A 72,089-nucleotide genomic window follows, 5' to 3' on the forward strand; every position below is an offset into this window, starting at 1 on the left:
AAGAATATCGTGTTCGGTTGGGTATCTGAAAATACCCCGGGCCTGTTGGGTTGGTGGAAGATTGTTATGGAGCATTTTCCCTGGATTTTCTCACAAGTATGGTACACCACAAGACTGAGAATTTATGTAAGACATGGCAGACCTTTTTGGAATAACTAGATACAGATTTGTCTGCCACACGAATAAGAGGTTTTATATAGCTGCAACGATTATGCTTTACACGTCCAATATCCAGAGAGGGGGAACTGCAAACATGTGAATATGTGAAAACTGATGCTTTCGATATTCGAGAGTGAGTGTTTTGTTTGGCCAAGCTGAGTTATTATTATTTATTAGTTTTTTATTGGTTATTATTTATTTAGTTAAGTTGTTAATTGGAGGGTTTTTTTTCTGTACATATTTATATATTTGTACATGAGGGCGGTTTGGATTTTTTACATTTTTTGGTGTTCTTTCTTTGTATTGTTTTGACTTGTATTGTTTTGTATTTGTTGTAATATTAAACAATCTACTTTTCAATAAAATATATTTTTAAAAAAAGAAAAGCACAGCAGTCTTCCTTTTCTGTAGGACATTAGTGAACAAGATGAGTATTTGCAATTAAAGTTTTGCAGTCATGGTTTGACTTTTTATTCCAGATTTTTGAAATTGATTTCAAATCCATCTGCCGTGGTGGGATTCAAGCCCAGGAACTCTAACATTACTTGGGTCTCTGAATTATGAGTCCAGTGACAATGTCATTGTATAGAACATTCTTATGATGAGCAGGAAATCAGGGAGATTCCACTGAACTTTTATGAAACTCTCTTTAATTCATAATTGGAGAATTGGATCCTGTTCTGGTCACCACACTTTTGGGAGAATGTAAACCCACTTGAGGAGGTGAAGAAAAGATTTACCAGAATGGATCCAAGATGATGGATTTTAGTTCCAATATTAGAGGGTGGAATTGTCTACTTGGAGCAAATGAGATTGATGGGTGGTTTGACAGAAGAGTGTAAAATTTTGACAGATTCAGCCATAGTCCTAATACAAATTGTACAGGTCTACGGAACACAGTTTTAAGGTTTTTGGCAAAAATGCAAGGAGAATGTGAGAAAGAGCTGCCTTCACTGCAAGACATAAAGATCTACAACTCGTAAGGGTGGTGCAGGCAGAGACAGGGTGGCTTGAAAAGAAAATTGGGTAAGCACTTGAGGGAAGTAGGTATAAAGTGGGAAACATGACTGAAATAACTCCACACAGGCCGCTTATTGACATATGAACAGTCTGTGGCTATAGAGCTGTTTCATACAGAGTCAGGCATCAGGGTGCCAATATCCCTGGCACACACCCTTTTTATATGTCAACCAGGACTCCCTGATTAGACCAGATTAATAGCCTCAATCAGAGAACTCATATTGTATGAAGTCCAACTGGCTGTCCTCATTACAATCACCCAGTGACTGACAGCATTGCTGCATAAATATCTGGTATGGACTCAAGGGGCTGAACACTACCCCTGCTCATGACTCCACCCCCATTCCCCCCACCATCACACCCACTCCAGTTACAAGTTCTGCCCCCACTCCCAGCTCTACACCCACACCAGATCCCAGCTCCCAGCCCTGCCGAGTTTTCACCATCCCCCCCAGACCTCCCCCTCACTGAGGATAAACGATCAGTCCTCAGCAAAGGACTCACCTTCATCCCCCTCCGTCCACGCATCAATGAATTTAATACACACCGTGACGTTGAACAATTCTTCCGTCGCCTCCGCCTCCGAGCTTACTTTCACAATCAGGACTCCCGCCCACCTTCTGAGGACCCCTTCGCCCACCTCCAACACACTGCATCCACCTGGACACCCCGTGCTGGCCTATTACCTGCCCTCGACCTCTTCATTTCCAACTGCCGCCGGGACATTAACCGCCTCAACCTGTCTAACTCCCTCCCCCACTCCAACCTCTCACCCTCACAATGCGCAGCCCTCCAATCCCTCTGCTCCAATCCCAACATCACCATCAAGCCAGCGGATAAAGGGGGCGCAGTGGTGGTCTGGCGCACTGACCTCTACACCGCTGAAGCCAATCGTCAACTCGAGGACACCTCTTCCTACTGACCCTCGACCATGACCCCACCCCCCATTACCAAACCATCATCTCCCAGACCATACAAAACCTCATCACCTCTGGAGATCTCCCACCCACAGCTTCCAACCTCATAGTCCAGGAACCCCGCACTGCCCGATTCTACCTCCTTCCCAAGATCCACAAGCCTGACCACGCTGGCCGACCCACTGTCTCAGCAGCTTCTGCCCCACTGAACTCATCTCTACCTACCTCGACACTGTCCTATCCCCCCTAGTTCAGGAACTCCCCACATACGTTCGAGACACCACCCACGCCCTCCACCTCCTCCAAGACTTCCGTTTCCCCGGCCCCCAATGCCTCATCTTCACCATGGATATCCAATCCCTTTACACCTCCATCCGCCATGACCAGGGCCTCCAAGCCCTCTGTTTTTTCCTCTCCAGATATCCCCAACAGTACCCTTCCACCGACACTCTCATTCGTTTGGCCGAACTGGTCCTCACCCTTAACAATTTCTCCTTCGAATCCTCCCACTTCCTCCAGACCAAAGGGGTAGACATTGGCACACGTATGGGCCTCAGCTATGCCTGTCTCTTTGTTGGCTACGTAGAGCAGTTGATATTCCGTAATTACACCGGCACCACTCCCACCTCTTCCTCCGCTACATTGATGACTGCATTGGCGCCACCTCGTGCTCCCGCGAGGAGGTTGAGCAATTCATCAACTTCACCAACATATTCCACCCTGACCTTAAGTTCACCTGGACCATCTCTGATACCTCCCTCCCCTTCCTGGACCTCTCCATCTCCATTAATGATGACCGACTTGACACTGACATTTTTTACAAACCCACCGACTCCCACAGCTACCTGGATTACACCTCTTCCCACCCTACCTCTTGCAAAAATGCCATCCCGTATTTCCAATTCCTCCGCCTCCATCGGATCTGCTCCCAGGAGGACCAGTTCCACCACAGAACACACCAGATGGCCTCCTTCTTTAGAGACCGCAATTTCCCTTCCCACGTGGTTAAAGATGCCCTCCAACGCATCTCGTCTACATCCCGCAACTCCGCCCTCAGATCCCACCTCTCCAACTGTAACAAGGACAGAACGCCCCTGGTGCTCACCTTCCACCCTACCAACCTTCACATAAACCAAATCATTCACCGACATTTCCGCCACCTTCAAACAGACCCCACCACCAGGGATATATTTCCCTCCCCACCCTTTCCGCCTTCCGCAAAGACCGTTCCCTCCGTGAATACCTGGTCAGGTCCATGCCCCCCTACAACCCACCCTCCCATCCTGACACTTTTCCCTGCCACTGCAGGAACTGTAAAACCTGTGCCCACACCTCCTCCCTCACCTCTATCCAAGGCCCTAAAGGAGCCTTCCACATCCATCAAAGTTTTACTTACACATCCACTAATATCATTTATTGTATCTGTTGCTCCCAATGTGGTCTCCTCTACATTGGGGAGACTGGGCGCCTCCTAGCAGAGCGCTTTAGGGAACATCTCCAGGACACCGCTCCAATCAACCACACCGCCCCGTGGCCCAACATTTCAACTCTCCCTCCCACTCTGCCGAGGACATGGAGGTCCTGGCCTCCTTCACCGCCGCTCCCTCACCACCAGACGCCTGGAGGAAGAACGCCTCATCTTCCGCCTCAGAACACTTCAACCCCAGGGCATCAATATGGACTTCAACAGTTTCCTCATTTCCCCTTCCCCCACCTCATCCTAGTTCTAAACTTCCAGCTCAGCACTGTCCCCATGACTTGTCCAGACTTGTCCTACCTGCCTATCTCCTTTTCCACCTATCCACTCCACCCTCTCCTCCCTGACCTATCACCTTCATCCCCTCCCCCACTCACCCATTGTACTCTATGCTACTTTCTCCCCACCCCCACCCTCCTCTAGCTTATCTCTCTACGCTCCAGGCTCACTGCCTTTATTCCTGATGAAGGGCTTTTGCCCGAAACGTCGATTTCGAAGCTCCTTGGATGCTGCCTGAACTGCTGTGCTCTTCCAGCACCACTAATCCAGAGGCTGGATAGCCCCTTCTGTCATAATGATTTTCCCCTTGAAGACTACTGGATTTCAGTTTTCAGTTAAAGCAGAATAAATTATGGCATGCGACATTAAAACTAAATATTGGAACCTGCAATCCAACAACAAATACGATTATTCATTGGCACACTGTACATTTACATAAGACTTTTTAACTGTCCATTGGTGTGTGTGTTTATTTATACATGGTGTCTCCTTGTCAAAATTCTGAAATTACTGTGGGAATTAGAAATGAGAAATGTTGAGACATAATTGGGCATATTTACAGGGAAATTAAATGAATCAGTAATGCAGCAGATGAGGTAAAGTTGCAATTATAAGAAATAAAAGATATTTTCCCTTTCACTACTCAGACTATCCTTAAAGATCATGCCACATTTATGTATTCAGGGCAGAACATCACACATATCTGCAATGTTTGCAATCTATTATTATGATGTATCTGTTTTTTGCTATAATGGAATCCTCATTCTTTGAAATATATTCTAAAAGGATGTTAAGAGGAAAAGGTAAATGCAAATAAAATTGGAGTGCAGCAGTGTTTGGTGTGCCCATAGCAACCAGAAGGAGCAGGAAGTGGAGGGTCAGAGGTGAAAGAAGATGGCCGCTGCTGGTTACAAGCTGCTCTCAGCTTGCCTGACATTTGCTTTGTTGTGAGCAGGAAACTTTTCAGTTATGACCAGCGATTTTCGGCAGAAAGAGTCGGGCACGGAGGTAAGGTGCAGTGTGAGGTGAGATTGGGTCTCCGCACAGATTGTGGCTGATGTTTCACTGAGGCTACTTCGAAGGAACCTGTCCAAAACAACACGGGCAGCAGGAGGTTCAGTTCTCCCCCCTCAAACCTGAACTACGTTCTGCAGTGATTTTTTTTTTTAATCAAGCATAGCTAGAGGCACCGAGATTTTGAAATCTTTTGGTACACGATCTAGAGAGGAGATGATATTTTCTTTCCCCCGCAGTTGTCAGGATTTGAAATGCCTCCCCCCACCCCCCAACATGTAGATTGACTAAGATGTTACAGAAATGAGAGTGTGGTGGAAACTGACCCTCAGATCATTTTGAAGGGGACTTGGGCATGTAATCGAGATTGAGGAAATGAATGAGTTACAGCCACCAAGTAGAAATGTGGGTCTAATACAGAGGTATTCTGAGAGATCATTCATGGATACACACTTAAGGTGGCTTTTACATTTTAAGTTGTTTTGTTTTTTTAATAATGCCAGCACAAACCTTCTCATAATTCATTCTCTCTCTTGTCAATCACACTCAACATTTTCAATTTGTTTTATTAGTTTTTGTTGACAGTTCATCTTTTGGACTAAATTAGTTTTTTTATTTGTCCATCATTTTTGAAATACCCTTTTCAAAGAGATTATTTAATTTTGGAGATTGCACCTCAGTATATTATTGTTATGATTGTATTTGTCTTGCCTCAATAAGTGTTCAGATTTAATTGTGGTTCAATATTGGTTGTAAATGAAGTGTGTTTATAGAAACATACAAATCTATAGCCAGTCAGCCCCAGTATGCCTGTGCTGTCTCATATAAGGAGAAGTAATGAAAGGGCATAAGCCCTTCCTGAAGAAAGGCTTATGCCCGAAACGTCGATTCTCCTGTTCCCTGGATGCTGCCTGACCTGCTGCGCTGTTCCAGCAACACATTTTCAGCTCTGATCTCCAGCATCTGCAGACCTCACTTTCTCCCCTAAGGAGAAGTAATGCCTAGTCTCTCACCCCACTCTTGCCACCTGTAACCCTGTAAGCTGATCACCCTCAATTAACTGTCGTACTCCTGTTTTAAGTGTATTTAGGGACTTGGTTTTCTAGGAAAGTATTCTGAATCCTGACAATTCCCTTTGTGAAAAAAAGCTCCTAATTTCTCCTCCAGATCCCCCAATGATTTTAAAATTTGTGGTTTTTGGTTACTGACCCACGTGCCTGAGGGAGCATTCTTTCCCATCCTGCTTGATCAAAAATTCCTTATCGCCTTGAAAACTTTGATTCGGTCTCTTGTCAATATTCTTTGTTCCAAGAACAGTCCTTGCTTTTCCAACTTCTCATAACTGAAGTCTCTCATTTCTGTAACATCTTAGTCAATCTACATTCTATCCTTTTAAAGGCCTTCACATGTTACCAGAGAGTGTTTCACTCAGATTTCGCCACACTATTTCAGCTGAGGTCTTACCAGTGATTTGCAAAGTTCTAGCATGATCTCTTTATTTTCAGGTTTTATGTTTCTATTTATAAACTTCTATAATCCTTATATCTTAATCATAATTTTATCAATTCTCTACCAGCTTCAAGGTTTTGTGCATATGCACTTTCAAAATGATGCCCTTTGTAGCATGCAGTCTTTCTATATGAGTCGTTCCCAATTGCATCACTTTAGACTCCCTCTGCAATGAGATCATCTGCTATACTTCACATGATCACAGGATCATAGAATGGTTACAGTGCAGAAAGGGACATTCAACTCCATATATCTGAAGGAAAAAATCACCTGCTTTTCCCCATAGTCCTGCACCTGTTTCCTTTTTTAGATAATAACCTAATTCTCTCAGAATGCTCTGATGGAACCTGCCTCCACTATGTTCTCTGGCAGTGAATTCCAGATCCTGACTACTCACTGTATTTAAAGGCTTTTTCTCATGTCGCTTTGCTTCTTTTGCCAGTCGCCTCAAAATTTATGCTGTCTGGTCCTGTCTTTTCACCAATGGGAATAGTTTATCTCTATCTGCACTGTCCAAATCTGTCATAATTTTGAAAACCTGTATCAATGCTCCTCACAACCTTTTCTTCGCCAAAGTGAACAGCCCAACTTATCCAATCTTTATATAACTGTTTGTCTTCCTGAAATCCTTCTGATTAATATTTTCAATGCTCTCTCTATGCCTTAAAGTCCTGCTGATCTTTTATTTTATTCATTTACAAGACACGAGGCCAGCATTTATTGCCCATCCCTAATTGCTGTGTTTCTGGAGTCACATGTAGGTCAGTCAGATAAGGTGAGGATGGCAGTTTATTTCCCGAAGGAAATTACTGAACTACATGAGTTTTTCCTGACAATCGACAATGGATTCATGGTCATCATTAGACTCTTAATTCCAGATTTCTTTTATTAGATTCAAATTCCCGCCATCTAATGTGGGGGGTTTGAACCCCAGAACATTAGCTGGGTCTCTGAATTAACAGTCTGGCAATAATACCACGAGGCCGTTGCCTCCCCTTTTTGCCACCCTGTTTTTCCATTCTAAAGTCCACAATTAACCTCATGACTACTATATAGCCAGATTTTGTTACATTTTGTAAACTTTACAGTGCTGCTCCCTCAACCCAAAATGCCATCATCACTCCCTCCCACCAATATCTCTCCCACTGTCATATCTATGTATCAGAGTTCCTCGAGAAAGTAACATAAGCTGGGGATAAAGGGAAACTAGTCGATATGCTTTATTAGATTTCCAGAGGCCATTTAATGAAGTGTTGTGTCAAACATCAATGAGGAAAATAAAAGCTCATGGTGTCGGCAATAGCACATTAGTATGGATAGAAGATTGGTAAGCCAGCAGAACCAGAGAGTAGGTGTAAATGGGTCTTTTTCAATTTGGCAAGATGGGATGAGTGGTTTGCCACAGGGATCAGTGCTGGACCTCAACTGTTTACAATTTATATAAGTTACTTTGTTGAAGGGATAAAAGATATAGTTGCTAAATTTGCTGCTGAGGTAAACAGCATCCAAGAACTACAAAGAGCAAAAGAAAAATATCTATACAATGTTTTCAAGAAAAACGGGTAGCCAACAAACCCAACCTATCGATTCCTCAGAAACAAACCCAAACAAGCAGACACAACACAACCAGATACTATACCCACATTACCTTACATCAAAAACATATCAGAAATGACTTCCAAAGTACTCAGACCTCTTGGCATCATGGGAGCCCACAAACCTACCAACATACTTAAACAGCGATTAACGAATCTACAGGATCCATTATAGAACATAGAACAATACAGCACAGAACAGGCCCTTTGGCCCACGATGTTGTGCCGAACATTTGTCCTAGCTTAAGCACCCATCCATGTACCTATCCATTAGATACCACCAGCAAAACTAACGTCATTTACAAGATACCATGGTGGGTGGCACGGTGGCACAGTGGTTAGCACTGCTGCCTCACAGCGCCAGAGACCCAGGTTCAATTCCCGACTCAGGCGACTGACTGTGTGGAGTTTGCACATTCTCCCCGTGTCTGCGTGGGTTTCCTCCGGGTGCTCCGGTTTCCTCCCACAGTCCAAAGATGTGCGGGTCAGGTGAATTGGCCATGCTAAATTGCCCGTAGTGTTAGGTTAAAGGGGTAAATGTAGGGGTATGGGTGGGTTGCGCTTCGGCGGGTCGGTGTGGACTTGTTGGGCCAAAGGGCCTGTTTCCACACTGTAAGTAATCTAATCTAATCTAATCTAACTGTAAGAAACACTACATCAGACAAACCAGCAGGAAACCTGCCACCAGGATACATGAACACCAACTGGCCACCAAAAGACACGACCCACTCTCACTAGTTTCCACATATACAAACAAAGAAGGACACCACTTTGACTGGGACAGCACACACATCCTAGGACAGGTGAATCAATGACACGCACGAGAATTCTTAAAGGCATAGCATTCTAACCAGAACTCCATCAATAAACACATTGATTTAGATCCCATCTACCTTCCCTTGAAAAAAAGAACCAAAAATGACATCACCCACCTTAAGAAACCAAGACCTATAAATAGAGAGGTGAGACATGCCACCAGTGCTTCACCGGACACTCTCACTGATGATGTTACCTAGTATGGTGATGAAACATCTGAAAACAAACCTTCATGCTCAGTGAGCTAACTTACAGACTCATAAATATGTCCTCTTCATAACTTTTTTGCCTACTCGTTAGAGGATTACAAAAAGGTATAGGTTAACTGAGTGGGCAAAGATCCAGAAATTGCTGTAAAATGTGAGAAAATGTGAAATTGTCCATTTTGACAGGAAAAATAAAAGGAATACAATCATTACTTGATCTTCTCAATTACTCAATACATATTGCGAGTGCAACTATTTTTCCCTCAACTCCCCCCTCTTTTTAAAAAAAGAACATAGACCATAGAACATTACAGCACAGTCCAGGCCCTTCAGCCATCGATGTTGCGCCAACCCGTGGAACCAATCTGAAGCCCATCTATCCTACACTATTCTCTTTTCATCCATATGTTTATCCAATGACCATTTAAATGCCCTTAAAGTTGGCAAGTCTACTACTGCTGCTGACAGTGCATTCCATGCCCATATTACTCTGAGTAAAGAAACTACCTCTGACATCTGTCCTATATCTATCACCCCTCAGTTTAAAACTATGTTCCCCTCGTGCTAGCCATCACCATCCGAAGAAAAAGGCCCTCACTGTCCACTTATCTAACCCTCTGATTGTCTTGTATGTCTCAATTAAGTCACCTCGCAACCTTCTTCTTTCTAATGAAAACAGCCTCAAGTCCCTCAGCCTTTCCTCATAAGACCTCAGGCAACATCCTAGTAAATCTCCTCTGAACCCTTTCCAAATCTTTCACCTCCTTCCAATAATATGGTGACCAGAACGATACACAATACTTCAAGTGCGGCCGCACCAGAGTTTTGTATGGCTGCAGCGTGATCTTGTGGCTCCGAAACACAATCCCTCTACCAATAAAAGCTAACACACTGTATGCCTTCTTAACAACTCTGTCAACCTGGGTAGCAACTTTCAGAGATCGATATACATGGATACCGAGATCTCTTTGCTCATCTACACAACCAAGAACCTTACCATTAGTCCATTATAAATATATAAATATTTACCATTATAAAGATATAAAATTCTACTGTTTTAACATTCGCTTGACATTTCCATGATGCGGAGTAAATATTTCACATATTTCAAATATTTCAAAATTATTGTGAGTCTGAATTGAAAAGTATTATAGTGGAAATAAGTATTTTTAATTTGGTGAATTGTATATATTAGTCTCCATTGTTATCAAACTCACTTTTTTAATAACGGTTTTTTAATAATGGTCAGAGTATTGAGTACAGGAGTTCGGAGGTCATGCAGTGGCTGTACAGGACATTGGTTAGGCCACTGTTGGAATATTGCGTGCAATTCTGGTCTTCTTCCAATCGGAAAGATGTTGTGAAACATGAAAGAGTTCAGAAAAGATTTACAAGGATGTTGCCAGGGTTGGAGAATCTGAGCTACAGGGAGAGGCTGAACAGGCTGGGGCTGTTTTCCCTGGAGCATGGGAGGCTGAGGAGTGACTTTATAGAGGTTTACAAAATTATGAGGGGCATGGATAGGATAAATAGGCAAAGTCTTTTCCCTGGGGTTGGGGAGTCCAGAACTAGAGGGTTTAGGGTGAGAGGGGAAAGATATAAAAGAGACCTAAGGGGCAACGTTTTCACACAGAGGGTGGTACGTGTATGGAATGAGCTGCCAGAGGATATGGTGGAGGCTGGTACAATTGCAATATTTAAGAGGCATTTGGACGGGTGTATGAATAGGAAGGGTTTGGAGGGATATGGGCCGGCTGCTGGCAGGTGGGACTAGATTGGGTTGGGATATCTGGTCAGCATGGACAGGTTGGACCGAAGGGTCTGTTTCCATGCTGTACATCTCTATGACTCTATGACTAACTCCTGCATTTTAATTGTGTCCAGCGCTGTCCTTGAAATGTGTGGGTTTGTGGTTTTCCCAGAGCTATCACACTGCCAGGTAAAAATGTGACAACAAGCAACTACAATGCAAAATGCCTTTGAAAGCAGGGTTTGGGATTCGGGTCCAGAATTTGGGCTCTAGCAGCTGTCTTTTTCCACTCCTGTCCCATTTTTCTGCAAGGTGGAGAAAGTCAGATTGGGGGAGAGTGGAGAAAGAGAAATGGATGAATACATTTGGACTGAGTGGGGAAGGAGAACTAGGGAGGGAGAGCATAGTTTGAATGGGTAAGTTGGGATAGGACAGCATAACTGAATGTGGGAGAGACTGATTCGGAAGAGGACTCTTTTCTGGTATGTGGAGAGGAGCTTCACTATGTTTTCTTTCACCAGGGAATATGGAGAGAGAAGTTGAAATTTGTGTTAGGATACAATAGGATAACATTGTAATAAAATTACTGAAAAAAAATGCAGATTACCATATTGTTATATTTGTCTATAAATCCAAAGCTTTAATAGTAACCTGTCGGGTGATATTGTCATTGGACCATAATTCAGAGACCCAGGTAGTGTTCTGGGGACCTGGATTCAAACCTCACCACTGCACATCGAAAAATCTGGCATTTTAAGTCTGCTGATGATAATGAAACCATTGTGATTGTTGTAAAAATCCATCTAGCCTACATGGAGTACTGTGAGCAGATCTGGGCAGCACACCTTATGAAGGATACATTGGCCTTGGTAGAGTACACTGTAGGTTTACAAGAATCATATCTGGACTTCAGGAGTTAAGTTATGAAGAGAGATTATTCAACTTAGGCCTGGTGTTTTGAGAATTTACAAGGTTAGGGTGATTGATTAAAGTCCTCAAGATATTAATAGATAGGTTAGGTACAAGTAAACTATTCCCACTGGCTGGGGATTCTAGAACTAGGGGACGCAGTCTGAAATTACGGGCCAGACCATTCAGGAGAATGTTAGGAAGCACTTTCACAGAACAAGAGTGGTAGAGGTGTGGAACTCTCTTGCACAAACAGGAGTTAGTTTGCTAGATCAGTTGTTAGTTTTAAATCTAAAGTGGATAATTTTTTGTTGAACAGAAGTATTGAGTGATATGGGCCAAAGAGCAGGTGTGTGGGGTTAGTCCACAGATCGGCAAGGGTCTCATTGAATGGCAAAACAGGCTCAAGGGCTGAATTGCCTATTCCTGTTTGTATATTCCTGTATTGCCTTTTAAGAAAAAAAACTACCATCCTTACCTGGACTGGTCTGTCTGTGCCTAGACTCAAACAATGTGCCCTCAATGGCCTAGCAAGCCACTCTCAGTTGTATCAAAACATTAAAAAATCTGAAAAAAATTAATAGAATCATTTGGTTGACCTTTTGACAGAATGATCAGACATCTCAAACTGACCTAGACCCATTTGCCAGCATTTGGACCATATCCCTGTAAACCCTTCCTCTTCATATACTCATCCAGATGCCTTTTAAATTCTGTAATAGTGCCTGCCTCCACCACTAGCTTTAGCAGTTCATTTCGTACATGCACCACCCTCTACATGAAAAAGTTATCTCTCAAGTCCTTTTTAAATTTTTCCCCCTCACCTTAAATCTAATTCTCAAGTTTTGGACTCCACAACCGTAGGAAAAAGACTTTGGTTGTTCCCCCTTTCCATGCCCCTCAACCAGATGGACCACCTAGCACCAGAAATGACAATACAAATTCAGCCCTGTTGACCCTGCAAAGTCCTCCATACTAAACTCTGGGGGTTACAGCCTAAACTAGGAGAGCTGCATACCCACAGAGTGGTCAAACAATAGCTTGACATTATCATAATCAAGGAATCATACCTTAATAGACCACATTCTAGATAGTGCCAGCATTACAGTTCAAAAGATAAGACAGAAGCATTTTCCTTCAATCTTCAGCCAGACATGCCAAGTAGATGATCCAGGTCGGCGTCTTTCAGATATCCCCAGCATCACAGATGCTACTCTTCAACCAATTCAATTCAATTCTCTCCATGTGATATCAAGAAACGGCTGAATGTACCAGATAATGTAAAGGCTATGGGCCCTGACAACATTCCAGCAATAGAACTGAAGATGTGACTTCTAAGCTATCTGCATCCCTATAGTTACCACATTGGCATTTACTTAAGAATGTGGCAAATTGACCAGGTATGACAGAAAGCAGGACAAACTCAACCTGACCAATTACTCCCGTCAGTTAACTCTTACAGAGCAATATAGATGAGCTGGTCAGTTAGGCTGAATAGTGGCAAATTAAATGTAATGCTGAAAAGTGTAAGGTAACGCATTTTTGGAGTTCTAACAAAGCAAGGGACTACAAGGGAACCTCAATTATCTGAACGAGATGGGCACTATTTCGTTCGGATAATCGCTTATTTGGTTAATCGATTAAATAAATGCCTTTCCTCTAGGGCTTGGAGTTCTTAAAGTCTGCTCCCTATTCAGGAGACGCAGCAGCACACAATGCGCGAGACCCCGCCCCCAACCCCACCCCTGAACCCCCTCCAACCCGGTCCAAAAGCGCTTCCTGACCCCAGCACAAAGCATGTGAGCCCCCAGCCCCAACACCTCCCCCTGCGCGCCCCCGCCCCCAACCCCGTACAACACTGCCCCCCACGCCCAATCCTGCCCCAACCCAACTCTATCCAACACTTCACCCTGCGTGCCAGTGCCCCCAACCCCGTACAACACCGCCCTCTATGCCCAATCCCGCCCACCCCCAACCCCATCCAACACCACCCCCTGCCCACCCTGGCCCCCCAACCCTATCCAATATCACCCTGCCGAACACCGTACCCCACCCCGTCCACCCCTGCCTCCTCTCCGGGGTAGCCTGACTGGACACCAACAACAAGACTGCTGCAGCAGCTGCCTTTGTGGGTAAGTCTCCAAATAGTGCGCGCGCACACGCACACACAGCCACACACACAACGTTTTAATGCAACTTTTTGACAGGTTCCACATTTGCCCTGTACAGGACAATATTGGAGAGATTATCTGGGGGGAAGCGTGGGGGGGTGTGGGGTGGGGTTTGGGTACATCCCTCTGTAGAACTCCAGGGAAAATGTGGGGTGAGAGAGAGGGCAGGAGGTCAGTCATTTGGAGGTGGTGCATATTTAATCACCGTAAACAAAAGACGCGATCACTGTTGGAAACACGTCTTTGATGTAATGTTTCTATCGGGACTTCGAGATCTCCTTCGGATAATTGGTATTAGGATAATCGAGGTTCCTCTGTACATGCCGTAGCTGGCCTAGTAATCCAGCGGCCCCAGCTAATGCTCTGGGGACGTGGGTTCATATCTCACCATGCAGCTAGTGGAATTTAAATTCTATTGATAAAATCTGGAATTGAGAGCTAGTCGTGGTAATCATGAAACTATTATAGACATAGCAATTACCTTCCAAATTGCTTGCTGTGCCTGCATGTTAGCTTTCAATGACTAACAAATAAGGACACCTAGGTCCAGTTTTCATCAACATTTTCCAATCTCCCATCTTTTAGAAAATATGATGCATCTTTGTTCTCCTCCAAAAGTGGATAACTGCACACTCATCCACATGACATTGCATTTGCCACACTCTGGCTCTCTCAGACCCTGTCTAAATCCCCTTGAAAACTTTTTGCATCCTCCTCAAAAATCATATTTCCACCAAATTTTGTATCTTTGGGAAATGTGGAAATATTTCAATTAGCCTAAGCATCCAAATCATCAAGCAGTGTTCCACGAGTCATACAGCAGATCCAACTTTATCAGAAGCCTTTGAAAATCCAAAGACACCACATTCACTGGTTCTCCCTTATTGATTCAGTGAATAAAATCCCCAAAACACTCTTATTGGGTTTGTCAGTCATGATGTCCCCTCCATAAATCCATGCTAATTTTGCTCAATCAGACATTATTTTCTGATTATCCAGTAATTACATCCTCTATAATAGATTCCTGTATTTCCCCTACAAATGTTCACTACATGTCATTTGAGGAATGACGTAGAGTCATAGAGGTTTACAGCATAGAAACGGCCCTTCTACCCAACTTGTCCATGCCACCCAGTTGTTACAATTAATCTAGTCCCATTCGCCTGCATTGGTCTGTATCCCTCCATACTAATCCTATTCATGTACCTATCCAGATCTTTCTTAAATGACAAAATTGTACTTGGCTCCACCACAACCTCTGGCAGCCCGTTCCAGACACTCACCACCCTCTGTGTGGAAATAATTTCCCCTCTGGACCCTTTTGTATCTCTCCCTTCTTACTCTAAACCTATGCCCTCTAGTTTTAGACTCTCCTACCATGAGGCAAAGCTATTGGCTATCTACCTTATCTTTGCCTCTCATGATTTTATAGACCTGTATAAGGTCACCCCTCCATTTTCTGTGCTCCAGAGAAAAAGTCCCACCCTATCCAGTGTCTCCTTATAACTCAAATCTTTCTGCTCTCCTTACCTGAAATGGCCGATCATGCCACTCAGTTTAAATACAGTTAGGGATGGGCAATATTCCAACCTCGTGAAAGAACAAAAAAAAGTCAACCCTTTCAACTGAAATCTCGTATCTCCTGTAGTCAGGCAAAAAATGTTTTAAAAATGTCTTGATGCTCCAGGCTTAATGTCAAAGCCTTCTCCAGAGATAGATGTCTCAGCCAGTAATAATTTTAAGAGATGTATCATCCAATGATAGTCAAACTCATTGGATACCAAAGAAAAAAAACAGTTAATGTTCAATCTGTGCCCATGTCCTGCAGAGTTTCTGAACAAATTTATTTTCTTACAGATGTGACCAGTAGTAGGTAAAAAAGAGTTGTTACAACACAGTTGTATGCAGATGTAAGTCAAATTTGAAGTGATTAGGAATTTTACCTCATTACTGAAATATTGATTTTGGTATTTTGATAGCTGCTTGTTCGGCTAAAAGGGAGAAGTTCTCTGAAACGTCTTGAACCACGGCTATTTAGTGAAGAAGGATTCCCAAGTCATGGTAAGGAATCACAAAGCATTAACAATATTGTGAGGAACCATGTTTGCACATTCAACCCATAATTCCATCTGGTTTTAAAAGAATGTTCCAGAGCAACATTTTATTCCAATAAAAAGTGCAAACCTATATTTTAGTACTCATAAAAGCATGCTTAACTGTTTTCTGCTAATTGAGCAAACTAAATGCTAGAGAAAAAAAAAGACTTGCATGTATATAGAACCTTCCATAACTACTGCACATCTCAAAGTGCTTTACAGCCAATCAAGTACTTTGTTTTGAAGTGTAGCTCCTGTTTTAATGTAGGAAAAGTGACAACACATTTGCATACATTAAGCTCACCGAAACAGCAATGTGATAAAGACTAGATAATCAGTATTTTGTAATGTTGATTTGAGGGATAAGTATTGGTTAAGGCACAGAATCTCAGAATTGTTACAGTACAGGAAGTGGCCATTTGGCCCATCTACAAACAAGCTTCATTACCTAGTGTTGTGGGTAAATCACCACAAGATACCTTTAATTCAACGATTCGTTAAGTAATTTCACAATCAAGTGCTGAAACAATAATTCAAACTTTATTGCATGTAGCAACCAAATGTAAGACCACTCAAGTAAGCAAGTAGAAGCCTGCGACCCAACCTAGCTATTACCTGACTAATGGTGAAATCTGGCCAGGATTTCAATCAGCGGTGGTCTCATACTGGTGGGAGGAATCTCCAGGGTTTGATCCTTGGGCAGAGTTGTACTTCGAAGTTCTGCGAAGGTGGGGTTCTGGTGCTCGATTCTTATACAGATTTTTGTCCTTCGGACTACATGTGATTATTATTGACTTTTTAAAAAATCCCTTTTATCCAAATTATTGCAAATCTGCAGCTGGGCTTCTTATCGCAAAGTAATTTCTTTGTTTCTTGTTACGTTTGGTATTCACTGTCTGTTCAAAGTTACAGCTTACCTGCACTAACTCATTAAATTCTTCTTCAGTTGTCCTTGTGGCAAAAAAGCATCCAGTTTATCAAACAGGTGCCAAAGCAGCTTTGTTTATGTAATCTTGCCAAGGTATGGCTAATGCTTGAGTCTCTGCATAGCAGCTTGTCTTTGTTCCTTAACAATTTATTCCAGACAGAGTTAGTGCTATGTGTAATAGTTTATCTTTTGTTGGTTCATTCAGTCCATAAATTGTTCTGAAATTTATAATATCACATTAGCACCAATTTCCTCTTTTTCATCAGGTCCTTGTACATCATTCCTATCTAAATAATCATCCAATGCCCTCTTGAATGCTTCAATTAAACCTGTCTCCTCCACATTTCCAGTCAGTGTATTCCGCATCCTAACTACTCACTGTGTGATAAACCTTTTTTCTCGCACCCTTGCATCTTTTGCACGTCACTTTAAATCTATACCCTGTCATTCTTCTTTCCTTAACGAATGGCAGCAGCTTCTCTCGATCTTTTCTATTCAGCCTGCTCATGATTTTGAAAACAAAAAACAAATCTCCAGTTCATTGCCTTCTCTTCAAGGAAAGAGTAGTCCCAACTTCCCCAATCTATCCTTCTAAATGAAGTTTCTCATTCCTGGAATGATTGTTGTAAATCATTTCTGCATTCTTTCCAATGTTTTTACATTTTTGCTATAATGTGGCACCTGCAACTGTACACAGTACTCCAGCTGCGGTCTGAAAAGTGTCTTGTACAATTTCTACAGCTCCTCCTTGCTCTTGCTGTCTATCCCCTCATTAATAAAACTAGGGTCACTGAATGACTTATTAACTGCTCTTTCCACCTGTCCTGACACCTTTAATGTCGAGAGTGTGGTGCTGGAAAAGCACAGCAGGTCAGGCAGCATCCGAGGAGCAGGAGAATTGATGTTTCGGGCATAAGCTGTGCATCAGGAATGAGGCCACCTTTAATGGACTGTACACATACACATCCGGATCCCTTTCTCCTGCACCTCTTTTAGAATTGTACAATCTGTTTTATATTGTCTTTTTCACACTCTTCCCATCAAATTCCCATGTAACTCTTCTCTGTCATAAACTCATCGACCACTTATCTGCCCACTCCTCCAATTTGTCCAATTTGTCAATCTCCTTTTGGAGTTCCACACTGTACTCCTCAAAAGCATCCTGTATTATTATACTTGTGTTCTCGAGTTCTGAGAAGATTTGTAGGTCAGGTTGAGGTTCTGGATGTAAGGTTGCTTGCTGAGCTGGAAGGTTCATTTTTAGACGTTTCGTCACTATACTAGATCACTAACACCAGTACTTCACAAGAGGCTCACTGATGATGTTACCTAGTATGGTGGCAAAATGTCTAAAAACGAACCTTCCAGTTCAGCGAGCAAACATAGATCCATACTTGTGTTCTGTTTGCACATCATCCCTGCGGTTATTCACCACGTTGGGGAGGAGTAGGGTAGGTGTAATGCAAAACAGCAACAGATGGATGAACTTTTGTGATATGTTGCAAATACTGTATTTCCTTGCCTTTAGCTGTGAACATATCATTTTCTTAAGTCTGAGGAACGTAACTGTGAAGTTCTATTTGTTAACCTTGGCATCCAGTTCCTGTCTCATACAGTGAGCAGTGGGAGGGAATGAGGGCCAGGAGCCAAGGATCAGGAACAGAATGTCACATTTCCACTTCAAAGCTTCAAAGCAGTGAAGAAGACAGTGATGTCAGTTGGCAGGAATGCTTTATCATGGTAAATTTTGAATTTATACTTGGCTTCTGTTTTTCAGCCATTTGATACCATTTTGGCATCTTATTGTGCAGTATTAATATAACTGGGAAGAATTTGGAAGCTACTGGCGCTCTATCTGACAACTCTTCCCTGGTTCATTTTGATCCAAGGAGAGGAAATGGTTGAAATAAAAACCACAAAGTGCTGGAGAAATTCAGTAAGTCTGGCAGTTTCTGTGGAGACAGAAATAAATTTAACATTCAAAATCCAAAATGACTTTTTGGAACCAAGCAAGAGTCATTTGGACTTGAAATGTTAACTATTTCTCTCTCCACAGATACTGCCAGATGTACTGAGTTTCTCCAGCACCTTCTATTTTTATTTCTGACCTCCAGCATCCACAGTCCTTTGCTTTTGTGAGAGGAAATGGTTGTATTGATTGGAGACTGCCAAAGGAAGTGGTGGAGGCGGGTACAATTACAATATTTAAAAGGCATCTGGATGGGTGTATGAATTGAGAGATTTGGGCCAAATGCTGGCAAATGGGACTAGGTCAGATTGGGATGGCTGGTCAGCGCAGACAAGTTGGACTGAAGGATCTGTTTTTGTGCTGTATGACTCTATGACTTAATTTCTGCCCCATGTACATTTGGAGGGTTATTTTTGCGCATAGTTAAATGGACTTGGCCACTTTGATATATTTGCTAATAAACCTTAATAATGAATCTTGAACAAGTGTTAAAATGGAGCATTAAAGAGATTTTAGCTCAGCATTTAAAAGAAAAAAAACAAGATTTAGCATAGTTTCATTAAAGCGGAATTGTGTATAACCAATTTACTGCAGTTCTCTGAGGAAGTAACGTACACTGTTTAACGGGGGGCATTAGACATTCTACATTTGGACTTCCAGCAGGCATTTGATAAGGTGACACATTATTGCAGAAAAAAAGAAGCTGAAGGTGTAGGGGGTGAAATATTAACATAGTTAGAAGATTGGCTGGCTGCAGACAGAAAACAGAATATGCATAAATGAGCATTTGTCTGATTGGCAGGATATAATGAGCGGAGTCCTATGCCGGGACCTCAACATTTTGCAGTTTATATAATTGACTTCGATGAGGGGAGTGATGGCATTGAGGCTAAATTTGCAAGTGATATCAAATCGGTATGTTGTGAAGAAGACATAAGTGGTTAGCACTGCTGCCTCACAGCGCCAGAGACCCGGGTTCAATTCCCGCCTCAGGCGACTGACTGTGTGGAGTTTGCACATTCTCCCCGTGTCTGCGTGGGTTTCCTCTGGGTGCTCCGGTTTCCTCCCACAGTCTAAAGATGTGCAGATTAGGTAAATTGGCCATGCTAAATTGCCCGTAGTGTTAGGTGAAGGGGTAAATGTAGGGGTATGGGTGGGTTGTGCTTCGGCGGGTCGGTGTGGACTTGTTGGGCCGAAGGGCCTGTTTCCACACTGTAAGTAATCTAATCTAATCTAAGAAGTTGTAGACAGACTTGGATAGATTGTGTGAGTGGGTAAAAATCTGACAGATGGAGAAGGTGTGGGAAGTTGTTCAGTTTGACAGGAAAAATAAAAGACCGAATATTACTCCAACAGAGAAGAACTGCACAAGGTTTGGGTATTATGGTGCATAAATCACAAAATGTTAGAAGGTTTATTAGCTTGATATGGATGAGTAATTTGTCTGGTCATGATAGGTTGGACAGACTGGGCTTATTTCCACTGGTGTTTAGAAGACATTGGGGTAACTCTAAGCTGTGTGGTTGTGTTGAGGTTCCTCTGAGGCTCCATGTATGCCAGTGTGTCGATGCACTGACTTTCGGTTTTGGAAGCTGATGTCACACATGGTCCGAGAAAGTCTGCGCACAGAGAAGAAATGAAATAGACAGAGTATTGATCCTGAGTGACGGATTGTAAGTCAGAATTGTATGCTTCAGTTGCCACCAATTCACCTTTCCACTTGAACACAGTTCTTGCATAAATGCCAAGAAGAAGTCTCCTATTGACTGCTGATGGAGAAGATTTGATCAAATGCATGCTCATACATCTCAACTTTTGTGTGTCTTGGGACTTCGCTGTGACTAAAATAAATGAGAATGTCACAGGTCCCGTCTCATCATAGTTCTGAAGCACTGCATCCAAGCTGCAACTAGAAAGTATTAGAAACAATATTCATATAATTTCACATTTAACCAAGTGTGGCATCAAGGAGCATAGCAATATGACCACCAATAGGAATCAGGGAATAAACTACATTGGTTGGAATCAAACTTGGCACAAAGGATGATGGTTCTGGTTTTTGGAGTTCAATCATCTTGGCTCCAGGACATCCCTGATGGGTAGCATCCTAGGCTCAACCATCTTCAGTTGTTTCATCAATGACCATCCCTCATTCCAGAGTCAAAGGTGAGGATGTTAGCTGATGATTTCGCATTTCACAACTCCTCAGATTCTGAAGTAGTCCATGTAAAACTGCAGCAGGACCTGGATAACATCCAGTTTTGGCTGAAAAGTGTAAAGTAACATTCACACCACACAATTGCTAGGCAATGATCATCTCCAATAAGAGACCATCTAACTATTGCCACTTGACATTCAAAAGCATTAACCTTGCTGAAAACCCCATTGTCAGCATCCTCGAAGTTACCATTGACCTGAAACTCAACTGGACTCGCAATATAAATAGAGTGGCTACAAGAACAGGTCAGAGGATAGGAATATTGCAGTGAATAACTCATCTCCTTACTCCCAAAGCCAATCCACCATTGACAAGACATAAGTATGATGGAATACTCTTCAGTTACAACAACACCCAAAGCTTGAGGTCACCCAGGATAAAAGCAATCTGCTAAATTGGCACATCCATAAACATTTAATCACTTCAGCACTAATATCAGTAGTAGCAGTGTGTATCCCAGCTCGCCACCACCTTCTTGTGGACAACTAGGGATGGGCAATAAACATTAACCCAGCAACAACACCCACATCTCTTAAATACATTTTTTTAAATTAGCTTGGGTTCCTGAAATCTGCTTAATAGCTTACCAGTGATCCTGCAATGCCAAGGCTACCAGTATGCAAACATCTCAGCATTATAACCATTTGTGAGATTCAAACTGTGTCCATTGGTGTGAGAATGAAAGACTCATAGGACCTGTCTCTTCAAAGACCGAGGAGCGTCAAACACATACACAGCAGTAGACAATGACCACAACTGCAGAATGGGCAGATAGTGCAAGTTAGAAGTACAGTTCCAAATACTTGGATACTAGCAAAGATTCCAAAGATATCGTCCTGTGAAGTCTTCACCAATTATGGTGCTACATTATGAAGGTGCAAAAGCAAGTTAAGAACCATCTCCAACACCACACTCTTGCACGTAGAAAGTGATGAAGGAAGCATCAACAACATGATGATGCTAATTGACCACAGCCAGCAGCAACATAACCATCAGTCAAGAGCAACTGAGAATAATAGCAACCTCTTTAGATGGTTATATGATCACCGGATTAGGAAGAGTTGTCAAAACTACAAAGTGTTGTATCAAAGTTGGAAGTATCAATATTCTTAGCTCTGTTTTAACATCTCTATATAATTGATTAATTAAACATGCTTATGTCTTTTGTCTTTCTATTTGGGATTTGTCTTCCTTTGAAAAAGGGAGATGTGTTATGAGCCAGTGTTGATATGCAATATACCTTTTAAGGGATGTGTTCAAGGTATCATCACGTCATGGCATATCATAGAGATGTACACCATGGAAACAGATCCTTCGTCCATGCCAACCAGCTATCCTAAACTAATCTAGTCCCATTTGTCAGCACTTGGCCAATATCCCTCTAAACCCTTCCTATTCATATACCCATTCAGATGCCTTTTAAATGTTGTAATTGTACCAGCCTCCACCACTTCCTCTGGCAGCTCATACACACACCACCCTCTGCATGAAAAGGTTGCCCCTTGATCGCCTTTAAATCTTTCTCCTCTCACCCTAAACCTATGTCCTCTAGTCGTGGACTCTCCACCTTGGGGGAAAAGACCTTGACTATTTACCCGTAATTTTATAAACCTTTGGTCACCCCTCAGCCTCCAACGCTCCAGGGAAACCTAATGGATTAAAGCTCTCCATCTCTCTCTATCTTACTGTGCTCTATTCTTTTGCAGCAGGACACATTGATGGAAGCTTGATACAATACATCCAAATTATTTAGTTTGAACCCAGGCATGCAAGTGTCTGCGTTTGTAATGTTCAGATGCAAATATCAGGAGCTGCAATGAAATCTCATTATAATCTTCAGTACTACATGGAATCTCATACTTGTTACAGGAGCCAGCATAAGTATCGCATTGTGATAGTTGCAGATTATCTGTATTTCTTGACTTGTCATGTCACGTCTCACACGTGTGTCTGGGGACATATATAGGCTTGACCAGTAAGGATGGCAGATTTTTATTCTCTAAAGCACATTAGTGAACGAAATTAGTTTTTACGTCAAATTACTATGTTGCTATTAGACTAGTTGTTTTTCTTAAATTCCAGATTTATTAATTGAATTTAAATTTCACCATCTGCTTAGTGGAATTGAAAACACTTGTTTGCAGAACATCAGCCTGGGTTTTGGACTACTACTTCCCAAAAATATGACAAAGAGAGGAGATAAATATCAACATGACATCATAATGATGGGAAAGTTGGAAACAATTAATCCATGGTATTGGACTTATCCATTTGTTACCTAAACCAAGCAAGTCAGCAGGGCACCATTACAGAGGCAAAATACTGTGGATTCTGGTAAACTGGAAGTACTCAGTGAATCTGAGTATTGCTATGAAGACAGAAACACACTTAATGTTTCAGTTCTTCAATCTTTTGTCAGAATTGGAACAGTTTTGAAAACAAACATGCAGTATGGCAAAATTAATGGTAAGCCAGAGGAGTGAGAAGATTTTTAAAAACCAACATAAGATGACTAAAAAAAGGGTGAATATGATCTTTCAGAGTAAACTTGCAAGTAATATTACAACAGAAGGCAAGGGCTTGTCTAAATATATACAAAGGAAGAGAGAGGCCAAAGTGAACATAGGCTCCTTAGATAATGAGGCTGGGAAATAATAATAACTGGGAACCTGGAATTGGAAGAGGAGTTAAATAAATGCTTTGCATCAATCTTCACAGTAGAAGACAGGAAGAGCATTCCAAAAATACTAAATAATCAAGGAGCAGAAAGGGAAAATGAAATAAATACAATAACTGTTTTAAGTAATAAATATCATTAGAGAAAAAGTACCAGGGAAACTGATGAAACTAAAGAGAACCAAGCAGTGTTGAGAATCTGAAACTCATTGACCTTCAGTGGTCGAGGCAGAAACCTTTGTAATATTTAAGAAGAATTTAGAAGTTTACTTGTGATGACAAGGCCTACAAGGTTATGGGCCAACTGCTGGAAAAATGGGATTAGAATAATTGTGGGTTTTATTCATCAGCGTGAATGCAATGGGCCAAACAGTCTTTTTCCATGCTGTAGATCTCTATGGTCTAAGACCAATAACTCCCTGGACTTGATGGGATGACTCCAAGTACATTAACGTAGGTAACTGCAGAGATAGTGGATGTAGCAGTAATGGTCTTCCACAACTCTTAGATACTACAAAAGTGCCAGAGGATTGAAAAACTGCCAATGTAATACCTTTATTCAAAAAGGGAAGAGACAAAACCAGTTAGCTTAATTTCTGTTAGAATCTGTTACGAAATCTGTGATAACAAAGCATTTACAAATGCATAATGGAATGTAACAGTGTTAACCTGTCTTCATAAGGGGAAACCATGCCTGACAAATGTGCTGTAGTTCTTGAGAAGGTAGATAAAGGGGAAGAAGTGAATGTAATATATTTGGATTCCTTGAAGACGTCCAATAAGGTACCCCATATTAAACTATTTAATAAGATAAGAGCCCATGGTGTTGGAGAGGTTAGAGAACAGGAACAAGGATGTCTTGCTTCAGTTATACAGGGTATTGGTGAGGCCATACCTGGAATATTGTGTGCAGTTTGGACTCCTTTTCTAAAGAAGAATGTTCTTGCTGTAGAGGGAGTGCAATGAAGGTTTACCATATTGATTCCTAGGAGAGCAGGACTGATGTATGAGGAAAAATTGACTCTGTTAGCATGGTATTCACTGGATGATAGGAGAATGGGGGCGTGGGAGGAATCTGATAGAAAACCGTATAATTTCAACGGGACTAAATGTGTTAGATTAAAGAAATATGTTCTGGATGTTGGGGGAGGCCAGGACCAGGTGTCATAGTTTAAGGATAAGGAATAAATCTTTTAAGACTAAGATGAGGAGGTATTTCTTCACCCAGAGAATGATGAGCCTGTGGCATTCACTACCAGAGAAAGTGGTTGAGGTCCAAAGATTATATGTTTTCAAGAAGGCAATAGATATAGCTCATGTGGCTAAAAGAATCAAAGGATATATGGGGAGGGCAGAATTAGAGTATTAAGCTCAATGTTAGCCATGATCATATTGAATGACGGAGCTGGCTCAAGGGATTCCTATGTTCTATGCATTGTATTAGCATAGATAAAGGATCGGCTCACTAAGAAGACAGTTCCAATAAGAGAGCCATTTTCAGTGTGGCAACTTGTAACTAGTGGGATGCCACAGGAACCCATACTGGGTGACAATTATTTACAATATATATGTCAATGACTTGAATGAAGAAAGTGAATGTACCTAATCCAACTTTGTGGATTCCATAGAAGTAGGTGAGAAGGCAAGTGATGAGGATGACATAGAGTCTGCAGAGGAATATGGACAAGTTGAGTGAGTGGGCAGAAATTTGGCAAATGAAATATAATATGGGGAAATGTGAGGCTATGCACTTTGGCAGGAAGAATATATGGGAGAATGAATAGAGGATTGGATATTACTGAAATGGAGAAACACTGTAAAAAGCTGCAGCACAGAGGGGTTTGGAAGTCCTCATGCATAAATCACCTAGCATACAAGTTCAGTGGATAATAGGGAAGGCAAGTAGAATGTTGGTCTTTATTTCAAAAGGAATGAAGTATAAAAGTAGGGAAATCTTGCTAAAACTATACAAGGCAGTATTTAGACCACACTTGGAATACTTTGAACAGTTTTGGTCTGCTTAGCATTAGAAATATACACTAAAACGAACATGGAGAATCTCAGCAGGTCTGGCAGTATTTGAGGACAAAGAAACAGTGTTAAGTTTTGAGTCCAGTATGACTTTTTCAGAATTCAATATGAAACCAAAATGTTATCTCCTTTTTAAACATCAGTTTTGTTTCAAGATTTTCTCTTTGGTTTCATTTCATGGTGTTCAATTGTTTATTTAGCTCATAACTATTTCCCATTAGAAAGAATAACTTATAATTAAATATGTACCAAGAACATAGAGGAGTTCATAGAAGGAGTTTGATAACCTTTATGGAAAACATGTATTGAGAACATGGAATTTAATCCCACAAATCACTCCACTAGTTTTACCGCTTGCTGGACCTTGTTGTGCCAACACTGATGCAGCTTTAATAGCAACTATATGAAGTATTACCTTCATGGCTACAAGTTTTTCAACATCAGTGCTCATGGGGCAGTTTTGTGGTCTTGTAAGTTGGCTTCCTACCCAGTCATGAACATTTCTTATGACAATTCAGATCCAGTAAATTCAAGCCAACCATTTACATTAAAAAGAATAAGGACATATTTATTTTGAAGTTGAACACAATGCACTGTTCACTTTCTGCATATAACAGTTGGGTCTTTGAACTGAAAGAAGTCCATTTCTGTTGGAGGATCTTTGTCCATTCTGTTTCCACTGATAACATTTGGGGAACGGTTCAAAGACTGACTAACTGAGGGGAAAGAAGTAGAAAAGTCATGAAAGATTTTTAACTTGTTTCATCATGGAGCATCAAGTTGTTTTTTATATAATGTCTTTAACCTGACAAAACATCCCAAGTCACATCCAAAGATTTGCATTGGCCATACTAAATTGCCCTGTAGTGTCGAGGGATGTGCAGGCTATGTGGATTAGCCATGGGAAATGCAAGGTTACATGGATAGGGTATGGAGGTGGCTTTGGTTGGGATGCTCTTCGGAGAGTCGGCATGGGCTTGATGGGTCGAATGGCCTGCTTCCACACAGGAATTCAATGATTCTGTGATTCTACTTCTCAGGAACAATTATGAAATAATTGTTTTAAACTGTCTTTAGATCATCAGATATTAAGGCAGTATCTAAAAGGTTCGTCATTGAGGAAGTTTTAAAGGTAATTTTATGCCTGCCATCATATAGTTGCACAAAATATTTTGTTTTATCTTGTATGCCTTGTAGTTTTACTCTTTTCTGCTTAGAAGTTCCAAATTCTATAATTCCTCCTATTAAAGCTGTTGAAATTGTTGATGTACCTTTGAAAGTAGTTTCCCAAAATTAAACTAGATTAAAACTGCATTCCTGCTGTGTTCCAAATATAACCCAGCAATAATTTGTACATGGTTTAAAAAAATCTTGAGTTCTGGAGAAGTGTCATATTGGACTTGAAACATCAAACTCTGTTTCTCTCTCCACAGGTGCTGCCAGACCTGCCGAGTTTCTCCAGCATTTGTTTTGATTTTATTTCAGATTTCCAGCATCTGCAGTATTTTGTTTTTATGTTTAAACAAAGGTTGCTTTGCATTGCAATCAGAAACCTTTAAAATACTATTTTTCCGGGTTTTTCATTATACCTTTTGGTGCTCCTAGATTGGAACAATACAGGTTAAAAAGAATTGAACTGTTCTGGTATTCGAGGCCCACTCTTTAACATGCATCATTTTCCATAATGATATTGCCTCTTCTAACACCAGCTGTCCTTTATAGCTGTTGTATGTTGAGTTATTGGCCGTTTTGTTCCCTCGACTCCTTATTAATCGTAGTTGAATTGAGCTGGCTGAATCTCATTTTGAGCAGGATCCCTACAGAGAGCTGGTAATAGTTTATCTCCTCAGTAGTGCCTGAATTCAAGAATGTGTCCTTACTCGCTTCAACTTCCCATGCCTGGAGTTTACTCAAAATTATTTTACTGTGCCTGAATTTATTCTGTTGTTGCTATCCAATACCTTGCTTATTTTGTCCAATGGAAGCTGAATCAACACATAATTCTGCTCTAGTTTGCTAGTGTAATAACACAGCTACAGAAAATACACTGCCACACCAGGGGGGTTCCAAAATTGATGGCAGAAATAGGAGCTTGACTTTATTTATTTTTCCCCAATGAGCTATAAAACAACTGGGTTGATGATTGCCTTGTCAGTAGTGCTGACGTATGCACAGTGCTGGACCAATTGCCTCCTGCATTTCACAAATCTTTGTATAGAAAGATAATTTACTGGCTCCTCTTTCACATTATGAAACAGGTTAAGTTTGAAAAAACCAGTTGAAGAATGTTTTCCAATTTTATTAGTCCCCTCACATCTGGTATGTTGGCACAGGTCACTTTTTTAAAAATGTGCCTCGCTAAATAGGTTTAACAGTGGTGCCAGCAAATTAGCTTGGTTGAAAATTTAGTAAGCATGCAGGGGTTTACATTGGGTTAGGTCCTTTAGTTTGTGCCAACTTTGTCATTGCTGCCTTTTTCTTCCCCTCATGAAATCTTTACACACAGGGACAGTGATTTTATCAGAAATAACAAATTGAAGTCGCGGAGATTAAAGGGGCAAGTAATATGATATTGACTAAGCAATTAAAAAAAAAACATATAATAGCTTCATTGCTGTAAAAAAGAAAGTTGACTTGCATATTTAATTTTGATAACCAACCTGTTCAGACATGTTGTGACACACCTCTGGAGCAGGTGGGACTTGAACCCAGGCCTCTGACCCAGACACTACCACTGCACCACAAGAGTGATGAGATATCACACCTTTGTTGAACTTATTGTCCTTCTCCGCAGGTAAGCATATGAGAGGTGAACAATTAAGGACAGTAGAAATTTTTACACTTTAAGTGGGCAGCACGGTGGCACAGTGGTTAACACTGCTGCCTCACAGCGCCAGAGACCCAGGTTCAACTCCCGACTCAGGCTGTGTGGAGTTTGCACATTCTCCCCATGTCTGCGTGGGTTTCCTCCGGGTGCTCCGGTTTTCTCCCACAGTCCAAAGATGTGCAGGTCAGGTGAATTGGCCATGCTAAATTGCCCGTAGTGTTAGGTAAAGAGGTAAATGTAGGGGAATGGGTGGGTTGCGCGTCGGTGTGGACTTGTTGGGCCGAAGGGCCTGTTTCCACACTGTAAGTAATCTAATCTAATCTAATCTAAAAAGTTATGCGGTCATCATAGTTTGCTGCTTTTCCGTTATTTGCTATATACAAATTAGTTGCTGCATTTGCCTAAGTGAAAGCAAATGAAAAAGGAATTTATTGTAAAGTGCTTTGCACCTCCTGAGGATCTGATGAGGTGTGATATAAAAGATCCTGCAGCAGTATTCGAAGAAAAGCATGAGAGCTCCCTCAGTGGCAAAGACAATTTTATCTGCCAGTCAATATTACTATATACCATGGACCAAGAGAATTAGCATGTAAGAGGCATGGAACACACTGCATGCACCTGTTCATGTGGGATGGGGGAGCAGATGAAATTGGTGCTTGGCAACTCATTACACACAGATGAGTTGCAGCTAGTGCTGCTTTTTAGATACATGTTAGTTGGCAAAAGGATGGAAGGGAAGGAATTTAATTTGTAATGGGAAATTATACTTGCATCACTGCAATACAGTCTCAAAGCAGAGGTTCGCTCCCACTGCCGATGAGTGGACTGCTTCAGAGGGAGGAATTTGCTGCACCGGCTGTAACTTGATTCCCTATTTCCCATTGCCCAGAGCCTCCACAAGTTTTTCTGATTCTGCAATGCAATTCAGTGCAGTTTTGATCAAGAGTCATATAAAACATAAAATGTTCTTTCTTTCGTTCTCCACAGATGCTGCCAGATCGACTGAGTTTCTCCAGCCCTTTCTGTTCTTTCTGTGATTGTGTTTTGGATACCCTAGTGCAGGCAGTGGACAGGAGGAAAATAATGTGGTTTCTACCTCCAGCTCAAGTTGTTGATATGAAACTCCTACCTCCCATCAGAATTACTCTACTCTCACACTGTTAAGAAGTTGGGCATGCTTCCTTCATCACCATCCACTCCACCAGTCCCTTATTAGTGCCACCAGTCCCTTATTAGTGCCGTATAGCCAATTAGACCAGTGTGTCCAAGTCTACGTTAAGATGTTGCTGTCCACAGCTGGGCCTTTGAAGCCCAGAGCTGCTCGAGGTCATCAAGAGTCATCTGAGGTGTCCTCAGGAAGCTCAGTAGATTTCCACCTCATAAGGTATATGCACTGGAAAAATACTTTGTTGGATAGGTATACATGCCAACCTGACAAGCTCTGAGAACTTGCTCGAGTGATTCTATTACCTCAGTTCAATATTAGTCACAAGAGTAGTTCACTTTAAAAGTATTATGATTTTTGTTCTGGTTTTGATGTTGGTGTATTCTTTGTCACAAAGTGAGGATAAAATCCATGAAGCTGAACACAAAAATGGTGATAGTAAAGACAATGATCACTAATTATTTGGTGCATTGAAGATGGGAGGCATATTTCAAAGGAAGTGCTTTGGCTTGGATTTAGCTATTGTTAGCTATTGGCTGCTGGAATGGTGGTTTTTTTTAATTCATTAATGCAATGTGGTCTTCTCTCTATGGACCAGCATTTATTGTCCATTCCTAATCACCCAGAGGTCGGTTAAGAAAGAAACAAATTGCTGTGACGTTAACACTACACTACCATCTCCCTATGAGTTGTACCGATAGGTCAAGGTTATTGCTGCTCTTCCTCCATTTTGTGCTGACGTTTGTCCTCCTATATTTCTTGCTGACCAGCTTTATGCTAACACTTGTTCCTTCAGTATCCCAAAGTAGAAAGAAACATAGAAACAAAAATAAGAGCAAGGGTAGGGCATTTGGCCCTTCAAGCCTCTTCCATCAATCGTTATGACCACGGCTCATCGTCCAACTCATTACCTTGTTCCTGCTTTTCCCCAATATCTGTTGATGCCTCAAGCCGCAAGAGCTTTATCCAGCTCCTTCTTGAAATCATAGTGTTTAGGCCTCAATTGTTTTCGACTGGTAGCGAATTCCATAGGAACCCAAATCTCTGGGTGAAGAGATTTCTCCTCATTTCAGTCCTAAACGGATTACCACATATTCCCTGACTGTAACTTTGGTTCTGGATATTAGGACTGTAGTGCAATCTCCTCACAAAGATGGGAGCATGGCTTGAGCATGCTGACAGTCTGTGTAAAATTTCTGGTGGCGACATGACTTTCACTGCCTTTGTAGCAGTGCCTAGGTCACATGAGTTTCTGTGACCATGACTTAAGGGTTAATCTTTTGTCACTCCAGCATGACCTGACAGCCTGCTGGAAGTAAGTATGGCACAAGGTGAGTGAATGGCAACTGCTGACCGAAAACGGGGCATAGACCTGTAAAATGTGCTACTTGTGACTTGTAACAAGCCAAACCATTATGGGAGTAGAGAAGCGTTTTCTTCAGTGAAGTGCTGAAGGGAATAAAAATGTAGAAGCAGTCCATGGCATCTTGAACAGAGGGAAAGCTTGCAATGCAGGCAGAGCTCGCTCATGCTGCTCTGCTCTGAGAATTAGAAAGCTGATGTCGGGTGTTTTTCCTGGCAAAGGAGAGCTCCATGCTGCTCTAGGTACAGCGCTGCTCAGCAAACTTACAGATGTTGCTGATGTCATCTGTTGCAGCTTGGACGGAATCTATCCTGCAAATGCGTAGAGCCATGGTGACCTTTCTCAGCCACACACAATGCTGCCCTTACCCAGATATGACTGTAGCCTGTGACATAATTCAGTGATGGCCTTCTTGATGAAGTAGAGGAAGGCAGCTGAGATATTCCTCCTTGGTAAAGTCAGCAAAAGGCCTTTCAGATGAAGGGTTTTTGCTCGAAATGTCGACTCTCCTCGGATGCTGTCTGACCTGTTGTGCTTTTCCAGCACCATGCTCTCGACAAAGATCAGCTAAAACTGCTCCTTGGAGACTTCCTATGTAGTGGCCTTCAGCTGTTTTTGCTTTATTTGTCTTCCATCCCTGAAGGCAATACCAATAGTCAGAATGAGCTTGTTTCCACTGGAATTTAGAAAAGCAAGGGATGACTTGATTGAAGTATATAAATCCTGACATTCTTGACAAGGTGGATGTGGAAAGGATGTTTCCTCTTCTGAATGAGTCCAAAATCAAGGGTATTGTTTCACAGTTAGGAGTTGCCTTTTTAGGATAGAGTTGAGTGGGAGTCAAAGGTGGGAGGGAAGGTGAGAATGTGAAATTGAAAATGCAAACTGATCAGCCAGCATCTTATTGAATAGTAGTGTAGGCAAAGAGGGGCCAAATGGCTTACATCTGCTCTTAATTCGTTGTAGAACAATCAACTAAGCCCAAAAATATCCAGACGTTAAATAGCAGCCTAAAGGGACAAACCAGCAAATGTTGATATCATTTGATAGTTAAAACAAGAAATGAGAACGTTATTTTCTTTATTCATTCTTGGGTAATGACATCATTGGCAAGACCATCAGTTATTGCCCATCCCTGCAACTTCTGGGTCAAAATACTGGTTGGGTTACAAGTTCCCATGCATCTTCAATTGCCTCCTGAGATGCTGAATGGAGGAATTACATGCTGATTAGGTTGAATTGATATGTTCCATGGTCAATGACCCTTGACCACACCATCCCTTATCGTCCACTTGTAGAGTATGTGGTAACATTGTCCATGTGGTATGTGAATTCAATTGAGCACTATCCACTGTCTTCAATGAAGGTCTAAGCCAGAGACCTCTGCTATTGGGTCAGTGATAAGCAACCAGTCTGTCTGGATGTAGATGATCCATTAAAGCAGCACCAAGTGGGATCCTTGTGTGAATCATGAGTCAGATGTTGTGATGGCCCAGTTCACAAAAGAATCCTACAACCAGCTTAGGACACCTTTTGGAATATTGTATGAATCTTTTTAGTGGTTTCACTAAACAACCTGCACATCTAAACTGAAGCCTGATTCCACCTGATAGCACATACTCAGCACTGACCACATTGAATCCTTACATACCTGTTTCTGCCTGTAAAATAAGAGCAGCATGATTGAATTTCTAGGACACCATCTTGTCATTTATCTCAGTTTTTCTGTTCAGGAAGTTGCTATGTGCAAATTAGGTGTTTTATTTCTTGACCCCACAGCAGTCACTGCATTTCAAAAGTATTTCATGGCTGTCAGGCTCTTTGGGACACCCCTAGATCATGAAAGATGTGAATTATACTCAGGTTCTGTCTTTTTGTTTTGTCTACCCCAAATTGAAATTGACTTTGATCCAAAGACCTGATGTATTTGGCAACCCAAACTAGGAGATAAAGGGAATTTAATCTGTTGCAGTTTCTACTGTTCTGCACAGCAGGGTCTTGTTCCCATAGTAACCTGCAAATGTCTTCCCTCAGACCCACTAATGTACAGCTTCTCCTGGTTTGCCTATTTCACAGTTGCCTGATTGAACCATGCTAAATGTATGTTGTTGTAAATGCACCAATTTCTCTCAGTGTGGTTTTGGTGAGGATGGGGCATTGCATTTTGAAGCTCATAGATAATTTAAAGGACTATAATCAGTTGTCTCTATTATAACTATTTGGTCTGAAATCTTGCTAGCTGGTTGTATTAAACCTGAGAATACAGAGGAACCTCGATTATCCGAAGGACGCAGGCGGGGAGTATTTCATTCGGTTAATTGAATTCTGGGTAATTGAATGCTGGATAACATAGTTTAGGCAAGCATCGGGACCTTGCGATCTTGCTGGATAATCCCACATTCGGACAATCAAATGCCGGATAAACAGGGTTTCTCTGTAATATACCAATATGGATCAAAAAGGCCAGTACAGATTATTGTAGCAACTTCATGAAACAACCACAATAGAAATGCTTTACTGTACGTGCAGTAAATATGTTTGCTAGCACACTAAGCACATGACAATGAAGCTTGGTCTAGTCTTCACCCAATGTTGCTATGTTTGCAATTCCAGCTGAGGTTACTGGCATAGGAACCCTATTCAATACTAACCTTGAGGCACAGGTCAATTGCAGTACCCAGACCATGTCTTACCCCAGTACAGATTGGTGATCCAATCAAAAACAGAAATGGCTGGGAAAACTCAGAACAGTTCTGAAGAAAGGTCACTGAACCCGAAACATGAACTCTCCTTTCTCTCCACAGATGCTGCCTGGTATGCTGAAGTTTCCCAGCAATTTCTGCTTTCCAACATTTACAGTTCTTTGGATTTTTTTGTTGAGTGATCAAATGTGTGCGCTGTCTTGGCCTTTGTGACTCACTTGTCTCAACTCATTGAGCCACTGGGAATGCTACACATTCGATCAAATTTTAACCACAATTAGTTTTATGTTACTAAATGAATAACATTCTGAAAATGGTAAGAGGCTTTGAACTATTGTGCTTTGATAGTTTCAGCTGTACAGTAATTAGAAAAGCTGCCAGTAATTGTTTTAGTTAGAGTTATAGAGATGTACAGCACAGAAACAGACCTTTCGGTCCAACTTGTCCGTGCTGACCAGGTGTCCTAAATTAATCTAGTCCCAGTTGCCAGCACTTGGCCCATATCCCTCTAAATTCTTCCTATTCATATACCCATCCAGCTGCCTTTTAAATGTTGTAATTGTACCTACCTCCACCACTTTCTCTAACAGCTCATTCCATACACGCACCACCTTTGCGTGAAAAAGTTGCCCCTTAGGTTCCTTTTACATCTTTCCTCTCTTAACTTAAACCTATGACCTCTAGTCTGGGTTCCCCCACCACAGGGAAAGACCTTGTCTATTTACCCGATCCATACCCCTCATGATTTTATGAAACTCTATAAGGTCACTCCTCAGCCTCTGATGCCCCAAGGAAAATAGCCCCAGCCTATTCAGCCTCTCCCTATAGCTCAAACCCTCCAACCCTGGCAACATCTTTGTAAGTCTTTTTTGAACCCTTTCCAGTTTCACAGCATTCTTTCTCTGGGAGGGAGCCCAGAATTGCACACAATATTCCAAATGTGGCCTAACCAATGTCCTGTACAGCCACATCATGACCTCCCAACTCCTGTACTCAATACTCTGACCAATAAAGGAAAGTATACTAAACACCTTCTTCACTATCCTATCTACCTGAGACTCCACTTTCAAGGACTATGAACCAAGGTCTCCAAGACCTGTTTGTTCAGCAGCACTCCCCAGGACCTTACCATCAAGTGTATAAGTCCTGCCCTGATTTGCCTTTCCAAAATGCAGCTCCTCACATTTATTTATCAATTAAACTCCATCTGCCATTCCTTGGACCATTGGCCATCTGATCAGTACTCCATCTGCATTCTGAAGTAACCTTCTTTGCTATGTAATACACCTCCAATTTTGGTGTCATCTGCAAACTTACTAACTATACCTCCTATGTTTACTTCCAAATCATTTATATAAATGACGAAAAGCAGTGGACCCAGCACTGATCCTTGTGGCACACCACTAGTCACATGCCTCCTGTCTCAAAAGTAACCTTCCACCACCACCCTCTGCCTTCTATCTTTGAGCTTGTTCTATATCAAATAGTGCAATATTCAACAAAATGGATGGCCATTTCAGTGATTCTGCTTTGGTTTTTCTTCATACATAGATTTTGCCTTAATTACTGTGGAATTTGTTATCATGGGCAAAAGTCGTTCATTTGAATTAAGTTTTAAAAGGTTTTTTGTGCTTTCTGAAATTTAATGCTGACATTTGCTTCTGCATACTTGCAGGAGATACGGTTGAACTCCACGGTCCAGAGGGAACAGGAAAGACAGAAATGCTGTATCACCTGGTGGCATCCTGCATCCTCCCAGAATCAACAGGTGGTCTCCAGGTTGAGGTTCTTTTTATCGACACAGATTATCATTTTGACATGCTTCGTCTGGTTACCATTCTGGAACATCGCTTAGTGCAGAGCACAGAGGAATCAGTTAAACAGTGCCTGGGTCGCCTGTTTCTTGTCCACTGCTGCAGTAGTTCCCAACTGCTGCTCCTGCTGCACTCGCTGGAAAACCTGGTTTGCAGCCATCCTGCCCTTTGCCTGCTTATCATAGACAGCATGTCGGCCTTTTATTGGATTGATAGACTCAATGGTGGGGAGAGTGTTAGCCAGCAGGAAGCCAACCTCAGGCACTGCATTGAATGTCTGGAGAAGCTGTTGACCGAATACCGACTGGTATTACTTGCAACCACCCAAGCCCTGATGCGTGGGTCAGGGTGTGGAACTTCTAGGCCAGATGAAGCTGCTGCTATAGCTTGGCAACCATTCCACGCTGCGGTTACAGAATATAAACCATATCTCTGCAAATCCTGGCAAAAGCTGGTCAAGCAAAGATTTATTTTCTCAAAGAACAACACACGGGACAATAAGCAAGAATTTGCTGTTGTGTCTCTTCAGCCAAGAGGCAATATTGTGTCCAGGTGCTCTTTTATTATTACAGATGGCGGGGTTCAGTTTCTTTAACCCTTAAGCATTCATTCCTTAATGAGGACCACTGGAGACACTTGTGATCCCGCAACTGAGAAAATGCCATTTTATTTTAAAACTGTTAATTGTTGTAGTTAACTGAAACCTATTCATCATTTTTCCTGGTGAGCTTCAACAAGGCTAGGTGGAGGTTTAACCCTCTTAATGTGAATGTAATGGAAGGTTTCTGTTGTTTTCAATGGGAATTCTCCAGCAGATTTTGGCCTAAACTGTCGGGAAAAAGGCTTATCCCAACATTTCCTTGAAAGCTCTTTTTGAACATGTATGTTCTTTGCTGTGGGTAGGCAAGTCCTTAATATACTCTGCTCTGAAGCAAAATGCCAGAAATACTTGAGTATTTTTTGTGATGGTGATCCAGTTGGTCATACTAAATTGGATTTTAAACAAGCTAATTGGAAAAATGAATAGTTTTCACTTTCCATATGTATTTATAATCTTCTTAAAGCATTTCATATGAATTACTTAAAATGTATTAGGTCACATTGATGTTTAATACAACCCATCCTTTTCATTGTTGAACCCAGTTTGTTGAACCCAACTGTCTTAGAGCAGAAGGAGCTCTGAGAAATCGTCATGTCCTTGCCAGTTTTTTATCAGAGTTAATTCATCCCACTTTCCTGCCTTTTTTCCAGTAGTCTTTGATGTTCTGTAAAAGGTCAAATTGCTAAAATTTTATGGACCTCATGAAGATTTTTCATAGAGGTCCCTGTGGGTGAGAGCTGAGACCCTTGCCTTTTCCTGATACATCTTCCCCTACACCCTTGTGGCTTCTTCTACCCTTTCCTTCCAATTGCTCACTGTCGCAGAATGCCCAAATTGACTATTTTTGTTCTGACAAAATGTAGTTTAGGCCGAGTGAAGATTTTATTATATGATATTTCTGCTGTAGAATTGCAGCCTATTGTAAAATTTTAGCCGTAAAAGTCTTATTGATTTTGCCGAGTTCATATGCTTATGTTCAGTTGAATGACTAAAGCCTGCAAGCTGGTAGAAGCTTGCATAATACTGGATAACCACCATCACTTCATTGGCTTATCTTACCTAATAAATGCATATTCCTAACTTTCAAGGTACAGGCTATATTCAACGTAGATTCTTTATCAACTTTTTAAAAGTAAAGTGAATTACAATGTGCTGCAAGAGTGGCTGCTGAAAATCAGGGAGCTCTTAGTGATATCTGCACTAACAAAGAATTAACTCATGTCTCTGGGAAGTTCTTAATATGCAGGACTTTACAGGTGAAATATATTTCCTCAAAGAAGCATGCCGATCTCCTCTGTTGACAGTTCCCCAAAACAAAGGATGACTTTCTTTCACCCCAGTGGTGTGGGTCCTTAGATGGTTAAACAGCCATCTCTCATCTCTGTGAGTAGCAGCGACTTCTAACTTCAAACCATTTGTGTATATAATAGAACGACTAAAATCAAAACAAAGCATTCTAGATGTTGGGGATCTAGAACAGAAAGTGTTGGGAAAATACAGGGCATTGTGCATCCTTACCAATTATTCTACGTGCACTTTCTACCCCCTGCCCCCGTGTCTCTCTCTTTCTCTCTCTCTCACTCACTCACTCACTCACTCTCTCTCTCTCTCACTCACTCACTCACTCACTCACTCACTCACTCACTCACTCACTCACTCACACACACACACACACACACACACACACACACACACACACACACACACATAATAAACATATATCTTTTCCTCTGGTTTGAATTTACAGACAGCCTCTCATATGCCTACTATTAAAATTACAACACAAACACAGTTTTAAAACATTCCCACCATAATGTACATTTTGTTACAGGCAACACAAGAATTGAAGAGCAAAGGAAAATTTATCCCATCACATCAACCCATCCGTGACAGGCTCGAGCACAAAATCTACACGAACATTTTGAATTTAATGCCAAGGGAACACTTCACTGTCAGAGATATAGTCTTTAGAATGAGTTTTTAACCCAAGATCCCAATCTTCCTTTGAAGTGGATGTAAAGAACTCATGACATCATTCAGAAAAGAGCTGACGAGTTCTCCTGATGCTCCAGACAATCCTGACCTCCTAACCAAACTCAGCCTTCTATTTATAAAACGAGCAACAACTAGCAAACAAAGAACAGTGGACACTAGAGATCTGAAGATATGCCTGTTCCTGCTACTTCAACTCTATTTTTACTCACCTTGTACAATCCTATACCACTTACATCTGCAAATCCTGTGACACTTTACAGCAGTTTCAGAATTTCCAGTTCATGGATTCCAGCCATCTCATCTTTACCATTAACATGCAATCTCTTTACATGTCCATCTCCCATCAGGATGGTGTCAGAACTCTCCAGTTCTTCCTGGACAGAAGGCTTGAATTGTCCTCATCCACCACCACCCTCCTCTGCCTGGCTGACCTCGTCCTCACTTTGAATGATTTTTCCTTTGATTCCTATCATTTTCTTCAGGGCAAAGGTGTGGCCCTGGATACCTGCATGGGTCACAGCTTTGCCTACCTCTTTGTGGGGGACATGGAACATTCCATGTTCCAATTCTACTCGGGGTCCCCACCCACAGCTTTCTCCAGTACATCAATAATATCATTTGTGCTGCTTCCTCTCTTTTTCAGAATTGGAAAAATCAATTTCAATTCCAGTTTCTACCGCACTCTCTCTTTCACCTGGTCCATCTCAAACTCCTTCCTTCCCTTCCCTGATATCTCCGTTTCCATTTCTGAGCGTAGGCTGGCCACTGATATCCACTACAAACCCAACAACTCCCATAGTTATCTTGATTATACATCCTCACACCCTGCTTCCTATAAGGGCTCCATCCTATTATCCTAGTTTCTCCATCTCTCTTACATCTGTTCTGATGATGCCATCTTCCATGGGGGGGCCTCAGAAATGTCCACCATTTTCCTCAACTGAGGATTCCCCGCTACTGTGGTCAACGTGTCCCTCATTAGTGTTCGATTCATCACCCACATGTATGCCTCTCCTTCCCTTCCTTCCCTTAAAAGATATTTGGATAAGTACATGAATAGGAAAGGTTTGGAGGGATATGGGCTAATCGTGGACAAGTGGGACAAGTTAAGTTTGGGAATGTAGTCCTCTGGTCCTTACTTAATACCCCACTAGCCTCTGCATCCAAAGAGTTGTTAGCTGCCATTTCCATCACCTCAAATGGAATGCTATGGCCAGATACATATTTTCCTCCCCTCCCTTGTCAACATCCTATAAGGACCATTCTCTCAGGAATACCTTGGTACACTCCTCCTCCATTCCCAACATCTCACACTCCCACAGCACTTGCCCATGCAATTGCAGAAGGTGTAACACCTACCCATTTACCTCTTCCCTCCTCACCACGCAAGACCCCAGACATATCGTCCAGGCCGTAGAGTCATAGAGATATATAGCACGGAATTAGAGCTTTTGATCCAACTTGTCCATGCCGACCAGATATCCTGGATAAATCTTGTCCCATTTGCCAGCATTTGACATTTGTTCACATACCTGTCCAGATGCCTTTTAAATGTAATTGTACCAGACTCGACCACTTCCTCTGGCAGCTCATTCCATACACCACTGTCTCTGTGAAAACGTTGCCACTTAGGTCTCTTTTAAATCTTTCCCCTCTTAGCTTAAACTTATGCCCTCTAGTTTTGAATGCCCCCACCCCAGGAAAATACCTTGGCTATCTACCCTATCCATGCCCATCATGATTTTATAAACCTCTATAAGGTCACTCTGCCAGGAAAAAATGCCTCAGTCTATTCAGCTTCTCCCTGTAGTTCAAATCCTCCAATCTGGCAATATCCTTGTAAATCTTTTCCGAATTCTTTCAGGTTTCACAAAATCCTTCCTATAGCAGGGAGATCAGACTTGCATGCAGAAATCCAAAAGTTGCCTAACCAATGTCCTGTACAGCCATAACATGACCTCCCAACTCATATACTCAATACTCTGACCAATAAAGGAAAGCATACCAAACATTTTCTTAACTATCCTATCTACCTGTGATTCCACTTTCAAGGAGCTATGAACCTGCATTCCAAGGTCTCTTTGTTCAGTAACACTCTACAGGCAACCTTACCAATAAGTGTATAAGTCCTGCCTTGATTTGCCTTTCCAAAATGCAGCACCTCATATTTATCTAATTAGACTCTAGCTGCCACTTCTCGGCCCATTCGACTATCTGATCAAGATCCTGTTGTATTCTGAGGTAACCTTCTTCACTGCCAACTACACCTCCAATTTTGGTGTCATCTGCAGTCTTACTAACCATACTTCCTATGTTCACATCCAAATCATTTATATAAATGACAAAAAGCAGTGAACCCAGCACCGATCCTTGTGGCACACTGCTGGTTACCAGCCTCCAGTCTGAAAAGCAACCCTGTACCACCCCCCTCTGTCTTCTACCTTTGAGCCAGTTCTGTAACCACATGGCTAGTTCTCCCTGTCTTCCATGTGATCTAACCTTGCTAACCAGTCTACCTAATGGTGAAGAAATGATTTACCTGCACTTCACTCAATCTAGTCTACTGTATTCGCTGTTCATAATGTGGTCTGTCCTCCACATTGAGACAAAATGCAGACGGTGACTGCTTTGCGAGTTGCCTGCCACTTCAGCATACCACCGTGTTCCCTGGCCAAGCTTTCTGTTGCAGGGCTGCTGCTGTGTTCCAGCAAGTCTCAGCTCAAGATCAAAGAACAACATTGCATTTTCCACATGGGGACATTACAGCCAATAGGACATAACATTGAGTTCAAGAACTTTCGAGCCTGATCCTATTTTTTCATGTTTTAAACCCACCCCATATCCTGCCCTGTTATGACATGGGTTGCTTTGAGCACAGTCACCCATTTCCACATATCCCTCAGCCCATTTTCACATTCATGGGTTGCATTCAGCACATCTAACTTATTTTTTTCTCTTTGAGCTCTTATTACCACTTATTCAATTGTTAATATGTCCTGCTACCCATAATCTCCCTGTTTATCTACCCCTTTCATATATCTCTCTCTTCTTTTCTGGACGCCATTTCCACCTATCCACTCACCTTTGTCTCTCTACCACCCCATTCACACACTACAGCTTCAGCATAAATACCACTTTTTCCTAGCTACTAACAGTTCTGATGAAAAGTTAAAAACTGAAAGAACTGTGAATGCTATAAATCAAAAACAAAAACAGAAATTGCTGGATAAGCTAAGCAGGTAAAGCAGCATCTGTGGTCAGAGGTAACATTTCAGGTCATATGACCCTTAGAACTGATGAAGAGTTATCAGACTCAAACCTTTAACTCTGCTTTCTTCCTACAGATGCTGCCAGACATGCTCAGTTTCCCTAGATATTTCTGTTTTTGTTTCAGGGTTATATTAGCCTTTTTAATTGGAGTTTTTGATTCCCAAATGGTTATATCTCATATTCAGCTGTTATTACCACTTGAGGCTTCATGCACTCGTTTTCAAAGGCCTAAGGCACTCCTGTAGCACAGAATGATAAAGGTGCACCACACTCAGAGTATCGTGACTTCAATGCTCTGTTTGATGGCTGACTAAAGTTTCACCTCATTTTAATAATTCAGCGCAGAACTGTTCAGATAAAAACTGATGCCTTTTAACAGTATGATTCAGCCCCAAATGATGAGATGGACAGAATTGGGAACCCAGGGATAGAAGGCTTTGCTATTCCCAGTGTTAAATTGTACAGCTTTCAGCTCATTATCAGGTCGCAGCCACATTTATAAACATTTTAGCCATAATTTAACGACCATGGTTTCTACTTTACAGCTGGACAAGCGCATCAGGGATACTTTACTAACAAAGATGTGGAACAAAGAGTTGGGAAGTTATTGCTAGGACTCTGTAAACCCCCAGCTAAGCTACATCTAAATCTCTACATTTCCAGAAGGATGTGATGGCAGAGACAGAGAGCATACTGAGAATTCCAAAAATGTTACCAGGTTGGTGAATTTTAGTCCAGTAGAAAGATTCGATAATCTGAGTTTGTCGTCTTCAGAATAGTGGAGGCTCTGGGAAGGTGTCCAAAATTATGACCATTCTATATCGAGTTGATAGGAAGAGACTGTTTATCTTGGAGGGAGGTTAAAAACCTGGGGCCATAGACTTTAAAATAATTGGCAGGAGTAGAAGAGTTGGAAAGTGTGATTAAGTCTGATGATTGTTTCTCGGCTGCCACATAGACACAAGGGCCAAAAAGCCTCCTCTGTGCCGCAGATCTTCTATTAAACAGTGATTATATTTGAAATGGGCTGGAAAAAGCTTGGGGACAGCCTGAGGTTGTGACGGGTGCTAGATAAATGCAAGTTTTTTTTTCCTTTTATATTGCTTTCCAGAAATGAATACTCTAGGGAAGGCTGACACAATTCATTTGTGACCTTGGACTTAATCAATTATAGGTTGCTCCATAAAACTCAGGTTTCTACTTGCCTTTCTTTTTAATTGGAGCTTTTGATTCCCCAATGGTTATACTGTATATTCAATTCTGTTATTGCCACTTGTGTCTTCGAACACTCATTTTGAAAGCCCTAAGGCACTCCTGTAGCACAGAACAATAAAAGTACATAATTTTCTAAATCCCTTGATTTCAATGCTCTGCTTGATGATTGACTGAAATCTGATTTTATTTTGATAGCACTGCTCAGAAACATTCGGATAAAATGCTGAGGATGTGGACAGTCTGATTCAGCCTGAATCAGTTAATGACGAGTGAGTGGTTTAGAATAGCAAACTCTCAGAGTTCAAAGATAAAGGCTTTGATCTCCCCAATAAAAGGAAATTTCAATTCATCCAAAACATCAGAATTAGGAGCAGGAGTAGGCAATTCAGCTCTCAAGTTTGCTCTGCCATTAAAATGATCATGGCTGATCTCATTTTGGCCGCAACTTCACTTCCTGTCTGTTCGCTATAACATTTCACCTGTTACTAAATAAAAATCTGTCTATCTCCTCTTCAAATTTATTTAATGTCCCGCTGTCTACTGCACTCTGGGGTAGTGAATTCCACAGATACACAATTCTTAGACAAGTAATTTCTCTTCATCTCTGTTTTAAATCTGCCACCCCTTATCCTAATACTATGACCTTGCACTTGTGGAGGAATCTGGGTGAAAGCATTCGCTGTATATCTACCTTAACAATCTCCTTTCGTATCTCATATGCCTCAATTAGATCTCCTCTCATCCTTCTAAACTCTAGTGAGTGGAGGCCTAAACTACTTAATCTGTCCTCATAAGACGAGCCTTTCAGCTCTGGATTTAGAATGGTGAACCTTCTCTGAATTGCTTCTTAGACTTCTGAGATGTGTTGGACAAAAACTGTGACAACAGAGAAAGTGGAAGGATCATGACACATGGGGTGAGGAAGGTGATATCTTGTTTTTGAATAATGTCACTGAGATGGAGGATTGAAATGAGAAATGGAAGAGGGTCGAGGATAGATCCTTTGGGGACTCCAAGGTTACAGTTCAACGATGTGCAAAAAGAGTGCACAAGATTCTCTGGCTACAACTGAACAGATAACAAAGAAACCAAGGTCTTATCTATTTTTCTTGATAACACAAGAGAGGTGTTGAAGGAAGTGATACTGTGATCAACCACATCAACAACTGCCAACAAGAATATCCAAATCCCTCCCAAATGTCTGCTTTGTTGCTTTGCAACCAGAACATGAAGCTTAAAAACAACCCAGCTGGTTTACATTTGAGCATGTGAAATCATTTACCCTGCAGGTCACATTCAGTTGTTAACACAAATTCCTGTCCTAACAGTGTGTGGGATAACACTTCGTAACAATACAAGTATGTGGTCAAATGAATGAAGAGCAGGAGGAGGAAACTCAGCCCTTCAATCCTGCTTTACCACTCAATAAGGCCATGACTGATCTAATGATTCCACATTCCCATTTTCCTTTGATAACCTTTCACTATCTTACTTATTAAAAAAAAAGTACCTCTGTCTTAAAACTATTCAAACACTCTGCTTCTACCACCTTTTGAGGACTCGATTTCCATGACCTTCCATGAGAAAGAAAATCTCCTTATCTCTGCTTTAAATGGGTGACCCTTATTTTTAAACAGTGAGTCCTAATTCTGAATGATGCCACAAAAGTTAAAAAAATCCTACATATAACTTGTCAAGACCACTCAGAATCTTACATGTTTCAATAAGTTGTCTCTTACCTTTCTAAACTCCAGCAGATACAAGTCTAACCTGTCCGATTTTTCCTAATAAGACAATCTGCCCCATTCTAGGTATTTGTCTGATAATCTTTCTGTGTGAGACTTCCAATATATATCTATTCTTCCTTAAATAAGGAGAATTATACTGTGCACAATACTCCAAACGTGTCCTCACCAGTGTCCTTTATAACTAAAGTATAACCTCCCTACTTTTGTTTCAATCCCCCTCACAATAAATGATGACATTTCATTAGCTTTCCTAATTACTTGTTCTATCTCATAACCACCCTATGCATTACCACACACACATATCCCTGCATTTCAGACTTTTGCAATTTCTAATCGTTTTCACAACATGATTATTTTATATTATTTTGCCAAAATAGAGAATTTCACATTTTTCCCACATTAAATTTCATTTGCCATATTTTTGTCCACTCACTGAACCTGTCTCTATACCTTTATAGCATCCTGTATCGTCTTGTCAAATTACTTTAGTACTTCTTTTTGTCATCAGCAAATTTAGTAATTGTACCTCCAGTTCCTTCATTCGCATCATTTCTATAAATTGTTAAAAACAAATTGAGGCCCCAGTGGCAAACAACTCATTACATCTTGGCAACTTGAAAAAGCCCCATTTATGCCTACTCTCTGGTTCCTACATGATAGCCAATCTTTTATACATTCCAATATGTTACGTCCTATGCCATCAGTATTTTAGAGTGACCTTTTATGTGGTACCTCATCAAATTACTTCTGAATATCTAAGTATAGTACATCCACCATTTCTACTTTATCTACAGAATCTGTTACTTTCTGAAACAATTACAATAAATTGTTAAAGATAATTTCCTTTTCGCAAAACAATATTAATCTTCCTGATTACCTTGGACTTTTCTAAGTGCCCTACCATAACTTTAATAATAGCTTCTAACATCATAGAAGCTGAGACAAATGTTAAGCTAACTGGCCTGTAGCTTCCTGCCTTATGTCTCCCCTTTTGAATAAAGAATTTACAATACATTGGCTGTTTTCCCATCTAAATCAATGTATCTGAACCTAGGGAATTGTGGAAAGTAGGAACCAATGCATCAACAATCTCATGAACCACTTCTCTAAAGACCCTAAGATAAATTCCATTAGGACCTTGCTACTTTGCAGTCCAAAGCTGCAACAATTTGTTCAGTACCAATTCTCTGGTGATTGTGAAATTTTCGTGTATTCCTCCCTACTTTCTTTTTCCTGATTTCCAGCTATTTCATTGATGTTACTTATATCATCTATAGTGAAAACCAATACAAAATATCTGTTCAATTCATCTGTCATCTCCTTACTTTCCCTATGAATTTCCCAGACTCACTTTCTATCACATCATCACTCACTTTAACTTGTTTAAAGTATCTGTTAAAAACTCTTTCTATATTTACAGCCAACTTATTCACATACTCAAATCATTTTCCCTCCTTATTAATCTTTAAAAGATAATGAAGGAAGGCTGTGTGCCGAACCTGAGAGAATGGGTGAGATTCTTTGCATCAGTGTTCACTGAGGAGAGGAACATGATGAATCTTGAGATTAGAGATAGAAGTTTGATTAGTCTGGATCACGTTGGCATAAGTAGGGAAGATGTGTTGGGTAGGCCAGAGGTTATTAAGGTGAACAAATCCCCAGGACCGGATGGGATCTATCCCAGGTTACTGAGGGAGGTGAAAGAGGAAATAGCTGGGGCCCTGACAGATATCTTTGTGGCATCCTTAAATACAGGTGAGGTGCCGGAGGACTGGAAGGTTGCTCATGTCCCCCTGTACAAGAAGGGTAGTAGGATATTCCGGATAACTACAGACCAGTGAGCCTGACATCGGTGTGGGGAAGTTGTTAGAGAAGGTACTGAGAGATAGGATCTATTTATATTTGGAAAGGAATGAGCTTATCAGTGATGGGCAACATGGTTTTGTGCAGGGGAGATCATGCCTTACCAACTTGATAGAGTTCTTCGAGGAAGTGACCAAGTTGTTAGATGAAGGAAGGGCTGTTGATATTATATACATGGACTTTAGTAAGGCATTTGATAAGGTTCCCCATGGTAGACTAATGGAGAAGGTGAAGTCACATGGTGTGCAGGGTGTTCTAGCTAGGTGGATAAAGACTTGGTTGAGCAACAGGAGACAGAGAGTAGTAGTTGAAGGGAGTTTCTCGAAATGGAGAATGGTGACCAGCGGTGTTCCACAGGGGTCAGGTTTGGGGCCACTATTGTTTGTAATATACATAAATGATCTGGAAGAGGGCACTGTTGGTATGATCAGCAAGTTTGCAGATGACACAAAGATTGGTGGAGTGGCAGAAAGCATAAAGGACTGTCAGAGAATTCGGGAGGATATACATAAACTGGAGAGTTGGTTGGAAAAGTGGCAGATGGCTTTCAATCCAGAAAAATGTGAGGTGATGCGTTTAGGCAAGACTAATTCTAGGGCGAATTATACAATGAATGGAAGAGCCTTGGGAAAAGTTGATGGGCAGAGAGATCTGGGAGTGCAGGTCCATTGTACCCTGAAGGTTGCTGCACAGATGAATAGAGTGGTCAAGAAGGCATATAGTATGCTTGCCTTCATCGGACAGGGTATTGAATAAGTCATTGGCAAGTCATGTTAAAACTGTATAAGTCATTGGTTTGGCCACATTTAGAATACTGCGTACAGTTCTGGTCGCCACATTACCAAAAGGATGTGGACGCTTTGGAGAGGGTGCAGAGAAGGTTAACGAGGATGTTGCCTGGTATGGAAGGTGCTAGCTATGAAGAAAGGTTGAGTAGGTTAGGTTTATTTTCACCAGAAAAAAGGAGATTGAGGGGGGACCTGATTGAGGTTTCCAATATAGGGTATATAAGGGTATAGACAGGGTGGATAGAGACAAGCTTTTTCCCAGGGTGAAGGATTCAATAACGAGAGGTCATGCTTTCAAAGTGAGAGGTGGAAAATTTAAGGGGGATACACACGGCAAGTACTTTACACAGAGGGTGGTGAGCATTTGGAACGCATTGCCAGCAGAGGTGGCAGAGGCAGGCACGGTAGATTCATTTAAGATGCGTCTGGACAGATGCATGAGTAGGTGGGGAGCAGAGGGATACAGATGCTTAGGAATTGACCGACAGGTTTAGACAGTACGTTTGGATCGGCTCAGGCTTGGAGGGCCGAGGGGGCTGTTCCTGGGCTGTAAATTTTCTTTGTTCTTTTAATTATTTCTTGCCTTTTAAAAATGTTTTGTCCAATTTTCTGACCAGCCACCTATCCTTGCATAAATACATGTTCTTACTTTTAGTTTGATACAATATTTAACATTTCTAGTTAACTGTCCTTTCCTTGGAAGTGTCCTTTCTCATTGGAATGTATCTGTTCTGTGAATTTTGAAATAACCCCTTAAATATTTGCCACTGTATTTCTTCTGACCTATCACTTAACCTAATTTGACAACTCACTTTAGCCAACTCTACTTTCATGCCCACTTAATTGCCCTTATTTAAGTTTAAAATACTGTTCCTAGACCCAGTCTTCTCTCCTTCAGACTGAATGTAATATTCAATCATATTATGATCACTGCTACCTTGAGGTGCCTTCACTATGATCTTATTAATTAATCCTATCAATTCCACGACATCAGGTTTGGTGCTTTACTCTCTGGTTAGCTCTAGAATGTGCTGGTCTAAGAAAATAATCTGAAAATATTTTATAAAGTTTCAGAAACAAAAACAAATTACTGGAAAAGTTCAGCAGGTTTGGCACCATCTGTGGAGAGAAATCAGAGTTAATGTTTTGGGTCAAGTGACTTTCCTCAGAACTGATCAGTTCTTATAAACTTTTCATTTTAGCAACGTATAGCCATCTGAATTTTCCATTCTATGTAAATTAAAATCCCCTGATAATTGTCATCCTTTCTGACAAGCTCCCATTATTTGTTCCTTTACAGTTATCCTGCCCTGTGATAAACGACTCCCACAAATGACTTCTTGCCTGTATCATTTCTCATCTCAAAATGAACTGTTTCTACATTCAGAGGAAGGTCATTGGATTTGAAATGCTATCTCTGCTTTCTCGCCACAGATGCTGCCAGACCTGCTGAGTTTCTCCAGTACTTTCTATTTTTGTATGTTCCAGATCTCCGTCATCCTCAGTTCTTTGTTTCATTGTAATGTTTCTACAGGCTGGTTTCCTGAACTTAGGTTATCTATTGTTACTATGCTGACGTCATCACTAATTAGCAGAGCCAATCCTTTCCCATTTTCTACCTTCATGTACTTCCTAGATGTCATGTACCCTTTAAAATGTAGGTCCCATTGTACGTCAGCCAACAATTAGAAAGAAGGCAGTGTAACAGAGTTACCAGAAATCCATGAGTCTACTGTCAAAGCAAAAGAATCGATTTTTACGTTAAATCAATAATTGTTTAGGTAAGATACTTTACTCAGCCTTTATTCTGTACTTCTTGCATGGAGCCAACAATCCGATATTTAGTCACCAAGCTAGCTACAACAGGTGCATGCCATACTCAATGCAAACAATTGTACCCATTGTCTCATAAAGAACCTTTAAAATGATGAAAATAAATCTCAAATGGCAATCATGTTAACAGCATAAATTTTACTCATCCTACCTGTTGTTTAATCTCCTTGCATTTGTTTTTACTCTGACATGATATTTTCTGGCCATTAGATAGACCTGTTATATTCTTTTCCACAAATCAACCTTTGAGCTGTCCAAAATAGTACCTTATGGTGTTGTACCTTCTTTGAACAACTTCGGCAGAAGGCATCTTCTCCCAGCCAAAGCCCAGCGACAAGGTGGCTTCCAATGGCCTGGCATAGTGGTACAGGCCTAGGTCTTGGCGAGACAGTCTCCTGATCTGGTGGTCTCCTGGTGTGGCGGTCCTCTTCAGGAGGGACGGTCTCAATGTGGAGGTCTTGTCCTGTCATGGAGGTCTTCAGCTGCTTTCAGGTATTCCAGCAGACCGCTGTAAAGGTCTACTCCCAGTGTGGAGGTCTCATCCTTGCTCCTGAGGCGGCTTCCGACGGTCCATTGTGGAGGTCTAGTCCTGGTCTGGTGGGGCAGTCTCATCGCAGAGTGGCATTGTAGTCTGAGCCCTGCATGGTGGTTTCAGCCTGGTTTGCTGGGAGCAACGGATCCAAGAAATAACATTTGTGGAAGTGCAGGTAAAACTTTAATGGAGTTGAACCCAGGAGTAGTTAATTGAACTGTGATGGATGACTTTTATTTTTTTTCTTATTTCTGACTTCTGTCATTAATTTAAATGCCAGGGTGTGGAGACTTATAAAACCTTTCACTGTATGTTTTTTGTAAAAGTATATGTGACAATAAATTGCCATTCTAAATAAGAATTTGAATAAAAGAAAGTCAAAATTTAGGTTCCTCGACATATGCCTTGCATTGTCGACATTGCCTTTGTTGAAGGTTTTACTTAAAATCTTCTCTCTCCCAAAAGACACAGAATTTGAACTTTGCCAACTACTTGTTCAATGTGTCCCTCCACCTTCAAAGATTTATGCATCTGAACTCCCTGATCTCTGTTTCTGTAGAACCATGCCATTAAGTCTGTATTGCTTCTCCCTTTTCCTTCTGCCAAAATGCATCACTCAACACCTCTGTGTATTAAATTCTATCCATGACCTGTCTGCCCTTTCTCTGATCTATCTTTGTTCTGTTGCAGTTGATTTGAATACTGTCTGCCTTCTCTAAGTTTAGCAACATTGGTAAATTTTGAAATCTTACCTTACATTCCAAAATCCAAGTCATTTATATACATCCAGAATGCCCTGACTCTTGAGGACGCGGAGTGGAATTCTCCAGTTTCAAAACAGATTAAATTGCTGTTTACCACCTATTTCTGTTTTCTGTTTGACTCCCTTCGCGACTCCCTTGTCAGGTCCACGCCTCCCAACAACCCACCCTCCCCTCATGGCACCTTCCCCTGCCACTGCAGGAATTGCAAAACCTGCGCTCACACCTCGCCCCTCACATCCGTCCAAGGGCCCCAAAGGAGCCTTCCACATCCATTAAAGTTTTACCTGCGCTTTCACAAATGTCATTTATTGTATCCGTTGCTCCCAATGCAGTCTCCTCTACATTGGGGAGACAGGACGTCTACTCGCAGAGCACTTCAGACACCCATACCAACCAACCCCACCACCCTATGGCCGAACACTTAACTCCCCTTCCCACTCCGCCACAGACATGCAGGTCCTGGGCCTCCTCCATCAACACTCCCTAAGCACCTGACACCTGGAGGAAGAACGCCTCATCTTCCACCTTGGGACCCTCCAACCCCCATGGCATCAATGTGGATTTCACCACTTTCCTAATTTCTCCTCTCCCACCTTATCCAGTTCCAACCTTACAACTCGGCACCGCTTACCTGTCCATCTTCCTTCCTGACTATCTGCTCCACACTTCTCTCTGACTATCATCATTACCCCCACCTCCACCTACCTATTGCACTGTCAGCTACCTTCTCCCCCAGCCCCACACCCCTCCCATTTATCTCTCCACCTCTGAGGCTTCAAGCCTCATTCCTTATGAAGGGCTTTTGCCAGAAGTGTCAATTCTCCTGTTCCTCGAATTCTGCCTGACCTGCTGTGCTTTTCCAGCATCACACTCTGGACTCTAATCTCCAGCATCTGCAGTTCTCACTTTTGCCCTGTGTTTATTTGTGCTCTGACACTAGGGGGAGCACTTCCTGAATATGTGCAGATACATTATCAGGGTTAGGTTGTAAAAACAAAGGAAACATCTAAGAGCATTTCTGCTTTACAGTTGTTGCTTTATGCATTCTTTTTGTAAGCTGATGTGCTAGAACAATCACTTATTGGAAAATAATTGTGATTATCAGAATCTTGCATCAGGCTCTTGTATTGCGAAAGTAGATATATTTTTCCTAGCAACCATTTAACTTCAGCCAGCCTTGAATACCAAAACTGAATGCTCTTAAACTGTACTTATTGGTAAAACTCAAATTGAAAAAATTGTGAATAAAATATTTTAGAAAAAAAGTTATCCAATGTAGGACTCAAACCTTGAGGTGGATCACATTATCTATTATTTGTGGGGAATTCCTGTACGAAGCCATCCAACTTGTTCAATTGATCAGCTTATTCTAATAAAGCAAGCGAAAAATATTCTTTCATGGTTGAAGTTGCTGTGTTAAACTGGCCCTTTTGAAATTTTAAAGTGACCTCTCTGGAGTAATAAAGTGGCCTGTGAGCAAAACAGCATAAATACCCCCACCACCTTGGTGGGAATCTGTGCACCTGCCAGTGTCCACAAGGTGATCAAAGTAAACATGTGTAACTGTTCAAAAACCTTTCCAGTCAGCAGCAGAACTTCCATTGTTTCTGTCTACAAGCCAGTTTTTGATTAAATAAAAAAGCTATAGATACTGGAATCCAAGATAGACAAGCAGGAGACTGGGAGAACACAGCAAGCCAGGCAACATCAGGAGGTGGAAAAGTCGACGTTTCGGGTGCAACAGTTCAGGACAATCCAAGCTTACACTGTCCCTTGCAATCCATCAGTCTCATGTTAGTTATTATTCCAGCCTTGTTAAAATCTGTATAGGCAACATTGATTGTGTACCCTTCATCAGCTTTCACTTGCATGAATAAATTCTATTAGATTCAGTCAAACCCAATCTGCATTCAATGTCCAAATGCAATAAGATCTAAACAATATCCAGTCTTGGGCTAAAAATTGGCAAGTAACATTTCCCTCCCCTCCCCTATCAGCATTCCGTAAAGACCACTCCCTCCGTGACTCCCTCGTCAGATCCACACCCCCCACCAACCCAACCTCCACTCCCGGCACCTTCCCCTGCAACCGCAGGAGGTGCAAGACTTGCGCCCACACCTCCCCCCTCACCTCCCTCCAAGGCCCCAAAGGAAACTTCCATATCCGCCACAGATTCACCTGGACCTCCACACATATCATCTATTGCATCCTCTGCACCCGATGTGGCCTCCTCTATATTGGGGAGACAGGCCGGCTACTTGCGGAGCGTTTCAGAGAACACCTCTGGGACACCCGGACCAACCAACCCAACCACCCTGTAGCTCAACATTTCAATTCCCCCTCCCACTCCACCAAGGATATGCAGGTCTTTGGACTCCTCCATCGTCAGACCACAACAAAATGACGGTTGGAGGAAGAACGCCTCATCTTCCGGCTAGGAACCCTCCAACCACAAGGGATGAACTCGGATTTCACCAGTTTCCTCATTTCCCCTCCCCCCACCCTGTCTCAGTCAAATCCATCAAATTCAGCACCGCCTTCCTAACCTGAGATCTTCTTGCCGACCTCTCCGCCCCCACCCCAGTCTGATCTATCACCCTCATCTTGACCTCTTTCCACCTATCACATTTCCGACGCCCCTCTCCCAAGTCCCTCCTCCCTATCTTTTATCTTAGCCTGCTGGACAAACTTTCCCCATTCCTGAAGAAGGGCATGTGCCCGAAACGTCGAATCTTCTGTTCCCTAGATGCTGCCTGACCTGCTGTGCTGTTCCAGCAATAAAGTTTCAGCTTGGATGCAGCTCCAGCACTGTGTGTTGATGCTGCTTCTTTAACAAGGTTAGGCTGTCCTTGGCTTTTTGTTCAGAGAGGTCATAAAAGCAGCAATACCGAAAAGTGTAGATTTGAAGAGTTTTAGGGCCAATTTGATTTTCACTAACAGGTACTGCCTCAGGCAAAAGGTTTTCAAGTTTAAAAAATAATCTACAATGAAAGGCCAGTTCTCCCAGTCCCCCCTTTCTCTGGTTTGATTTGGATTTTAGCAGTGTGGCTGTTCACTGAAAGTAGTGAGTTCATTTGATGCTGCTGGTCCAAGAAACAGCTATATGGAAGGTGTTCCATGCTGTCACCTCTCTCTCTCCTGTAAGACCTTGTGTTTGATTTTACCTTTTGTTCCAAGGAGTGTTTATGGGGATTGTTGCAAGTAATTAAGTTGGGTTAACCTGTTGGGATTTCAGCTAGGGATAAGTTATTCTCTTTTTTTGTGTGATTCATTCGGTAAATCTTGCAAATAAATTCTGTTTCATTTAAAACTATGTGGTTGGGCCAGCTGCTTCACTCCTGGAATATCAACTCTACACCTGCTTAAAACAACTAGCAAAGTTAGAGCCTGGACTGCTTTCTTGAAATGTTTTGAGGGGTTCTGGCTTGGTCCACAACAAATGGTAGACTAATTAGTCAAGTTAGATTGTGTGGAATTCAGGGTGAGCTTGCCAACTGGATGCAAATTTGGCTTGATGGTGAGACACAGAGAATGGTGGTGGAGGGTTGTTTTTCAGACTAGAAGCCTGTGACCACCACTGTTCCACAGAGATTGGTACTGGGTCCACTTTTGTTTGTCATTAATATAAATGATTTACATGAGAATATAGGAGGCATGGTTAGTACGTTTGCGGATGACACCAAAATTGATGGAATAATGGGCAGTGAAGAAGGTTATCTAAGATTGCAAAGAGATCTTGATCAATTGGGCCAATGTGCTGAGGAGTGGCACATGGAGTTTAATTTCGATAAATGCCAAGTATTGCATTTTGACAAAACAAACAAGGGCAGTATTTATACAGTTAATGGTAGGGCCATGGGTAGTATTGTAAAATGGAGAGACCTTGGGGTTCAGGTACATAATTCTGTGAAATTTGTTTCATTGGTAGACAGGTTAGGATGTTTAGCATGCTTGCCTTCATTACTCAAACCCTTGAGTATAAGAGTTGAGATATCATGTTGACGTTGTACATTGGTGAGACCTCTTCTGGAGTACTGTTTATAGTTCTGATTGCCCTGTTATAGGAACCATTATTAAACTTGAGAGGTTTCAGAAAAGATTTACCAGATGTTGCTGGTAATGGAGGGTTTTGAGTTATAAGGAGAGACTGGATAGGCTGGCACTTTTTTTTACTGGAGTGTAGGAGATTGAGGGGTGACCTTATTGAGCTTTATAAAATCATGAGGTCTAAGGTGGGGGAGTTAAAAACAAGGGGGCATATTTTTAAGATGAGAGGAGATAAATTTAAAAAGGATATAAGGAGCATCTAATGATGCCTAATGATAATTCTCTGTGCTGCTTCTAGTCCAAGTAAATTGCATCCTAAGTAATACAGTCCATTCCATTTCTCTGCCATTTGAGGGTTATACTGGCACATTGGAATAGATGTTGGATGAGCAGAGGTTCTTTAGGTATGGGAGTAGATCCACATTGGCCAGGAGCTTGCCATGGATTCTAATGGCTCAGGAGCAGTGGCGTATGGCAGGAGCAGGTTGGTAGAGAAACTTTCTTTTCTGGATGTTTAGCCTCATAGTCCTAGGTGAATGCATCAATGATGGTTTGTAGCTCGGCCTCTATGTCTGCATAGTGCAGCTCAATGACAGACGTTGGGGAGGGAGTTTCTTGGTTCTGACCTGGAGGTCTCAAAGTTTGAACAGTTTGAACATTCATCCTATAGGTTAGCTCCATTCTGGTGAGGAGATATGGAGCATTGCATCAGGAAAATGGAAAAGAGCATTGTTACACTGACGCAGCCTTGTAGTTTGCATTCATGTTGGGTCTGTGGTGAGAATGACTTGCAAGCCATCATGAAGCAGACAGAGAGCGGTGCAAAATTTCTGAGGGCTGTCAAATTTGAGGGGGCTCCCTCATGGTGGATAGAGGTGAAGGTCTGTATGAATTTGAAGGAGGCCGTGTACAGAGGTTGGTGCTATTCTTTGCATTTTTCTTGGATTTGCCGTGTGCTAAAAATCATATCTATTGCCGCTCTTGATGAGCGGACGCCACAGTGAGACTCTGGGAGGAGCTCTTCAGCCACCAGAGGAAATAGTTGAGGAGGATTCTCGTAATGACATTTCCCGTAGCAAACACTGGGGAAATCTCTGTGTAATTTCCACAAGCGGACCTTTCTTATGATGGTCACAATTACTACATCTCTGAGATCTCCCAAAAAAATCTCTTGTTTCTTGACAAGGGTGATGATGTTATCATTTCAAGCCTGAAGGTGCATGTTCACCTTATTTGAGTACTTCAGCCGGGATTCCTGTTACACTCAAGGCCTTGTTGTTTTTCAGCTGTTGGACATTTTCTACCTCAGTTTGTTGGAGGGATGCTGAGATGACGATGGGTGGTGTATCACAGGATGGCATCGGGAGCATTTATATTGAAGGTTGTGCCTTGATTGAAGAGGTCCTCAAAGTGATCTCTTCAGCAGGTGTTTACTGCCTCTCGGTCTTTGAGTGACTGTCTATTTTTGATCATCAGTGGAGTAAGTCCCTGGGTGCTCGGACTGTAGATGGCTTTGATTGCACTGAAGAAGCCACACATATTGTGGTTGTGTGTGAGTCCCTGCCTCTCTCCAACCATATCCAGTCTTTAGAGCACAGGTTCTTAGTTGCACCTCAGCCTTCAATTATCTGTAGGCTTGTTTCCACTTGCTCACGTTTTGCTGGAGTAAGACAGTTCAGGAACACCTTAGGTTTGTAGTCTAGGAAATCTCGGATCTCTGAATCGTCCTCCACATATCAGTCTTGGTGTTTCCTAGTTGAGAGACCAAGGATCTCCAAGCAGGTGCTGACTATGATGGCATTTAGGGTGGACCAGGCACTGTGGGCACTCTGCAGCTCTGACACATTTGTCATCACCATCGTTAGTTGGGAGGGACTGCCTGAGTAAGTCTTTGTTCTCAGCGTCTATGAGTCCAGCAACATTGACTCTCCTGTGGTAAAGCTTTTTCTCCCTCTGCAAGTTTTGGGGCAGATTGATGGAGATGGTAGAACAGATCAGTTGGCTCCAGCCATGGTGCAGGTGATGCAGACATCTTTGCTATTCCTCACTTGAACAATGATGTAGTAATTTAGGTGCTAATGCTTGAAGGGAGGTTTCTGCCATGAGATCTCCTGCTTGTCCCTCTCATGGAGGTTATTTATTATAATGAGGTCATATTCGAGGCACTCTGACAGCAGGGGAACTCTGTTGGAATTTGCTTTCCCAGTGTCTTCCTTTCCTAACATGCCTTTCCAAAGTTTTGCATCCCTCCCGACTCTGGCATTGAGGTCACTGAGAAGAATAAATGTTTCTTTCTTGTCAAAACTGTTGTAGAATACCTCTTTGTTTTTGCCCACTGCGTCTATGGTCAAGACAAAACCACTGACAACTGTGATGTATTGCTTCTCGACTCAAGTGAGCTGTAGAATCATGAGGTGCTGACTCAGCACCCCCAGGGGGAGTCAATGAACATCTGACCAGTTTGTTTCTTAAGGCAAAGCCAACCCCTTCTGGTTTGTCTTTCCAGGAGAAGACATATCTGTCACCCTGTTCTTTAAGTTGGCCGTCTCCTGCTAGTCGTGTCTCATTCAGGAAGGCAACATTAATATTGTAACGCCGGAGTTCCTGGGTGATGATGACAGTGCAACATTCAGGTCTGTCACTGTTGTGGTTGTCCATAATGGTCCCGCGGTTCCAGGTTCTGAGATTAATCTGGATGGCTGGAGATAGTTGGAGTAGAAGTTGTCATGCAAGGTTTCTTTTAACGTGGGGTGGTTGTTACAAGCCAAGCACAACACCATCTCAGTGAAGTGAGGTTTTGACCCAGTGACAGGGAAATGCCTAGATGACTGAAGACCACACTGTGCTGTAGGATCGTGAGTTAACAAATGCTCATTTTCCAATCGTTATACAGTGGGGCAGGAGGCAAGGCCTATGATTGTGGCAACCAGCATCATTTGGGTGTCAGAGAGGTAGCTCAGGCCATTTCCTTAATACTCTAATCTCATCCACTAAATGGTAAATGCTTACTTTACTGAGTAATTTTATTCTTCCAAACTTGTAGGGTTTTTACTGTCGTTTTTACATTTCCTCATGTTTTGCTGTGATATTTATTAAATAATCAATACACTAAATAGTATTTTATGTTTTAAATCATTTTTTATTGGTTTCTAAAATATTCCCAGTGTTTTTTACATTTGCAGCAGTAAGTGACTTCAGCTTTCAGTGTGATTTTATCATTGCCTTCTATCGTTTTCCAGGGATGGTGCACCCTTCTATAGACCTTTTCCTTCTAAATAGCATCATGATTCACTAGGGCTACAAATCAAGCCTCCAGACTTGTAACAGCATCATGAAATTGTTACAGTTCAGAAAGAGACTCCTTGCTGAAATATTTGTATCATCGATAGTCACAGGTGAGGTGCCAGAAAACTGGATGTTGGCCAACATGATATCACTGTTTAAGAAAGGTAGTAGGGAAAAGCTAGGGAACTATAGACTGGTGAGCCTGATATCAGTGGTGGGCGAATTGTTGGAGGGAATCCTGAGGGACAGGATTTATACGTATTTGGAAAGGCAAGGACTCATTAGGGATAGTCAACATGGCTTTGTGTGTGTGAAATCATGTCTCACAAATTGACTGAGTTTTTTGAAGAAGTAACGAAGAGGGTTGATGAGGGCAGAGCAGTGGACGTGATCTATATGGACTTCAGTAAAGCATTTGACAAGAATCCTCATGGTAGACTGGTTAGCAAGGTTAGATCTCATGGAATACAGGGAGAACAAGCTATTTGGATACAGCCTAGCTTGAAGGTAAAAGACAGAGGGTGGTGGTGGAGGGTTGTTCTTCAGATTGGAAGCCTTTGACCAGTGGTATGCCACAAGGATCAGTACTCTGAGACTGCTAGTTAGTCATATGACAGGTGCTTGTAAGCTCTCAGTGCAAAACAGCATTCACTCTCTCTTAAAGGTATGTGCCTTCAACTTCATAACAGGAGATTTGGTTGGTAAATTTACAGATGACACCAAAATTGGAGGTTTAGTGGACAGCAAAGAAGGTTACCTCAGGTGACAACAGGATCTTGATCAGGTGGGGCAATGGCCTGAGGAGTCACAGATGGAAGTTAATTTAGATAAATGTGAAATGCTGCATTTTGAAAAGGCAAATCAGAGCAGGACTAATGCATATAATGGTAGGGGTTCTCAGGTCATGTTGTAGCTTATAGGTCATTGGTTAGGTCACTTTTGCAATATTGCATGCAATTCTGGTCTCCTTCCTATCGGAAGGATGTTGTGAAACTTGAAAGGGTTCAAAAAAGATTTACAAGGATGTTGTCAGGCCTGGAGGATTTGGGCTGAATAGGCTAGGGCTGTTTTCACTGGAGCGCGGAAGCTGAGGGGTGATCTTATAAAGGTTTATAAAATTTTGAGGGGCATGGATAAATAGACGTGGTTTTTTCCCTATGGTGGGAGAGTCCAGAACTAGACGGCATAGGTTTAGGGTGAGAGGGGAAAGATATAAAAGGGACTAAGGGGCAACTTTTTCAATAGAAGGTGGTGCATGTATGGAATGAGCTGCCAGAGGAAGTGGTGGAGACTGGTACAATTCTAGCATTTAAAAGACGTCTGGATGGATATATGAATAGGAAGGGTTTAGAAGGATATGGGCCAAGTGTTAGCAGGTGGGACTAGATTAGGTCAGGATATCTGGTCAGCATGGACAAGTTGGACTGAAGCGTCTGTTTCTGTGCTGTACATCTCAGTGACTCTATGAAATTCGGTCCATTATGCTGCACCAGCTCATTTTATAAGAATCATTACCTCGTGCCAATCTCCTGCTTTTCCCCCAATCTTTTATCCAAAGATAAAAATGTTATCCAAATATTTATTCAGTGCCCCTCTTGAATGCCTCAATTGAATTTGCCTCCACCGCAGTTTCCAAACTGTGCATTCCAGACCCTAACTGAATGAAAGGCTTTTCTCCTTGCTTCACACTTGCTCCTTTTCCACATCACATTAAATCAGGGCCCTCTTGTTCTTGTTCTTTTTATGACTGGGACTTGCTTCTCCCTAGCTACTCTGTCCAGCCTGCTCTTGATTTTTCAAAACTCTATCAAATTTCCTCTCAGCCTCTTCTTTGAAGATGCATCTCGTCTAGTCAGAGTGTCACAGAGGCCTACAGCATAGAAAAAGGCCAATTGGCTCACACGTCTTAATCAGTCAAAAACAATCCACCAAACAATTCTAATCCCATTTTGGCTTAAACCTCAATGCCTCAGTATTGGAAATGCATGTCGAAATTTCTGCCTCTAATACCTTACAGGCAGTGAGTTCCAGAATCCCACCACCTTCTGGGTGAAAAAGATCTTCCTCACATCCCTTCCAAATCTCCTGCCAAGACCCTTAAATCTACGTTGCTAGTCATTGATCCTTCCACCAAGGGAGAAAAAGTCCTTCTTGCCTCCCCTATCTATGCCCCTTGTAATTTCATACATTTAAGTCATGTTGCCCTTTCTCAAGCACTACAATTGTCTACTTAACCAATACTGCTACCTTTCTTTTCCTCCTCCTTTTCTGAATACCTTGTAGTCAGAAATATTTAACACCCAGTCTTGTCCTTCTTTGAGTTAGGTCTCAACACATCAGAATTCCATGTACAAATTTGTGCTGAGAACTCCTCAGTCTTATTTGCTTTACACTATGCACATCAAGAGGTTTAATCAAACTATCTGATGTTCCCAATTTACTTGACTGACAAACACAAGCCAAATGTTTTTGCCCTTAACAAGAAAATAGCAGCAAACAGGTAGTTTTTAACCAATAGCATAAATTAAACACAGATTACCATCTTATAACTTTCTAGAATTTAAACTCTTTGCAAAGAAAAATGTACATGTACAAATAGACACATAAAGAGACAAAGCACAAATATTATGGGTGGAGAAGGAACATGAGGTAAAACAAAAGACAGTGAAACACGGTTCTGGCACCAGACTGGTTTACAAATATCAATGAGATGTTTTTTATCAGTTCCATCTGATTCCTTTTGACATTTTAATGAGGACCTGAGTTTGTGGGCACACCAATTCTCAACATTTCATTCCCTGCTTGAGGATTTGAGCTTTCAATGTTTCTGAACTGGTTTTCCCCGTTTCTCTTTCAAGGAGGGAATTTCCAGAGAGAGTGTATCTTGCCTGTAAATTCCTTTTACTTCTGCACTCACAGGTGGAAGAGAGGGCAAGATGTTTTTTCGTTCACAGGCTCAAAGTTTCTGCTATATTGTCCAAACACAAAGCTGTTGCCACTCACCCAGGAACCATTCAGGATGTTGTTTCTATGCCATGTATAGAGTCATACAGTCATGAAGATGTACAGCACGGAAACAGACCCTTCAGTCCAACTCGTCCATGCTGACCAGACATCCCAATCTAGTCTCACTTGTCAGCACTTGGCTATTATCCCTCTAAACTCTTCCTATTCAGATACCCAACCAGATGCCTTTTAAATGTTGCAATTGTACTCGCCTTCACCACTTCCTCTGGCAGCTCATTCCATACACTCACTACCCTCTGTGTGAAAACGTTGCCCCTTAGGTCACTTTTATATCTTTCCCCTCTCGCCCTAAACCTATGCCCTCTAGTTCTGGACTCCCCAATCCGAGGGAAAAAAACTTTGTCTATTTATCCTATCCATGCCCCTCATGATTTTATAAACCTCTATGAGGTCATCTCTCAGCCTCCGGTGTTCCAGGGAAAACAGCCCCAACCTGTTCAGCTTCTCCCTGTAGCTCAAATCCCCTAACCCTGGCAACATCCTTGTAAATCTTTTCTGAACCCTTTCAAGTTTCACAACATCCTTCTGATAGGAAGGAGACCAGAATTGCACACAATGTTCCAAAAGTGGCCTAACCAATGTCCTGTACAGCCGCAACATGACCTCCCAACTCCTGTACTGAATGGTTTTCCAATAAAGGAAAGCATACCAAATGCCTTCTTCACTATCCTAACCACCTGTGACACTACTTTCAAGGAGCTATGAACCTGCACTCCAAGGTCTCTTTGTTCAGCAACATTCCCTAGGACCTTACCATTAAGTGTATAAGTCCTGCTAAGATTTGCTTTCCCAAAATGCAGCACCTCACATTTATCTAAAGGGAACTCCATCTGCCACTCCTCGGCCCATTTGCCCATCTAATCAAGATCCCATTGTAATCTGAGGCAATCTTCTTCACTGTCCACTACACATCCAATTTTGGTGTCATCTGCAACTCATTAACTATATGTTCATATCCAAATCATTTGTATAAACGATAAAAAGTAGTGGACCCAGCACCATTGCTTGTGGCCCTCCACTGGTCACAGGCCTCCAGTCTGAAAAACAACCCTCCACCATACCCTCGGTTTTCTACCTTTGAGCCAGCTCTGTATCCGAATGGCTAGTTCTCCCTGTATTCCATGACATCTAACCTTGCTAATCAGTCTCCCATGGGGAACCTTGTCGAACGTCTTACTGAAGTCCATATAGATCACATCTACCGCTCTGCCCTCATCAATCCTCTTTGTTACTTTTTCAACAAAACTTAATCAAGTTTGTGAGACATGATTTCCCATGCACAAAGCCATGTTTACTATCCTAAACAGTCCTTACCTTTCCAAATACATTTAAATCCTGTCCCTCAGGATTCCCTCCAACAACTGTTATCTCTGGTTTGTTACCTGTGCCACGTGATAGCAGGGCAAGGAATAGGGAGAGATATCAGCTAAACACGTGGCTGCCAGGACAGTGCAGGAGGGAGGGTTTCAGGTTCTTGGATAATTGGGGCTCACTCTGCAGAAGGTGGAACTTGTACAAACAGGATGGTCTTCACATGAACCAGAAGGGTGTTAATATCCTGGGTGGGAAATTTGCTGGTGCTATTCGGGTGGGTTTAAACTAGCTCAGCAGGGGGATAGGGACCTGAGGGGTAGTTGCAATGCACAGGAGGATGAGAGTAGGGAGGACAGGGACAGGATTTCAGGGTCACAGGAATGTGCTGGCAGACAGCGAAGTGGTTTGAAGTGTGTCTACTTCAATGCCAGAAGTATCCGAAATAAGGTAGGTGAGCTTGCAGCGTGGATAGGTACCTGGGACTTCGATGTTGTGGCCATTTCAGAGACATGGAAAGAGCAGGGTGAGGAGTGGATGTTGCAGGTTCCAGGGTTTAGATCTTTCATTAACAGGCAAAGCGGTAAAAGAGGGGAAGACATGACCTTGTTAGTCAAGGATAGTATAACGGTGGCTGAGAGAACTTTTGATGAGGACTCATCTACTGAGGTAGTGTGGACTGAGGTTAGAAACAGGAGAGGAGAGATCACACTGCTTGGAGTTTTTTATAGGCATCTGCAGAATTCCAGGAAGGTGGAAAAGAGGATTGGCAAAATTATTCTGGGTAGAAGTGAAAGGAACAGGGTGGTCATTATGGGGGCTTTAACTTCCCCAACATTGACTGGAAATGTTATAGCTCTAGTACGGATCAGTTTTTGTCCAATGTGTACAGGAGGGTTTCCTGACACAGTATGTCGAAGGGCCGACAAGAGGGGAGGCCACACTGGATCTGGTGCTTGGTAATGAACCAGGCCAGGTGTTTGATTTAGTTGTAGGTGAGCACTTTGGAGAGAGTGACCATAATTCAGTTACATTTAGTTTAGCGATGGAAAGGGATAAGTACATGCCACAGGTCAGGGGTTATCGATGGGGCAGGTGCAATTATAATGCGATTAGGCAAGAATTAGGATGCATAGAATGCGGTAGCAAAATGCAGGGGATGCAGACAATAGAAATATGGAGCTGGTTTAAGGAACAGATATTGCGTGTCCTTGATAGGTATGTCCCTGTCAGGCAGGGAGGAAGTGATAAGGTAAGGAAACCGTGGTTTACAACAGAAATTGCATCTCTTGTTATGAAGAAGATGGAGGCTTATGTGTTGATGAGGCAACATGGTTCAGATGAGGCGATGGAGAGTTACAGATCAACTAGGAAGGATTTAAAGAGAGACTTAAGAAGAGGAAAGAGAGGACACGAGCAGTCTTTAGCAAATAGAATAAAGGAGACCCTAAAGCTTTCTGTAGATATGTGAGCAATAAAAGGATGATTAGGGTAGGAATTGTGCCAATCAAAGACAGAAGTGGGAAGTTGAGTGTGGACCCTGTAGAGATCGGAGAGGTGCTAAACAAACATTTCTCATCAGTTTTCACTCAGGAAAAGGAGAATATTGTAGAGGAGAAGAATGAGGTACGGGATATTAGACTAGGAAGGATCAAGGTTAGTTATGAACAGGTGTTATCAATTCTAGAAGGAGTGAAAGTAGACAAGTCCCCTGGGCCAGATGGGATTTATCCGAGGATTCTCTGGGAAGCGAGGGAGGAGATAGCAGAGCCTTTAGTTTTGATATTTGAGTCGTCATTGTCGACAGGTTTGGTACCAGAGGACTGGAGGATTGCAAATGTTGTGCCCTTGTTCAAGAAGGGCAGCAGAGATGACCCAGGTAATTATAGACCAGTGAGCCTTACTTCTGTTGTAGGAAATGTTTTGGAAAGGATTATAAGAGATAAGATTTATAATCATCTAGCAAGCAACAATTTGATTTCAGATAGTCAACATGGTTACGTCAAGGGCAGGTCATGTCTCACAAACCTCATTGAGTTTTTTGAGAAGGTGACCAAGCATGTGGATGAGGGTAGAGCAGTTGACATAGTATACATGGACTTCAGTAAAGCCTTTGATAAGGTTCCACATGGTAGGCTGTTGGAGAAAATGCACAGGCATGGAATTGAGGGTGATTTAGCAGTTTGGATTAGAAACTAGCTTTCTGTAAGAAGGCAGCAAGTGGTGGTTGATGGGAAATACTCAGCCTGGAGTCTGGTTACTAGTGGTGTGCCACAAGGATCTGTTTTGGGACCACTGCTGTTTGTCATTTTTATAAATGACTTAGACGCAGGTATAGGTGGATGGATTAGTAAATTTGCAGACGACACGAAAGTCGGTGGAGTAGTGGACAGTGTGGAAGAATGTTACAGGTTGCAGTGGGACTTGAATAAACTGCAGAATTGGATTGAGAGGTGGCAAATGGAGTTCAATGCAGCTAAATGTGAGGTGATGCACTTTGGGAAGAATAACAGGAAGGCAGAGTACTGAGTCAATGGAAAGATTCTTGGTAGTGTGGATGTGCAGAGGGATCTTGGAGTCCATGTACATAGGTCCCTGAAAGTTGACACCCAGGTGGATAGTGCTGTTAAGAAGGCATGCAGTGTGTTAGGTTTCCTTCGTAGAGGGATTGAGTTCCGGAGCCACAATATCATGCTGCAACTATACAAAACGCTGGTGCGGCCACACATGGAATATTGTGTACAGTTCTGGTTCCCATATTTCGGGAAGGATGTGGAAGCATTGGAAAAGGTGCAGAGGAGATTTAACAGGATGTTGCCAGGTCTGGAGGGAAGGTCTTATGAGGAAAGGCTGAGAGACCTGAACCTGTTCTCATTGGCAAGAAGAAGGCGAAGAGGGAATTTGATAGAGACGTACAAGATGATCAGAGGATTAGATAGGGTACACAGTGAAAGTCTTTTTCCTAGGATGATGACGTCAGCTTGTACGAGGGGGCATAGCTACAAATTGAGAGGTGATAGATTTAAGACAGATGTCAGAGGCAGGTTCTTTACACAGTAAGTGGTAAGGGCGTGGAATGCCCTACCTGCTCATGTAGTCAACTCAGCCACATTAGGGAGATTTAAACAATCCTTGGATAAGCACATGGATAATTTTCGAATTGTGTAGGGGGACAAGCTGAGAATAGTTCACAGGTCGGTGCAACATCAAGGGCCGAAGGCCCTGTTCTGCGCTGTATTGTTCTATGTTCTATGTTCTAACTTGCCCATCACTGATGTCCGGCTCACCGGTCTATAGTTCCCTGGCTTGTCCTTAACATCCTTCTTAAATAATAGTACCACGTTTGCCAACCTTCAGTCTTCTGACACCTCACCTGTGACTATCAATGAAACAAATATCTCAACAAGAGGCCCAGCAATCACTTCTCTAGCTTCCCATAGAGTTCTAGGTCCTGGGGATTTATCCACTTTTATGCATTTCAGGTCATCCAGCACTTCCTCCTCTGTAATATGGACATTTTTCAAGATGTCGCCATCTATTTCCTTATATTCTATATCGTCCATGTCGTTCTCCATAGTAAACACTGATGCAAAATACTCATTTAGGATCTCCCCCATCTCTGCGTTTCCGCACAAAGGCCACCTTGTTGATCTTTGAGGGGTCCTATTCTCTCCCTAGTTACTTTTTTGTCCTTAATGTATTTGTACAAACCCTTTGGATTCTCCTTAACCCTATTTGCCAAAGCTATCTCATGTCCCCTTTTTGCCCTCCTGACTTCCCTCTTAAGTATATTCCTACTTCCTTTATAATCTTCTAAGAATTAACTCGATCTCTCCTGCCTATACCTGACATATGCTTCATTCTTTCTCTTAACCAAACCCTCAATTTCTCTAGTCATCCAGCATTCCCTACACCTACCAGCTTTTCCTTTCACCCTAACAATAATATCCTGTCTCTGGACTCTCATTTCTGAAGGCTTTCCATTTTCCAGCCGTCCCTTTATTTGTGAACATCTGCACCCAATCAACTTTTGAAAGTTCTTACCTAATACCATCAAAATTAGCCTTCCTCCAACTTAGAACTTCAACTGTTAGATCTGGTCTATCCTTTCCATCACTATTTTAAAACTAATAGAACTGTGTTTGCTCGCCCCAAAGTGCTCCCCCACTGACACCTCAGTCACCTGCCTTGCCTTACTTTGCAAGAGTAGGTCAGATTTTGAACCTTCTCTAGTATGTACATCCACATATTGAATCAGAAAATTTTCTTGAACACTCTTAACAAATCTCTTTCCATCTAAACTTTTAACTCTATGGCAGACCCGGTTTTGGGAAAGCAAATCTTAGTAGGACTTACATACTTAATGGTAAGGTCCTAGGGAGTGTTGCTGAAAAAAGAGACCTTGGAGTACAGGTCATAGCTCCTTGAAAGTGGAGTTGCAGGTAGATAGGATAGTGAAGAAGGCGTTTGGTATGCTTTCCTTTATTGGTCAGAGTACTGAGTACAGGAGTTGGGAGGTCATGTTGCGGCTGTACAGGACATTGGTTAGGCCACTGTTGGAATATTGCGTGCAATTCTGGTCTCCTTCTTATCGGAAAGATGTTGTGAAACTTGAAAGGGTTCAGAAAAGATTTACAAGGATGTTGCCAGGGTTGGAGGATTTGAGCTACAGGGAGAGGCTGAACAGGCTGGGGCTGTTTTCCCTGGAGCGTTGGAGGCTGAGGGGTGACCTTATAAAGGTTTACAAAATTATGAGGGGCATGGATAGGATAAATAGACAAAGGCTTTTCCCCGGGGTGTGGGAGTCCAGAACTACAGGGCATAGGTATAGGGTGAGAGGGGAAAAATATAAAAGTGACCTAAGGGGCAACTTTTTCACGCAGAGGGTGGTACGTGTATGGAATGAGCTGCCAGAGGAAGTGGTGGAGGCTGGTACAATTGCAACATTTAAGAGGCATTTGGATGGGTATGTGAATAGGAAGGGTTTGGAGAGATATGGACCGGGTGCTGGCAGGCGGTTCTAGATTGGGTTAGGATATCTGGTCAGCATGGACAGGTTGGACCGAAGGGTCTGTTTCCGTGCTGTACATCTCTATGGCTCTTTGACTATTATTCTTTCAGATAACTGAAATCTCCTTACAAATTTGTTTCCCAATTTCCCTCTGACTATTAGGGGGTCTATAATACAATCCCATTCAGATGATCATTCCTTTCCTATTTCTCAGTTCCACCCAAATAACTTCCCTGGATGTATTTCTGGGAATATCCTCTCTCAGTACTGCTGTAATGCTATCCCTTCTCAAAAATGCCATTCCCCCTCCTATTTTGCCTCCCTTTCTATCCTTCCTATAGCGGTTGTATCCTGGAACATTAAGCTGCCAGTCCTGCCCATCCCTGAGCCACGTGTCTGTAATTGCTATGATATCCCAGTCCCATGTTCCTAACCATGCCATGAGTTCATCTGCCTTCCCTGTTAAGTCTCTTGCATTGAAATAAATGCAGTTTAATTTATTAGTCCTACCTTGTCCCTGCCTACCCTGACTGTTTGTCTCATATCTTTTCTCAACTCTACCAGTATCTGATTGATCTCTTTCCTCAGTATCTCCCTGGGCCCGACCCCCACATCCTTACTAGTTTAAATCCTCCCAAGCAGCTCTCGCAAATCTCCCTGCCACTATATTAGTCCCCTTCCAATTCAGGTTCAATCCATCTTTTTTGTACAGGTCACTTCTACCCCAGAATAAATTCCAATGATCCAAAAATGTGAATCCTTCTCCCATACACCAGCTCCTCAGCCATGCATTCATCTGCTCTATCCTCCTATTCCTACCCTCACAAGCTCATAGCACCAAGAGTAATCCAGATATCACTAGCCTCGAGGGTACCCTGTTTTTTAAATTCCTGCCTAACTTTCTATATTCTCCATTTCTATATTTGTTTTTTAATAGGGCGGCATGGTGGCTCAGTGGTTAGCACCGCTGCCTCACAGCACCAGGGTCCCAGGTTCAATTCCAGCCTCAGGCGACTGTCTGTGTGGAGTTTGTACATTCTCCCTGTGTCTGCGTGGGTTTCGTCCGGGTGCTCCAGTTTCCTCCCACTGTCAAAAGATGTGCAGGTCAGGTGAATTGGCCCTGCTAAATTGCCCATAGGTTAGGTGTGTTAATCAGAGGGAAATGAGTCTGGGTGGGTTACTCTTCAGAGGGTCAGTATGGACTTGTTGGGCCAAAGGGCCTGTTTCCACACTGTAGGTAATCTAATCTATTCATATACATTCCCTTCCTATATCATTGGTACTAATGTGTACAATGACCTCCTGCTGGTCCCTCTCCCCTTTGAGAACATTCTGCACCCTCTCTGAGACATCCTTGATCCTGGCACTGGAGAGGCAATAAACCATTCTGATTTTTCGCTGCTGGCTGCAGAAATGTCTGTCTGTGCCCCTGATTAGAGAGTCCACTAACACAATCGATCTCTTGGAACTGATGAACCCCTCATTACATTAGAGCAAGTCTTAATACTAGAAACTTGGCTGTTCATGCCACAGTTCCCTAAAAGTCCATCACTTCCTGCATTTTCCCAAAATAGCATGTTTGTTTGAAATGGAGATAGCCACAGAAGACTCCTATACTACCCACTTACCTCTCCTACCTTTCTTGGAGTTAATCCATCTACCTGACTGTATCTGCAACTTTTTCCCCTTCCTATAACTCCCATCCATCACAACCTCTTTACTCTTGTAAATTCCTCATTGCCTCTAACTGTTGCTCCAACTGATCTATTTGATATGACAGGATTCGCAACCAGTGACATTTATTGCAAATATAATCCTCAGTAACCCTAAATTCTCCCAAAACTCCCACATCCGACAAGAAGAGCATATCACTCTACAAAATGCCATTTTGCTCCTTGCCATTTACAGATCCAGAAAATAGCACCCCATCTTATTAGTATACAAAAAACTGCTCCAGGCTAACTTTATACTTATGGCTAATATTTTAAAATTTTAATCGACAGACAGATCCTAAGAAAGAACCCACTCTACTCACTATTATAGATTTACAGCAAGGCTATACTTAAAACTATTTACTTATCTGTTTTTGTGCTGTGACCTCTCCCAAACACGCTCCTCCAAGATCAGTTGTGAATTTCACTGTCTGTTAAGTTTTCCTCAACACATTCCGATGTCCAGCGATACATGAATTCAAACAGCAAAGGCAGTAACTGCGCCGATTCACTGCTGGGCCAGTTAGCAGTGTGGGTTTCTTTCTCTCTCTCCCTTACAGACCATGCGCTCATTGCCTTTGTCTGTCTTTCTCCCTTTCAAGAATGCTGTTGCTTTGACTGTTTTTTGTCAAAGTCCCAAAACAATGCAACAGCATATAAAACGGTAATTGCTGCTCCTGGAATTCGAGGAAATCACCTCCAACACCTAAAATACCTCAAAAAAAAAGAGCAGCCTGTTACAGCCAGAAATTTTTTCCATCCTTCATCTTGGATTACTCAGAATCCTTTTTTTACTTCTGAACAAAATTAAAAATCACACAACACCAGGTCAATTTTAACTAATCCAACCAACCAGCAAGAGTTATGAATGATCTTTGGATCATTTTACATGAGAATAACACAGGTTATGTAGCAATTTGACAGAAATCCCTAAAGGCATAAAAGGACTGCATAGTTTGAAATAGGCTATTGCCAGGTATTTGAGGTTCCCTTGATTCAATATTACATGTAAGAACTCTAGAATAGTGGGCAGGAAAGACATATTGATACATTTTTGAGGTTGTGGAATTAAGTTGCCAGGTTAATCGTTCAGGTCTAAAGTATGTTGACCTTCAAGGTTACATTGGATAGGTGAATGAAGAGATATGTGAGCAGGATTGATAAATATAATTTGGATTTTTAGCTTTTCTGAAGAGAGTACTTGCTAAAATAAATTGCTCAGAGCCTGTAACATTTTAAAAACTCTATATATTTCTGTAATATCGGCATGACCCAAATCAAGTTTGGATTATGCAACATTAACTGAATCATTCAGGCTAATGCATTGTGCACAAGACGTGTGGAACACAATGAAATAGTTGAACCCATGGGCATTGGAATAGACACCAAAGAAACTGAGGGTTTAGTTCTTCCTTTAATGTAATCGCATTGAAGTTGTCATCTGCCAAATCTACTGTAATATAGTCTTCTATCAGTTCTCTTTGCATCACGCAAATATTTATATATCCATGTATATATAAAAGGTTCCTCCCGTCTCTCCTTCTTCAACCTCTATATTGGAAGCAGGTCACGTCGGTTTGTTTAGCCCCCAGGCAAGTGTTCTAAGAACTCTTTGATGCCGTGTACCCAATGAATTGCAGATTTCCATTTCATCTTTTGCCGCATTGTCTGTGTTCTTGGGACTAGAGCTGGACTGCAGTATCTTGTCAGATTGGGAACTGCACCATAGTTCCTACTCTCAATGACATTAAAACTCATGATTATTCACTAAATCATTAAGTTTCTAATCCTGATTTTCATCATGAGGTGGGACTAAGTAATATATAATAATAATATGCATTCATGAATTAAATCATTTAAGTATTGTTTTAATAAAACCATTGAATTGGCCTGAGCTTAAATATTTCATTTCACGCTTGTTTAAAAATATAGATAGGTATATATTTGATTTAATAAAGAAAAACAACATGCACCTAGCTCTTTTCATGATCACGAGACTTCTCAAAGTGCATTAAAGCCAATTAAGCACTTTTGAGGTGTGGTCCCTGTTGTAATATTGGAAACCCAGCAGTCAACATGGGCACAGCAAGCTCCCACAATCTGCACTGGGATACACTGAATTTTCCGATGTTGATCGAGTGGTAAATATTGTCCATCAAGGGATCTTTTGCATCCACCCAAGCAGTCAACATCATTGTAACATCTCATTCAAAAGGAAAATGCACTTCCAACAGTGCAATACTCCCTCAGTGGAGTACTGGAGTGTTAACCTTGATTTTTGCACTCGTGCCCTGCAGCGGGACTTGATTGCAGAACCTTACAATTCAGAGGGAAGTGTGCTGGTAACTACACCACAGTTGACAAACTTCATTGTGTAATTTCATTTTGGTAATATAGCGAATAAAATGAGTTTATTTTTCAAATGCGTGTTGACAGTGGAGACCTCACCCAACGACAGTTATCAAATAAGGGACTGTTGTCTGCTGCAGCCCCTGCCCAATGAGAATTAGTTTGAGTCTACCCACACTCATTTCACGTAGGATCCTCACATCAGCAGACAGAGGGGTCTCTTGTCCCATCTGGAAAGAACCTCTTTAAACTGGAATCACAAAGCACTTTATATATGAGGATATCCAGCTGCACAAACAGTTTCATCTTCACATAAAGAGAGGCTGTTCAGAAAACCTAAAGTACTTTTCAGGAGAGGAAGGGATGAAACAAAGAGGAAGGAAAGTTTTTTTCCCTGTGCAAAAATTAACTATTTTAAGCTGGCAATCCAAGAGCGTGTGCTTGGCTTGGCATGCCTTCCTTCATCTCCAGCTGAAAATCTTCGATTTGTAGGAGAAACATCAAATGTTAAAAGTTATTGCAGCAAGTAAAATGAAGGTTCTTATGTGCTGAATTTTGAAGGAAAAAAAACAATGTTGGATGTTAAGAGGAAGACAAAATTAATTTTGACATAAATGCAACTTGTCAATATACAAACAGAATGCATCACTGGAGGTCACACTTTTGGGTTGGTTCTAAGATGCAATTAATCAGTAGAGTCACCTCAGAGTCAGAAAGTATTGTGTTCAAGTTTCGCTGCAGTGTTTGAGCGTGAAAATCAATGCTGACAGTCTAGTGCTTTTGGTTGAGATTTTAAATCTCATCTAACTCTCCAGATGAATGCAAAAGATCCCACAGCACTATTTTGAAGATGAGAAGCAGAGCTCTGTTTACTGTTCTGACCAGATCAATATCACAAAGAGATTATACAGTCACTATAACATAACTCTTTGTGGGAACTTTCTGTACACAAATTGGCCTGTCTCCTACTTTGCAACAACAAATGCACTTCAAAAGTAGTTAATTGACTTTAAAGCAATTCAGGCTGACAGGTGAACATGAGGGTGCTATATGATTAGATTCCCTACTGTAAGGAAACAGGCCCTTCAGCCCACCCAGACCCATTCCCTATATTTTACCCCTGACTA

The 72,089-nt window shown here is 41.9% G+C and overlaps 1 protein-coding gene across 1 annotated transcript; it reads left to right on the forward strand.

Annotated features, from left to right (window-relative positions):
- The first annotated feature begins 4,742 nt into the window (after positions 1-4,742).
- On the forward strand, positions 4,743-51,529 carry xrcc2 (X-ray repair complementing 2). Its single transcript, XM_043690736.2, has 3 exons — positions 4,743-4,860; positions 15,802-15,883; positions 35,473-51,529. Exons 1-3 carry the CDS (start codon positions 4,822-4,824, stop codon positions 36,204-36,206), a joined length of 855 nt encoding a protein of 284 aa, XP_043546671.1. The 5' UTR covers positions 4,743-4,821; the 3' UTR covers positions 36,207-51,529.
- The last annotated feature ends 20,560 nt before the right edge of the window (positions 51,530-72,089 follow it).

The sequence above is a fragment of the Chiloscyllium plagiosum genome, unplaced genomic scaffold (genome assembly GCF_037043375.1).
Source record: "Chiloscyllium plagiosum isolate Xiang-an unplaced genomic scaffold, Cpla_swu_hap1 HiC_scaffold_5, whole genome shotgun sequence".
NCBI classification, from domain to species: Eukaryota; Metazoa; Chordata; class Chondrichthyes; order Orectolobiformes; family Hemiscylliidae; genus Chiloscyllium; species Chiloscyllium plagiosum.

Coding starts and splice junctions, on each gene's coding strand:
- xrcc2 (XM_043690736.2), top strand. CDS start 4,822: ATGACCAGCGATTTTCGGCAGAAAGAGTCGGGCACGGAG. Junction 4,861..15,801: donor AGAAAGAGTCGGGCACGGAG/GTAAGGTGCAGT, acceptor GTATTTTGATAG/CTGCTTGTTCGGCTAAAAGG. Junction 15,884..35,472: donor AGAAGGATTCCCAAGTCATG/GTAAGGAATCAC, acceptor GCATACTTGCAG/GAGATACGGTTGAACTCCAC.